Source organism: Solanum lycopersicum, chromosome 5 (genome assembly GCF_036512215.1).
Source record: "Solanum lycopersicum chromosome 5, SLM_r2.1".
In the NCBI taxonomy this organism is placed as follows: domain Eukaryota; kingdom Viridiplantae; phylum Streptophyta; class Magnoliopsida; order Solanales; family Solanaceae; genus Solanum; species Solanum lycopersicum.
This window is the reverse complement of record NC_090804.1, coordinates 62289210-62345076: the sequence shown is the minus strand read 5'-3', so window position 1 is coordinate 62345076 and position 55867 is coordinate 62289210. Positions and strand designations below refer to the sequence as shown.

Here is a 55867-nt window from a genome sequence, read left to right as displayed (position 1 = left end):
TAGTCAATGATCGACTGCCTACTAACTTTTCTACCCTAATTTTCGACCTTCATATCTTCGTATCTATGATCATCTCCTCGATAAGCTAGCTATAGTCGTATCATGTCCGGTTTTATCTCCTTTCCCTATACCCTTACCTTTCCTAAGACCCCCTCCAAACATATCCAACTTCTCGCACCTTATTACTAGGACATTTTTCTATTCATAGGCTCTATCCATCTGATCAGTCTCACAATTTCCTCAACTTGCCCACCACGTAGGCTAGTACTCTCACCTTAATTGTCATGAATATTTTTGTTTATAATCATTTCTCTCCTAGTATTGTTGCACATATATCTAATAATCCTCATTTCATCTATTTGCATCTTCTGAATGTACGAGTTCTTGATCAACCAACACTTTATCACACACAACATAATTGATCTAACCATCACTTTATAAAACTTATTTTTAAATCTTCGCATCATATTCTTATCACACTAGATATATCCGATGCGAACTTCCATTTCATCTATCGACACCCCTCTTTTTACAAAATTAAAGAATCTTTGGATTTGATTGCATCTAAGAATTCCTTTGTTTGACCATTTTGGATGTAAGTGTATGACGTTAGAATATTTTGACTAGAATATATGTTTTCTTTTTTGTCAAGATTTGAATCTTTAGCTAGCTTTGCACAATTCTTATTGGACACACTTTATTTTGCATTATTATTGTTATTTTTGACTAAAATACTTCAATTGGAATATGTCACAAAGCATCATCACTAGGTTCCTACTCCCACCATCCCCTTACTTTATTGATGAATTTCTAAACAAAAATCTTTCCTCTTTAAGAACTTAGATTTCATTACATTATATTTTCCACATTTAACTATTATTGTATAAAAAAAAGAATGTTCACAATTTACATTACATCCCTATTGTAGCTAGGCGTTTTAGCTTAGATTGAGAAGCCACTTGAAAAGAAAAGAAAAATATTCTCCAACTAAAATAAAATATTTTTTCCATTAAAATAAATTATGTTGGTTCATTGTATTGTTTCTTTCAAAATTTTAGCTTAGAATTGAAACAATTCTAAAGCAAAAGATTTTTTGTTCTTTTCCTGTTGGAGATCAAAGACTTCTTATCCAATAGTAAGTGGCATCATCTATTATTTGACTTCTCCATTATTTATTTATTTTTTCATTTAATTTAGAGGATTCTCAATAAGATAAAATAAAAAAAACATGTAATCATAGTAGTGATATCAATGAGCTTGGGGTTTTATATTCTCTATGTAAGATTTGATTGTTAAATGCAACGTCCACATGTTGCTACAAATCTTATAAGAGTCATTTGAATTTTTGTCGGTATTTTATGTTGATTTTTAATTTTTATTATTCAGAATAAAACTTTTTATCATGAGTTTTGTATTTTCGTATCATCATAATATACCACAAGTTATTATTCCTTTAATGAATTTATGCTTGACAGGTATTTTATGTTGATTTTTAATTTTTATTGTTCAGAATAAAACTTTTTATCATGGGTTTTATATTTTCGTGTCATCATAATATACCACAAATTATTGTTCCTTTTTCTGCTCGATGAGGATGTGTATCAGTGCATATGTTAATATATCATATAATGTAACAATATATGATATGAATATATCAGTGCATATTTTGACACCAGATATATGTATCTTTAATATTAAATATATGTTGTATACATGCATGAATATATTAAATATTTGATATCAAACATACTAATGAAATCAATATTAATACAGTAGATGATATTGATATAAGATACATTGGATGAAATTGATTTTGGATACATAAATACATGAAAATTGATATTGAAAATACAAAACTTAAAAGTTGAGAAACTCATATACATTTTGAAGTACATATACATAGAAGAGGAGAGAGAGGGGGGGGGGGAGTGAGTGAGCGGAAGAGTCAGTGTATCTCAGATACATGTGAATCACGCTTGAATATGAATATAAAATATCTGGAAAAAAGTTACACCTAATTTGATATGTGTATCTTTGATATATATATTTGTTTTGTTTGATATATATTCGAAATAATATTTTCTGCGAAATTGTGAAAAAATAAAAAAACCTAATTTGATATGTGTATCTCAGATACACATATTTGTTTTATTTGATATATATTTGAAATAATATTTTTTGCGAAATTGTGAAAAAATAAAAAAAAGGAAAAAAATGAATATAGCATATCCGAAAAAAAGTTACACCTAATTTGATATGTGTATCTCAGATACACATTTGTTTTGTTTGATATATATTCACAATAATATTTTCTGCCAAATTGTGAAAAAATAAAAACCCTAATTTGATATGTGTATCTCAGATATACATATTTGTTTTGTTTGATATATATATTCGAAATAATTAATCCTGCAGTAAATATAATCAAACAAATTGTGAAAAAATAAAAAGGGGAAAAATTGACAGCTGAATTTGAACCCACGCCCTTTCGGACCAGAGCCTAAATCTGGCGCCTTAGACCACTCGGCCAAACTGTCACACATACCTATGTTAGTCGAGTTAATTTTGATATCGCAATTACTTACTTGTTGAAGATAGTTCAACAATGCATTCTCCTAATCTTTGTGATGTTCGTCACGTTGTATGTATATCTTTGCAATTATCTTTTAGTTGTTCAATTCTTCTCGTTTAACAATCTTGAAAAAGGAAATAAATCCAATTTAACACTCTTTGTGTATGTTCATCACAATCAACATATTGTTCATCACAATCAACATATTGTTCATCACAATCAACATATACATCTCTCTACATCAAACATAATCATGAATTAATTGCCGCTAAATATGTATTTTTAGCGGCAATTTTACACTCTTTATGTATGTCCCTAAAGTCTTTAGTGATATTAATTCTAATGATACTTAACTAATGATGATAAGAATCGTAGCATTCTTTATTAATATTAATATTTATTACCGCTAAAACTCATTTATATTATAGTGTCTGTCAATCGTTCGTTATCGTTAAATAGAACAGTTTTCCTTTAGTGAAAAAACTAGCTATGAAATATAAGTAGTAAAAAATCAATAGTCAACCCTTATTTCTTGTAAAAATAAATTACACCTATAAACAAGGAATTGTTACATAATGAGAGCACACAATATATAAACAAAGCAAATAAAGAGAGACAAAGAAGTGAGTGTAGAAATTTTCTCATTTGTTCGAAGTGTTTCTCAATTCTCAAGTCTAGTATACAATATGCATTCTTATACTTCTATTAATTGTTTACGTAAAAATATACATGAGGTTGTCATTAACATAAAATTAATCATGAAGAAAAGTTATGGAGGTCGATCTAGGAGTTGACATTGTAAAAACGAGTAGTAGGGAATTTATTTCTAACGTAGTAGTGAACATCCACGCTAGCTAATTGTTTCATAAGACCCTCCATCGGATTTCCATACCTTGATAGGTAATATGACTCATAAAATCTACTCCATTTGTCCACTTTTATTTGTCATGTTGCGCTTTCGAAAGTCAATTTAACTAATTTTCAAAGCTAAATTAGATTACATTAATTCGATATTTTAAACAAAAACGTAAGATATTCAAAAACTATATAAAAAAGTACTATAAATTGCATTTTTTTTGCATATTAATATGATAAAAAATACATCTTAAATTGTTAGCCAAAAATCTTATAATTTAACTCTAAAAATAGAAACTGAAGGAATATTGATTGTATTGAAGTGTTAACCTAATAAGGGAATACATGGGAGATATATATAGGAGATATAGGAAGGAGTACTAATCCTAATAGGACTAGGATTAAGGAGTACTAATCCTAATAGGACTAGGATTAGTACACAGTAAATACTAATATTATTTAATACTATCTGTTATTATTCCCCCTCAAGCTGGCTGTGCGGAAGCGAACGGAAGCTTGGAACTGAGGTAATCGTGTTGTCCGCTCGGGAGAGGCTTGGTGAGAATATCAGCCGGTTGTTCTTCAGTGGGTACATACTGCACAGTCATGGTGCCGGCCTGAACTTCCTCGCGAACAAAGAGACAATCGGTATCAACATGCTTCATTCTGGTGTGTAGGACGGAATTCTTGGCCACACAGATGGTTGATTTGTAGTCACAATAGAGAGCAGGAACAATGTGAGTGGCGCGGAGTTCGCGAAGAATATATGTGACCCACATGGTCTCAGCAGCAAGAAGAGTAAGGGCGCGGTATTCAGCTTCAGTCGAGGACTGAGAGACCTTGGGTTTTTTTTGTACACCAGGAGATCAGGTTCGGCCCCAAAAAAACGAGAAACCTCGATGTGGATTTTCTGTCATTTTTATCATTCGCCCAATCTGAATCTGAGAAACCCCGAAGCTCCAAGTCCCCGGGTCGAATGAGTAAATCACGACCAAGAGTGCCAAAAATGTACCTGAGAATGCATTTTAGACAATGGTAATCATGTTCATTTGGTTGATGCATGCGCTGAGCAACTCGGTTGACTGCAAACTGGATGTCAGGACGGGTAATGGTCAGATACTGTAGAGCCCCAATGAGTCTGCGGAAGTGGGTGATATTGGCAAAGAGGGTGTCGGCTCCATTCGTAGACGAAGAGACTGCCATCGGTGTTGGTTGACTGGTGCATTTTTCCAGTCCAGCTTTCTGCAACAGATCTCGAGCATATTTTGACTGATGAAGAAACAAGCCGCTGCCTGTCCGAGAAGCCTCCATTCCCAGAAAATAATGTAACGGGCCAAGGTCCTTCATTTTGAAGGTAGTATGCATAGCTCGAGTGACATCCTGAATGAGAGCTGCAGTAGAGCCTGTAATAATGATATCATCTACATAGACAAGAAGAATGACTATACCGTGTGCTGAATGTCGAGTAAACAGACTCGTGTCGTGTATGCAACACGTAAAGCCGAGTCCTTGGAGGAACATCTTCAGACGTGTGCACCAAGCACCGGGGGCTTGCTTGAGCCCATACAGAGACTTCTGGAGTTTGCAAACATGTTGAGGGAAGCGGGGATCAGCATAGCCCGGTGTTTGCGTCATGTAGATAGTTTCATCAAGCATGCCATGAAGAAAATCATTGGAAGCATCCAACTGATTGATGAGCAAATTGTTGCGCACGGCGAGTGACAGTACCAGGCGAATGGTTTCCTGCCGAATAACAGGATTGAATGTCTCGGAGTAATCAAGCCCATACTCCTGATTGTAGCCTTTAGCAACCAAATGAGCCTTGTACCTGGAAATGCTGCCATCTGCATTGTGTTTAATTTTGTACACCCATTTACAGCCCACTGGGTGCCGCCCATGGGGCTTAGGTACAAGAACCCAAGTTTTCTGATCAGTTAAAGCCTTAAACTCGTCATCCATAGCATGATGCCAATAAGCATTTTTTGAGGCAACAGAGTAGGTTGTTGGTTCACTATCGGGAAGGGGTGTATTTGGTAGTATGGTAGCCTGAAAGGTTTTGGGTTTAAAGATACCGGCTTTGCCACGGGTTAACATGGGATAAGTATTGGGGGTGGCACGGGCGGTGGTGATTCGGGGGTGGCTGGGAAGGACCCAAAACGGATCGGGCTAGAGATGTTGTGGGTATGGGGTGGTTCGGGTTGGTTGTGAGTGTGGGTGGTAGTTGCGGGTGTATTGTGGGTGACGGTCGAAGGGGTGATGAAGGGTGGTTGGGTAGTGGGTGGAGGTGTGGGAGAAGGTGGTGAGGAACCCTGTGAGTATGTTGGAAAAAGAGGAAGGACGCCAATGAATGATGTATTTGTGGAGGAGGAAATAGACTCGTAGGGAAACTCATTTTTGACAAATTTGACATGACGAGATATGTAGACTTTATGAGTTTGTGGGTCAAGACAGCGATAACCCTTGGAGGTAGGATGATAGCCTAAAAAAATACAAGGACGGAATCGGGGTTGTAATTTGTGAGTAATATGAGGGCGTAGCCAAGGGTAGGCAAAACACCAAAAGACGCGGAGGTTGGTATAATTGGGAAGTTCTTGGTAAAGGAGTTGATAGGGTGATTTGTTGGAGAGGGTGTGACTGGGCATTCTGTTAATGAGGTAGTTTGCGGTGGCTAAAGCTTCTACCCAAAAGGAGACAGGGAGATGAGATTGATGTAGAAGAGTAACCACCGTTTCAATGAGATGGCGATGCTTACGCTCAGCCACCCCATTCTGTTCGGGAGTGTATGGACGGGAGATTTGATGTATAATTCCTAGGGATTGCAGAAACTGGCCAAACATATTATTTACATATTCTTTTCCATTGTCACTTCGAAAAAAGTTTAACATGAGAATTGAATTGTGTTGTGACCATTTTTTCAAAAGTGACAAAGGTGGTGTATGCCTGTGATTTGTGTTTTAGTGGGTACAACCAAGTGTATTTTGTAAAATCATCCACAAAACAAATATAATAGCGAAAACCAGTAAATGAAGGAACAGCAGTAGGACCCCATAGGTCAGAATGAATAAGTTGAAAAGGTGCAGTTGTACGCTTCTCAGATAAAGTAAAAGATAATTTATGAGATTTAGAAATTGAACAGGAGTCACAATTGTTTACATGAATGGAAGAAAAACCTAATTGAGACATTAAAGAATTTATTATTTGAGTAGACGGGTGACCCAGACGACTGTGCCACAACAGACTGTGACCATCAGTCGAAAGAGCCACCGGAGCCACAAGAACGCTTTCTGAAACTGGGTGGGCAGACGAACTTGTGCCAGGAAGAACGTACAGACCATGCTCACAGGGGCCCTGAAAAATCACCCACTTGGTAGTATTGTCTAGGATCTGAAAATCATTAGAGGTGAACAAGAGTGAGCAATTATTGTCTTTTATGAATTGGTGAACTGAAAGGAGATTGGTTTTAATAGAAGGGACGTGGGTAAGGTTACCTAGGTGAAAGATAGCGGTGGGGTTTTTAATGGTACCCGTGCCAGTGTGAGAAATATTAAGGGACTCACCGTTGCCAACAATAATACCATTGGAGCCATGATATGGATTTGGAGCGCTAAGCTTGGATAGATCAGAAGTAACGTGCATGTTGGCCCCAGTATCCAACAGCCATTCAGAGGAAGGGCCGGCTTGAGATGCATAATTGGCACGGTTATCACTATTTCGGCTCTCCTCATACCGAAAACAGTAACGAACAGTGGTGTGTCCTGTTTTCTGACAGATTTGACAAGTTGGACGATCCCGCTCGTAAGTGCCCTGCCCGCCGCTGCCGAAGGAGTGCAGGCTGTTGTTGCTGCCGTGCTGCTGACCGTCGTACGGCGGAAGACTGCCCTACCGACCGCCGCGCCCGCGGCCTCCGCTGTTTCTGTCGTAGCCGCCGCGTATCCCCTGCCGACCGCCACCACGCCCCCACGATAGTTCTGGCTTGCGGTGAGGGCGGTGGCCGGCTCCATAACAGCGACTTCTCGGAGAAGAAGTTTGCTCTCCAGATCCACATTGATTTCTTCACTTTTTAGCCGCGAGGAGAGAGTAGCCAGGTCAACGGGCGTTGGACTGATGCGAACCGCCTGTTTAATGGAGGAGTTTGCTGATGGGAGCCACCGAACGACGCACATGACGAGATCTTTTTCAGGAATGATTTCGTTCACGGTGTCGAGGGCTGTGATGATGGTGGAGACCTTATCTAAATACTCCGCCATAGTTTTCGTGCCTTTGGTAATTGTGTGGAGACGATCACGCAATTGAAAAATATGAGAGTGGGAAATTGATGTATAGCGTGTTGCGAGGTCCGTCCACAGGGCTGAAGCAGTTGTGTAGGATCGGACGTGTTTCTGAACCGTGGGAGAGATGACCGCAACCAAACATGATCGGATCTGGCTATCCACGGCTTTCCAGGCGGCGTGGGACGGATTGGTTTTTTCTGATTTGTTCGTGGCGGTGATGACTGCCGGCGGCGGTTCTGTGCTTCCATCGATGTATTTGAGAAGGTAATTGGCCTCAAGGGCTGTAAGAACGGTGATTTTCCATGTAGGGTAATTTATGTCTGATAATTTTTCAGGAATCAGGGCATGAAGATGCCTGAGAAGGAGTTTAACGCCAGAAGGAAGTGAATCGAGAGGATCCACCTCAGTTGTCATGGCTGCCGCCGTCCAAGAGAAGAGTGGGAACGATCGGTGCCCTAAAGAGAGAAAAAAAACCTAGAGAAAAGAAGATCTAGGTTTTCTGGCTCTTGATACCATGAAGGAATATTGATTGTATTGAAGTGTTAACCTAATAAGGGAATACATGGGAGATATATATAGGAGATATAGGAAGGAGTACTAATCCTAATAGGACTAGGATTAAGGAGTACTAATTCTAATAGGACTAGAATTAGTACACAGTAAATACTAATATTATTTAATACTATTTATTTAATACTATCTGTTATTAGAAACCGTAACAAATAATAGTAGACGGAGGGAGTAACTAGTAAAAATTATATGGGAAAAAATTCTAGTGAAGGATATATATATATATATATATATATATATATATATATATATATATATATATATATATATATATATATATATATATATATATATATATATATATATCTTTTAATACATATTGTTGGTTGCCTTGTTAAAAATCTATTCAGGAAATAAATCCAATGAGATAAAATCTTTGGGTTCGCATCTGAATATTGAAATCTTTTTTTTCAAGAGAAAGCACACATGTATTAAATAAGTTGCTAGTATCTGACATAACTTGAATAAATATCAATAGTTAGTTGTCTTGTAAATTATTATTGATCTTAGACTTATTTATATGCCTAAGTAATCAATATTTGCCCATAATTTGGTATGCTAAAAGATGATCTTTAGTTTATTAGCTTGATTTTATGGTTGATTGTGTTGACTTGATACTTACACACATGATTAGTGATTTCAGTAACTCTTTGAGGAATTGGAGGTGGAACCAAAAAATAAGAAAAAAAAGAGGGAGGTGAAAAAATGACTAAGGATGAAGTACCTAGGCGAGGCGCACTGACAGGCGAGTCGCGCCAAGGCATGTCAAATAGAGCCTCTTCTGAGGCACACTAGGGGGCGCGCCGCACTAAGGCCTATCGCTCAGAGCCTCTTTTGAGGCAACGCCAGGATGGGTTTAACTCCCAGATGTTGCTAGCATCGCGCTTCCCCAACCCAATTCTGACTTTTCAAGTTTTAAACATTAACTAAGAGTTCTAATTTGAGTAGGATTTGTTCTTAACTTTATCCACTATTATAAATAGATCCTAGGACTACCATTATTAGGGTTCGACCATTGTTTAGTGTGCAAGGGCAAGAATCAAGTTTGTAATCCTCGTAAATCTTCTATTTTATGAATTTGTTTATGAACAATTATCTTTTCTTGATTATTAAAAGCATGAGTAGCTAAACGTCGTGGTTCTGGGGCTGTGACTATGAATTGATTGTTGAATATTTGAGGTTTTATGAATTAATCTTTGATTGTCAACTCAAATTACTTTCATATTCTTGTTTTACTATTTCTTGATTGGCCATCTAGAGATAAATATAGTGTTTAATCTTGAATTGACCATAAGAGAGATTAGATAGACAAGGGAATATAGAGAGCTCGGTCCGCCCATTAAATTGAGGAGATTAGTGTTCAGTAGTGACGCTCGGAAGACGAACCCCGTGCTTGGTTACAAAATAGGATGATATATAAATGCTCGCTAATTAGTCTATTTATCCCCGCTCAACAATGTAGTTAGATAGCTAACTAGGGTAGGCAACGAGAGGTGTGTAACCCGGATCATACTATTAACCCTATAAACAGTAATTTGACAATTGAAGTTAGTTCAAAGCCCATAATATGATTAATGACATTCACTATATGCTGCAGCCCTGGAATTGCTTTTAATCTTGCTTGAAATATTATATCAAAGTCGTTCACCATTGTTTATTTTAAATTAGTGCATAGTAATCGTAGTTCATCGTAAAACAATCAAACCTGCATAGTAGTTACTTTTTTCTTTAATTGTGAAATTAAGTGTGAATATAAGTTGATCATAAGTCCCTTGGGAATGATAACTCATTTCTCAAAGAAACTATATTACTTGTGTGACCACGTACACTTACGTGTATATTGATGAGCAACAATTATGGTAAAATCTTCACATGCAAATAAATTATTTCAAGAATGAACTTCAGATAATGCGTTGTATTTGCATAACCAATAAAATCTTCAGAATATTTGTTAAAATCAATAAAACCTATATCAATATTTGATTCACTTTGGATAAAAGTGAAGTTATGTTTGCTCTGCAAATTAATAAAAAAAACATGTTATCGTATGAATAGTAATTATAAATAGAATGTACTCAGCTGTAATAGTTAGATTTTAATTCATTCAATACAAGCAAAGTAGTTCCTCTTTCGTTTTCTCTCATACTCTTTCAATGGAGCTATGTAGTTCTTCAACATATTAGCTGAATCTCTCATTCTTGATCATCAATTTCATATGGTATTTGTTGCTCTTACCTCTATTTTTCGGTAGCATCAATTTTTTTTCTCATTTGCAGATCTTACAGCTATAGTGGAAGTTACAGATCCTAATACTAGTTCTACACGAAGCATATGTCGTTAATGTAGTAATCCTCTTTAGATTCATCCATCTAATGGTCCCAGCCTGCCTCTTTGTTTAGATTGTATTTGATGGAATTGGTTATATGTCTTGGAGGAGAAGTGTAATGAGATCTCTATCTGTGAAGAAAAAGTTAGGGTTTATTAATGGTGAGTGTAAGAAGCCAACACTCAATTCTCCTCAATATTGACAGTGGGAAAGATGTGATAATATGTTCACATCTTGGATTCTCAAGTATCGTGGAAAAAAAATTGCTGACAGTGTAGAGTATGTTTCTGATGCCTTAGAATTAGAAGACATATGTGATCAAACAAGTGGAAATCAATTATTTGAGTCAAGGTGTGCTTGATATGACTGTTTATTATACTAGGATGAAGAAGTTGTTGGAAGAATTGAACAATCTTGGAGTGCCAAAGATCAATGTAGTTGTGTGTATAACTGTGGGGCAAAAGATAACATACATAAGGCAAATTAGGATATGAGACTTATTCAATTCCTTATGGGATTGAATGAGGTGTTTACTATGGTCAGAGATAGTATATTAATGACGAATCATTTGCCATCCATGGCCCAGGCCTTTGCGTTGTTAGTTCAATAAGAAATAACCAAATGTTTGAATTCTTCTATGCATGCTAACTCATCAGGATCTTCATGTGGAAGACAACAACAGTGCAGGACTAATTTCTATCCCACTAATAACTACAATGGCAAATCAAGATACTACTGTGATCATTGTTAAAGATCAGGTCACACTAAAGAGAGGTGCTACAAGCTGCATGGTTATCCTCCGACTAGTACTACTGGGAATGGACAAAGTAACAGTGGATACAACAACTAAGACATGTTCAACAATAATCAGAGACCACAATTACAATAATTAGTTTCACAGATCTGCTAAGGGAAAAGTATATCAACAAATTCTTTTGGGATATATATTGAATCTAACACATAAAACACTACTGAATCCTCCAATTCTAGACCCACTCTTACCAAGGATTATATGGACAACTTTTCAATCTACTACAACATTTCCAGTTGGGGTCTACAGGAGAAGCTGCAGAAGATCAACTTGTGAGTGATGCTGCAAGTTTTACAGGTATGCTAGCTTGTAACTCATTGAGTGATGCTGCAAGTTTTACAGGTATGCTAGCTTGTAACTCATTTGTTGATTTTTACAAACTTTCATGTGGGTGCTTTAACTCAAAGACTGACTTATGGATACTAGATTCAGGGGCCACACATCACATACCTACAATAAGAACCATCTTTCTGATATCATTTTCTTACCATATCCTTTGTTAGTTATCTTGCCTAATGGATACAAGGTGAAGGTAACTGAAGTTGTAAGTGTAAGCCTTACATCAAAGATCACATTACATAAAGTCGTTTTCATTCCAACCTTCAAATATAACTTGATTTCCATCAATACTTTAGCATTTTATCTTAAGTGTCTTGTTTCTTTCTCTAACTCTTCTTCTATATTGCAGGGCACTTCAATGAAGAGGTGTCTGAAAATTGGTAGAGTACAAGATAGACTTTATCTGCTTTGCTCAACCTGTTTGAAAAGGGCTGCTTTAACATTTCTTTGAAAAACTCAAGTAGTATGCTAGTTTGCATAGTACTGTTGTAGGCCACAAATGCCCTTTGTCTACTGTTTCTTCTTCTTCATGTCATATTGTTCCATCTGTAATGAATATTACTCATAATGAAAACATTTTTATTTCAATTTCTAGTTTATCTCATTCTTCTAGACTGTCTCATGAAGTTAATACCAATATATACCTCTTGTGGCACCATAAACTTGGACATGTTCCTTTTACAAAAATAAAGAATGTACCCTTGATTCCTATGAAGTTCTCACAAAAGCAACCCTTTACCTGTACCATATGTCCCATGGCAAGGAAAAATATATTACCATTTCCCACCAAGACTGATAAAACTTTCGAGATTTTTGAGCTACTCCATGTGGACTTATGGGGAAAATATCAACCCATGGAAATTTTAGATATTTCATCACCTTAGTTGATGATTTTAATAGACCCACTTGGACTCACTTGTTAAGCTGCAAGAGTAATGCATTGCACATTATCAAACCATTTGTTAATATGGTTAAAACTCAGTTCAATACCACCATAAAAATATAAGGACGAATAATGGGCTAGAGTTTGTAAACCAAGAATCCACCATCTTCTTTCAACCAAAAGGAATTACTCACTGAAAGTCATGCCCCTACACACCACAACAAAACGGTTTAATAGAAAGAAAATACAAATATTTCCTAGAGAATGCTAGGTTTTCAATTCAAACAACCTATTAAGTATTGGGGTGAATGTATACTCACATCAACCTTCATCATTAACAGACTTCCCTCTGATGTTCTTCAAAACAAATGCATTTTCTTTTCTTTATTTCAAAGAGCCTCAATATTCTCAAATGAGAAGCTTTGGGTGCCTATGCTATCGTACCATTCCCAAATCCCATAGAACCAAATTTGATCCACGAACAACCCCACATGTGTTTGTAGGTTATCTATTTGGAACAAAAGGTTATAGAGTACTAAGTCTGGCTTCGAACAAAATTTATGTGTCTAGGGATGTTACATTTCATGAGACAATCTTTCCCTTCTCTATGAATCAATCATCTTCCTCTATGGTAGATGGTCATGTTCATGGTTTTGATTATCTCACTCTTACAAATGTTCTTTCTAATAACACTCAGTGTAGTACTGAATCTAATAATGATAATATGCAAAGTGATCCTGGCCATGCCGACACTATAGTTCCAACAGAGTTACTACCACCATTTAGTCCTCCTTCACCAGACCACATTCCATCTGTTAGAAAGTCCACCAGAATAAGCAAAACACCAGCCTACATAAATAATTACCTATGCAATATACCTCATTCCACAAGTTTAGTCCCACCTCATTCATTACATGCATCATTTTCTAACCACCATCATATTGCCTCCAAACTTCTGTATCCTGATAGAAGTCTCTTGTATTGAGTATCTCACATGAAAGTGAGTCATCTTCATATGATATAGCATCTATGGATCCCGCATGGCAGACAACTATGACACAATAACTATGTGCTCTACATGATAATAATACTTGGGATCTGATGCCTCTACCCCTTGAAAATAAGATAGATGGGTATATAAAATCAAACATAAAGCTGATGGTAGAAGAAAGGTACAAGGCTAGGTTGGTTGTTAAAGGTTACACTCAACATTATGGAGTTTACTACACAAAGACTTTTTCACTTGTCATTAAGATGACTACTGTGAGAGCTATAATTGCCATTGTCGTGAAGAAACACTTGAATGTTTATCAATTGGATGTGAATAATGCCTTTTTCCATGGGAATTTAGGTGAAGAGGTTTACATGGATATTCCACCAGGCTTGGATATTCAAACTAAAGGATTAGTTTGTAAGCTCAATAATTCATTATATGGTCTGAAGCAGGCTAGCAGACAATGGTATGCTTAGTAGTCGGATGCCCTCAATTCCAGGGATACACTCGTTCCTTGAATGACTACTCTTTATTCTACAGGAAAAATGGCTTATCTACTGTATATATTGATGTGTATGTGAATGATATCTTGTTGGCAGGTGCTGATCTTGAAGAAATTGAGTCTCAAAGGTTTTCTCCATAACTAATTCAAAATTAATGATTTGGGGAAATTGCACTATTTCTTGGGTTTGGAGATCCTTTACACTGAAGCTGGATTGCTTTTTTCACAAAGGAAATTTCTTCTTGACCTTCTCAAAGAGTACCATTGTGATGAACTTTCGGTCTCACCTCACCAACAGTCAAGCTCGAGGCAAATGAGGGAAACCTATTTATGATCCTAGTACGTATAGAAAATTAGTTGGCAGACCAAGTTTCTTAACCAACACGAGACTAGATATTGCTTATGGAGTTCAACACCTTAGTCAGTTCATGCAAGACTCAAGTAACCACATATGAAAGTAGCATACCACATGTTGAGGTATCTCACGAAGGATCTCACCTTAGGATTTACATATGACCTCTACTGATGATCACAATATAAATACCTTTTGTAATTTAGATTTGGGTACTTGTCCTGATTCCAGAAAGTTCAGTACTGGGTATATTGTGTTGCTTGGTTCTAGTCCTATAAGCGAAAAACCTAAAAAACAGGAAACTATATCTCTTTCCTCAGCTGAGGCCGAGTATAGAGTCCCTTTGAAAGGTGGTTGGAGAGCAGGTTTGGTTAGACAAACCATTTGAAAAGCTTACTTTTCCTAGAAGCAGAACTTTTCCTATCTTTGTGATAGTCAATCATCTATACAGATTGCCAAAAATTCAGTATTCCACGAGAGAACCAAACACATTGATATCGATTGTCATTTTGTATGAACTAAGCTACAAGAAGGTCTTATATCACTACATCACATTGAAACTCACGAACAACTGGCTGACATCCTTACTAAGGCTCTTACAGGAGTCAAAAATTCAGTAGTATATTGATTTAGTTAGTCAACTAATCAGTTGATACGTCCACATCATCTAGGAGTTAGTTAGTCAACTAATTAGTTGATTCGCCCACATCATCATCAGTTAGTTAGAGTTGGTTGATATTAATTAGTTAGTTTGTTTATTCAGCAAGTTATTTAGATCTATATAAATAGACTGTACTCCGCTGCAATAATTAGTTTTTAATTCATTCAATACAAGCAAAGCAATTCCTCTTTCGTTTTATCTCATACTCCTTCAATGGAGCAGTGTAGCTCTTTAGCATATTAGATGAATCTCTCATTCTTGATCATCAATTTTACCGAAATGACTCTCGAGGTGATTGTGAGAGGATTGGGCAAGACTTTCAATTTTGAAAATTCGACCTAAGTCAATATTCTAGGATAATAAATTTGAATTCAAATTCTGACAGAGCTGTTAGATTTGAAAGGTGATTTTTGAATTTGTTGAATGATTATACGAGTCTCAAGGTTTTTGAGCATGATTTGCAGAGGCACATTCAGGATTTTAAGATTATGAGTGCATAGTTACGAAAATATGGATCTAAGATATAAATTTGATCGGGTTGACATGTAGATTCTTATTACTAAAATCGTTAAAATTATAAAATTATAGGTCCCAAATTAATTCTTATGTGTATGTGTATATATATACTCCTTCTGGTTCATATTAATTAAATTTTTGAGGTGTTTCTCATCCTTTAAGAAAAATAGATTAAGACATAACTTGAAAATAGTCTTGAGATTGAACAATTAAGTAAATTTAAAAAATGAAAAATGCCTAAGTAATTCAATTAATATGGAATGGAGGGAGTATTCCGTATCGAAAGTATTGAAGTTTGAACCCATTGATTGTATGTTATATAATTCAGTACTAGTAATTTTGGTGTACATATTTAGTTTAGTTATATAAATTTTTTTACGGTGCTTACAAAAATCAGGAATTTTTCGATGTGAAAAATTTGGAAATTTTGAAAGATTAAAGCTATATACCTAAAGTGCTATCGATAACCACTTATAGATGTGTAACACAATTTTGAAAGAAAAATAAAGCAAAATAAATATAAGATTCAAATTTCTGACCTCACTTAGCGAGGTGCACCCAGTCATCAGTATATAATTATATGATACTTCAAGTGTGAATTCACACATCGATTTCAACTATATATAATTTCGAGCGGGGAACAGATTTACATGAATTCGTTGACCCCATCCTGCAAACGCCTTTGGTGATTTGAGTCTTTGTTTGCTTTTTTTGTGTTTTAAGAAAGTTAAGTTTGACCACATTAACTTTTAAAGAAAACAATCTCATATCGGTCACTTGATGATTCCTATGGGTGCAAAGATTCACTACAACAAATAAAGAACTTTAGTGATAAATATTTAGCAACAATAATATAATTGTCACTATACTATATTTAATGATAATTATATAATATAGATATTTGTATTCAATATTTTAATAAATGTCATTAACGACTTTAGCGATTCTAGATGCAACTCATTAGCTCATAGATAGTGGATAGAGTGATGATTAAATTAAACTATGAATACAAATGATAGAATGTTTAAAATCTTAATGATTAAGATCTATTCAAACCAAATAAGTACTTCAATGTTATTGTAAATAAATACTCTTGATATCTTAGGGGGTCTGAACCATTCATCTATGGAGTGGATACAAACTAAATCTTAAATCTTAAAGTAAACAAATGCACTTAATAACATGAATTCTAAATTTAGATCTCCATTAAGAGAAAATAAATGAGGCCTAAATATGTGATTGTGTTTAAATATAATAAAGTTATTCTTGTTCTTCTCTATTTGTACAACTACATATTTATTATTGTTAATTTAAGGGTCCTTCATTAACCGATTTAATTATATATATACCTTGTATTACTAAAAAAAGATTGTAAAATTAGATTTTAATTGAACAATGACAGTTTAAAGTTGCTAAGAAATTAACAACTTAAATTGAAAGGCAAATTTAGAGATACTGAAACTTTGGTGATTTCGTGAATAGAATAAAGTGTTACCTAGAGCTAATTTGAGATAATAACTATAGAAAATTACTATACTTGATTGAGAGATATTTATGGTAAGAAAAGATTCACGATTGATAAAGTATAGTCCAACGAAATTATAATTTTTTTGATAATTATGTTAATTTCATTATCAAAGTAAATGTGCCTATCAGTACAAATAGAGAGCATTGCTGGACATCATGCCCCAACGAGACATTAAAGCATAAGCTAAACCAATTATTGTAGGCGTATTGCTGGACTCATGATGCATTTAGGATATTCACGTAAATATTCCTATTATTATCCTAAGCGTCTTAATATTGAATGGAAGTTATTTGATTTAGGCATAATACATAGATTTGCCCTTAAACTTGGCTTCGAATTTTAAGTATGACCTCAAACTTTCACAGTGCACAAATAAGCACTTTAATTTTTATAAATACACACGCGATTTTTGGACCCAAAGAGCGTGAAATACACTCGCGCCCACGTGTATTAGTGAGCCACTCAATAACTGCCAACGAATTAAATATTTTACACGTCATTATTTTTTAAAAAAAAGTTACACGTCATTTAAGAAGTAAAAAAAAAAAAAATACATTACATAGAGTGTAACATTGCCTTTCTAGAAGGCAACTTTCTAGAAGTTGCATTATCCAATATTCAAAAAATTAACCCGTTTGTTCATATCAGTCAGTAACTCAGCTCCAAACCGAAAACCCTAGGTTATTTTGGAATCAAAGGCGAAAATCATTCAAGATTGCTACTGTAGTTGATGTTCATCTGTTCATCTTCCTCGATTTAGTTCAGGTATGCCTTGATTTTGCTCTTTTGAAAGTTTATCTTTGATTACAACGTAGAATTTTTCTATCACCATTAGTGTAAATTGTTAATTTCTTACAGATTTAACCATATGGGTCATATTATAGCTATTTTTCACCATGGAGGTTGCTTTTATAAAGGTCAATATGTGTCGAAATTGGGAAACATCGTTTTCACCATACATAAGGACAACTTCTCTTTGACCGAACTGAAATCGTATGCAAAAGATATTGGGTATGATGAAGTTGATGCTTTTTTTACTGAAGACCCTATAACCCATAATTTTGTTAAGTTAGAAAGTGACAGCCAACTATATAACTTTGTTAAAGATTTGTGGAGTGGGTCATCTATTAAGTTGTTTTTGAAGCATGTGACTGATAAAGAAGGGGGGTCCACTACTTTGGGACAATTTTCTATTGAAAAAAATAATCAAGAATTGGGAAATTGCTCTAGGGTTTCACACAGGGTAGGTGAAGTTGAACATCCATTAGAAGAAGGTGATTCTCTTGACTTTGAAGAAGATGACTTAGATGATGTTCCAGATCAGGATGATAGTGAAATTGATGAAGAACTGAGAGCTTTTAGAGAAAAACTTAGGGAAGACAAAAAGAATTAATCTGCAAAGAAAAAAAAGAGAACTAAAAAACCCTTAAAGGATCAAAGTGAGCTTGGAGAAATTGGCATACATAATGGATTTGAAAATATCTTCAACAATAAGGCAGCCAAATATAATGGAAAATTGGGAGGTGATGAAGTGTTTATTGATTCATCAGATGAATCAAGTGAAGATAGTGATGAGGAGCTAGATGTTTTAGCACAACTGGGTGTTGATTTACCTTCAAGAAGAAAAAGCAACAAACTGAGGTATGATTCCTCTTCTTCCATTTCTTTCTTTGAGTTGGGTATGATATTTGAGAGTGCAACTCAATTTAGAAAGGTTGTTGCTGATTATGTTGTTCAACATAAGGTTCAGTTAAGGCTTAAACCCAATGAACCTCATAGAGTTAGCGTAAAATGTGAAGGGAAGTGTAAATGGGAAATCTTTGCAAGCTTGGATAAAGATTCTGGAAATTTTTTTGTAAAGAAATACTATCCTTCTCATAGATGTATTTCAAAGAATAAGAACAGGTTGTGCACAGCCAAATATGTGGAAATGAAGATGAGGGATAGAATAATATCTCAGCCTGACATGAGAGTTCATAAGCTTCAAGAGACACTAAGAAAAGAATGGGAATTAAAAGTGGGAAGATCAATATGTTACAGGGCAAAAATGAATGTCATTTCCAAGTTCTTAGGTGATTGGAAACTTGAGTTTTCAAGGTTGTTAGACTATGCTGATATAATTAAGAGTACAAATCCTGGGAGTTCTTGTTGGGTAAGAATTGATAATGAAACAGTCCCTGGCTTACACTTGTTCAAATATTTTTATGTCTGTTTTGCTGCATTGAAAAATGGATGGCTAGAAGGTTGTAGGAAGATTATAGGATTGGATGGATGCTTTTTGAAGGGTGCTTGTAGATGAGAATTATTAGTGGCTGTTGGAAAAAATGGAAACAATCAAATGTATCCAATAGCTTGGGCTGTGGTAGATCAAGAAACTAAACACTCTTGGAGTTGGTTCTTAAGCTATCTGATGGAAATGGCATAACAATCATGTCTGACATGCAAAAGGTATTCATTCTACTTTTTTTTTGTGTTACTGTAAGTGTTTTCACTGTCTGTTGTTAGTGTGTGAAGTAAGTTAGTCTTGATTTTATATTTCTTAGGGTCTTGAGGTGGCAGTGGAAGTCTTACTTCCTAATGCTGAAAGAAGAATGTGTGCAAGACATATTTGGGAAAACTGGCAAAAAAGATGGAGAGGTGAGGAAAGGAGAAAAGCATTTTGGAGGTGCTCCAAAGCTAGTTTTGAGGTTAAATTAAGAGATGAATTTGAATATGTGGGGATATTGGGTCATAAAATATGTGAGGCATTGCTTGGATATAACAAAGAATATTGGTGTAGAGCTTTATTTAGTGAAAGATCAAAGTGTGATGTGGTGGAAAATAATATGTGTGAAACATTTAACTCATGGATTGTTGGTCCTAGACACAAATCTGTGATTAGTATGCTTGAAGATATTAGGCATAAAATGATGGATAGGCATGGAGATATGATTAAGTTTGCAGATACTTGGATCAGTGACAATTCACCTATGGCAAGACTGATTTTAGAAGAAAATAAAGAGATTGGCAGGGCACTAAGAGTGAATTGGAATCATGACATTGGATTTGAAATCCAAGAAGGAGAGTATAGACACATACTTGACATGACTAAAAAGACATGTAGTTGTAGGTTGTGGTAGTTGAGGGGCATACCTTGCCAACATGCAGTTTGTGCCTTATATCATATTGGGCAAGAACCAGAAGATTATGTGGAACATTGGTACAAAAAAGATACATTTCTAAGTGCATATAAGTACTTTTTACAACCCATTTTCAATATGGTAATGTGGCCTGACACCAATAACCCACCAGTTGAGCCTCCTGAAGTGAATCCAATGCCTGGAAGACCAGGTAGATGTAGAAGAAAAGATAAAGATGAACCAAGAAAAAAGAAGTGGGGTAAAACATCAAAGAATGGAGTGAAGATGTCATGTTCCAAATGCCATCAAGTTGGGCATAACAAAAGAACCTGTATATCAGTGGTAAGTACTTGTCTTTCTTTTAAATTTTAATCAGTTTTATACTTCTAATTGTGTGTCTTTACAGTCTTCTGAACAACCCACACAACAGCCTGCAAGGCCCTTTCAACAACCACCAGTGAGGTAGCCTTCACCACCACCATTGAGGCAGCCTAGCACTTTTATGTGCAGATACTTCAAAGGTTAAAGGAAGGAAAAAAAAGCAGTCAACTGTAAGGGCATCATCTTCTTCAGTTGCATGTACATCATCTTCTTCAGTTGGAATGCCACCACCTTCTTCAGTTGGTAGGCCACCAACTTCTTTAGTTGGAATGCAACCAGCTGCTTCAGTTGGAAGGAAAAGAACAAGAGATGTGGGATTTGGTGTTTACACAGACATACAATCTGGAAGACAAGTGATTGACGTATGTATATTGCCAGCTTCTTTAATTGATTTCCTTACATTAGGTATACTAAATAATTCCCTATGAATTATGCAGCCAGGAAGATGAAGTGAAAGAGTTATCTCAAGTGGAACAGGGGTGACATTTAAAGATGCATCACAAACAAATGTTGATCTTGGATTCAAGCCACCTAGTTTAAAATGGAAAGGAAAAGATGCAATGACCGGAAATCAACTTCAACAATTGTCAAAGAAAAAGGTGCAAAGCAAATCCAAGGGAAAGTGGGTTCCATAAGAGCTCAAAGTCTTACTGATGTGTATTAATGTTGATCTAGGAGGTCTTTGTTTTTGTTTATTTTGGTAACTGTTTGTAAAGGCATACTCCAATTACTGATCATTTTGATGTATTTTGGGTTATTTTGATGTATGTTTGCATAGACAAATATTTGGACTTTGTTAAGTTGTGTTTAATTAATATTAAGTTGTGTTTTGTGAAGCCTTTTGGTGTTTGTTATGATTGATATTAAGGCTGCCTTGATGTTAGGTGTTTACGTAGTATGAAAGTGTGTGAATAATGCTATTCGATTGTAAAAGTGATGAATATTGAAGCCAATGTTGAAGACAAACTGTCAACTCTAAAACTCTAAAAAGTGCATTTCAATCCATTACTTTGATTTCTTAAAATACATATTGACAGCCCCTAACCCATAAAGAAAGCTATACATAACAATTCTGGCATAATTTTTTCAACCAGTATAATAACAGCCTAACATTTACTACATAAAGAACTCTCTATAAATCCAAGATAGTATCACAATGATAAGCAAAAGTCGATGTTTTCTCCTAATCTTTTCCTTTTCTTCATCATGTTTTTTTATTCTCTTTTGTAATCCCGAAATAGCAATTCTATCATGTTCAGTATAATCAAGTTCACACCACCTAAAAAACTTGCAACCAACCTGTTTAAGAAGAACAAATTCACTATCAAAATTGAATCTTTAGAACTAAAATTTAAACAAAAAAATATGTTTTAAACGGAACCATACCCGACCATCTTCACATCCAAGAAACCAACGACCTGGATTGTTTGCAGACCAAGAAATCTTCATTATAACTCTTTTTTCACAATGACAAAAAAAATTAGAAGCCATTTACACAAAATATGAGCACAAATCGTTCTAAAGAGGGAAAAAAATTTTGATTTGAAAGAGGAGGAAAGAGAAATTAGATTTTAGGTAAATTTTAATTTGGAAATATAAAGATATATATAAAGGGAATTCATTAAGGGTATATTTGTCATTTCTGCTTTTTTTTTACCGTTGTGGGCCTTTAAAATAGTCATAACTAGCGCAGAAAACGTGCATAACACGCGTTTTGCCATATAGGATTCGCGTGTGTATTTATAAAAAAAATAGGATAGTTAAAGTGCCTATTTGTGCACTGTGAAAGTTTGAGGTCATACTTAAAACGGACAAGGGCCTAAAATACCCTTGTCCCGAATCCGTTTCACTTCATTCTTCCCCAAGCGAAAGTATTGAAAATGGTACAAAAATACCCTTCATCCACCTATTGGCTCCAAAATGCCTTTTTCATCCACCTATTGGCTCAAAAATACCCTTGTCATCCACCTTTGTGTTCAAAATTGACCACTTTTTTAATTGTTTTAAAATTAAACTCTTTAAATATTTTTTAAAATACTTGGCGTTCAATTATTGATTATAATTATAATTTATTAATATAATTTATAAACCAAACCACTACACACTCACTACTAACTAAACCTCACCCAATTAATAATTCAATTATAATATCAAAATCGTCATAAACACTACTAAAACACGATGAAATTATAGATTTCTAAAAATGACATTCAAAATTATTCGAGTCCGAATCGGAGCCCCAATTAAATTTAGGTTGAGCCGCTTATTTAGGAGGACACTTTCTTTCAAAATAGAATTAGAAATTTATGATTAAAGGTAAAGAAGTAATACATCCCGAATTGATTCATGCACTTTTTTTAAAGATAATTTTATAAATATTTATGATTTGTTTTAAAACTTTAATATATTATTTTGAAAAAAAGTTACCAATGAAGTAACATCACATAATTGAGACGTAAGAATAATTAAGATAAACATAGTCAGACTTTTAAGTTTATTGGTGATTTTTATTTAGCCACTTGAATGTATGATAATTTACTTCTATAATTTTTAAAAACACTCAATTGGCAGTAACTTGCATTAATAATGTGACGGGTTCATTAATTTAGAGGGATTTATTTATTAATGGGGTGGGTAGTGGATTGATTTATAAATTATACTAATAAGTTAAATTATAACATATAGTTGAGCACCACGTATTTTAAAAAATATTTAAATAGTTTAAATATAAAACAGTTAAATAAGTGGTCAATTTTGAACCAAAAGGTGGATGACAAGGGTATTTTGGACCCAATAGGTGGGTGGGAAGGGTATTTTGGAGCCAATAGGTGGATGGAGGGTAATTTCGTACCATTTTCAATACTTTGAGGGTATTTTAGGCCCTTTTCCGTACTTAAAATTCGAAGCCAAGTTTAAGGGCAAATCTATGTATTATACCTTTGATTTATCTTTGTTAGTTTAATATAAAAAATTAGAAAAGGCTCAAAAATACTCTTAAACTATTTGAAATAGCTCAAATATACCCTTAAATTATCTATTTTCCTAATTTTCCACTCATTACAACAACATTATCTTAGTTTTAGCTTATTTTTGTTCACTCGTTCAATTTCATGGCTTAGTGGATTTAGTAGTGGCCACTGTTTGTTTAACTTTAGCTTCCAAATTATGGTGAATATTGTTACTGGATCATTAATTTACATTGATGTAACTGTCTAGAATAATTCTAACTAGCTAGGTAGAGGGTAAATCATGCAAATTCCTCAAATATAGTAAAATTAGCTAAAAGAAATGAAATACAAGCACCTAAACCAAATGCTAAGACACCTGTAAGTTCGTAAATTTTTAGCAGTTTTGTTATTACAAACAAGCTTCATATTTTTTTAAATTTTTGTGAGAAGTAATAATCAAACTTGCTACAAGTTATGTTAGGCATTAAATTTCTAGGTGTTACTTCCATTTTTAGTTGAAATTCTGTCATCATCTATGCATTTACAGTATAAGAACACTGAAAACTGACTTACTTCTTTTTTCCATTGCAGAATTATCTACTTAGGACTCTTTAATATGAATGGTTTCAGATAAGTTTTAATTCATCTAAGGAAAATGGAGAAATGAGTGGGAAATTAGGGGAATAGATGAAATTGTTTCTGACGAAAATGGAGAAATGAGGAAAAATTGTTTCTAAGGAAAAATTGTTTCCATGGAAAACATTTTCCTCCGTACCAAGCACATCCTAAGTGAAAATGAATGAAATTGTGGTGTTTACATAGCATGTCATGTGGTATCCACGTGACATTTAACAGTTTCAGTTAACAAGAAGGGTATTTTGATTCAATAATATGACGGAAAGACTAGTTTTGAGTCGAAATATAATTTTGAGGGTATATATGAGATATATCAAATAGTTTAAAGATACTCTTGAACCTTTTTTGATAAAAAATAAAAGTATCGCAAGTCAAGAATTTAATTAACTTGATATTCTTAATGAGATGAAAATTAATTAAAATAGTTATTTGAGTGATCGATTTCATATTTAAAAATCAAATGATATTTTACGAGGGACACTTATCTTTAATAAAATTTCAATTCGATTTCTGATATTTTATACCAATCTTACGCGTGTTACTCACTCTATCTTTTATCCTTGGTTTTTTTTTTCTCTTTCTCGCATATTTTTGAGTCAAAATTTTCTGTTTCACTGTTGTTAAGCCAAGACCGACATATATTGAACATTTTGCAAGTCTCTCGACGGCAGAACTCCGTGTTCCGGTGACCGGCCGGCGTTCTCATTCTGCCAGAATAATAAATTCCGACGGAATATCGAGCTGGCTTCCCATATCTGGAGACGCTTCTTCCCAGCTCGATCCCGACGGACGCCCGGTCTACTTCTGCCTCGAAATACTCCCACTCCTGCAATGGATCTCAATCCATTCAGGCTGTGTTCTGGACTCAAAGTTATTGGCTATTTCATGATCCTGATCGTTTTTGCTATCGTCGTACTTTCGTATTATGCCGTCGTCGTTCTTATCTGGGCTCCGCGTCTCCTTGATGGTGGCTTCACTTCCTTCTTATCTTTCACAATTATTATCATCTTTCATATCCTTGTAAGTTCTCATTCTTTTGCCTTTTTCTAGTTTATTTTTTTTTTCTCTATTCACTCAAAATGGAATCTGTTATGAACATATATTGTATAGGACCATTTCATAAGCAACACACTTTGCATTATTGTGTATTACTTGGAAGAAGAGAGCATGTAAAACAGTGGTAGATGAAGAAAGAACAAAAGAGTGAAGTAAAAAAGGTAAGTTAAGGGGATAGGGAAAAAGAGAGGTACAACAACATACCCGGTGATATTCCACCATGAAGAGACTAGAGTGTATGCAGACCTTACCACTACCTTCTGGAGGCTATTTCAGGAAGACCCTTGGTTCGGGTGCACCAAATCCAAGTACTATGAAAGAAGAAAACACTGTAGAAAATGTAGCGATTAACATGTTGAACCAACAATATAGTGCAATAATCGCAACAGAGTAAACATATGACGATGCGAGATATCAAAAGTAAGAATACAATTATACTAGGTGATCTCTGGTTCAAAAAGCCAAAGACTATGAATAGGCTAATGCGATGAGAGGTAAATAAATGAGAATCGAGATAGCAAAGGTGCTATTAGTTGTTCTTGCTCCTATCTCTAGCCCAAATTGGACACAACATTGAGATGAGAATTAGAATGTTTATTTGATTGGTGTCAATTACGTAACTTGTACGACAGTATGTACTGCAGTGCTGTGTCGCTAAGAGAAAAGAGATCTTATAGCTTTTCATATTGTACTACTTCCTTCTTTCTGTGTCCATCTCAAATTAAACTAACATGACTTTGCTACTTGGACTATAGTTGCCAATGTTTACTCTTTGCTGTTAACAAGAACATGTTGGGGTGACAAAATATGTTCTTTGCTATTTGGAAATATTAGGAATAAACAAATTCATAAAGTGGAGCAGCGCGAGCATGTAACTTTTTGTGTTATCCTTTGCTTCAAATTGGATAACTCCCTTTGATTTTATTTTGTTTTGAAACTGGTAACATTTGTATTTCACATAGTACTTAGGTAGTACTGAAAAACCATATTTACAAAAGCAGAAATGAAGTATTATCTATCCAAGAAACTGAACCAAATCTAAATGGATCCTAAAACATCTATGATTGACGCAGTTTCATTGGAGTATACATTTGTACACCAAAAGCAGAACAACAAAATACACTTAAGCTAAACTTCCTGCAGGTTGTTGTTCCTATTCTCAAAACATCTCTCGTTTCTCTCCCTCCATATAGTCCACCAAATACTAGCAGGGATCATCCGCCATCTTTCTCTGTTTGTAGCCCCAACTCCAGCCATCTCCCAACCGAATAGAGTCTCATCAATCTTGCTAGGTATACACCAAGATATGCCTCTGAGATTAAGGAAAATCTGCCACAACAACGTAAGAAGAGATGTCTCATTAGCCTTTTGACACAAGGAACATCTGTTGCATAGAGAGATTCCTCTTTTGGCCACATTATCCAATGTCAAAACTACTTCCTTAGATAGTAGCCATGTAAAGCATGCCACTTTGTGTGGCACTTTGATCCTCCAGATTTACTTCCAAGGCCATTTGAAGTCTTGAATGCCACCGATACTTATCTGTTTGTATCCTTTTTTCACCTTGTAACTACCTTTGTTGTGCCCCTGCCACCATAAATAATCCTCGCCTGTTTGTGTACCTTGAAAACTCTCCAGAACCTTAAGCAATTCAAGTATTCTGGGAATTTCCCAGTCATTCAGATTTCTTCTGAAAATCAGATCCCAGCCTTGTTGTGTCTACTTTTCAGCGACAATCTTCTTCTGTTGGTGTTGAGCCAGTGTAAAGATGTCGGGGAAATGATCTTTGAGGCTTATACCACCCAACCGTTTATCAAACCAGAAACTGGTTTTTCTGCCATTTTGTACCTTCACAGTTGACTGATTACTAAGAAAGGGCCAATATATCAGACTGATTACCTCTTTGGTTACCCATTTATTTATCTCCTCATGCTTGTTGTTGATCACCCTATACCATAGTGCTTGGTCCTCCTGATGGTACCTCTATAACCATTTCACCTTAAGAGCTTTGCTATGGTTTTTGAGATTATTGATACCTAATCCACCTTGCATCTTACTTATGATGATGTTCTTCCACTTGACTAAGTGAAAGCCTTTTCTTTCCTTATTTCCTTGCCACAAGAAGTTTCTTCTAATTTTGTCCAACCCCTGAACTACTGACTGGGGAATATGGAAGATAGATAGCATATATGTAGGGAGAGCATCCGGAACAGAGTTTATCAGTGTTAAGCTACCTCCCAAGGAGAGGTATTGTGATCTCCATCTGGCTAGTGTCTTTTCATATTTCTCCACTATTGGGTTCCAAATGTCTATGGCTCCAAACTTTGCCCCCAAAGGCATGCCCAAGTATACTGATGGCAGAGTACCTATCACTCCTCCCAAGGTTTGTGAGAGGTGTTCCATATTCGGAACCACATTAATTGGATACAAATGACTCTTGTTCCAGTTTATATGTAGTCCAGACATGGCTTCAAGTTTGCTAATTGAAGAAGATGAGTTAAACACAACTTCATGTGTTGGTAAAGTAGAGGAAGGTCATGCCTAATTATTGACAAATGTAGATAAAGTTATAAGCCAGAAGGCAAAAGGTTCAAAGATTTTAGGAGGAGAAATGGAAGGAGAGATTCATTGGGCTAGGTTTACCATGAAGATGGGAGTATATTTCTCTACCAACCACTAATAGAATTGGAGGAATCATAATTCTATGAGATAATTATTTGGTGTGGTGATAGCTAGCTTGAGTTTTGAGAAACCTTCCATAGTATGATGGCAAAGACTCAAATCAGTTACTTACTTCTTAGGAAGACTGATAGAGGTTTACGCAAGGACAACAACAAAAATAACATACCTAGTGTAATCTCACAAGTGAATATGGGAAGGGCGGTTTATACGTAGCTTTACACCTATTTTGCGAAGGTAGAAAGGTTGTTTTTGATAAGCCCTCAACTCTAGAAGTTTATGTAAAGACCTAAGTTGCGCGGACTCTTCATTTTTGCAGGCGAACCCGTCTCGACACGACTCTGGTGCGGGTGCGGGGTGTGTGTCGGATTCGGTCAATCCAATCCAGACACTATGACCGAAGCGAGAAAAGATTGGGGAAGAAAAAATCAATTTCCGACGACGTAAAGAGTACAAAGCTTGAAAAAGTATAGAGAAGAGAGAAGAGAGAATAGAAGAAGAGAAAATCAGTATCTGGCGATAACGCCAGCGACAACGCCGGAAAGTTGAGAACTACAAAGAACTGAAAAGAGAAGAAGAAGAGTTTTTTTCTTGAAAGTTGAAACAAGTAAAAGAAATATGTATTTTTCTTGAAAGTTGAAACAAGTAAAAAGAAATATACATACATAGCCTTTTTTTAATCTTTCTTGAAAAGTACGTGCTCTTTACTTTTTCTTGAAAAGGTACATTGACTTTTTTTAAATAAGTACACGGTCTGCAGGGAGCCAGAGAAAGGTTTTTTTTTTTTTTAAAAAATAAGTGTAGTTTTATTTAGTACTTAGTGTATATATCAAAGTGTGTTAGTACTCTTACGTATACTCAAGTGTATTACATAAAATGGGATGAATGAAGTAATAAGATTCATACCATTAAATTATACTATAAGTTATATTAAAATTTCCTTTTTAAATAGAGATTCTATTGGAAACAACTTTTTTACCTTATATAGATAAAAGATAAGATATTTATACATTTTACATCTACAAATTTCATTGTAAAATTATATTAAATACATTATTATTATTTTGTTAAAAATATATTATTATTATTTTGTTAAAATTTCAAATTTTAACACGTAATGTGTAAATTTTAAATCCACACAGACTAGACGTTATAAGCTATAAGATTAAGAAGTAGAATATCTTCATAACTATATTTTTATAATATTGAAATTTTTTAGCCGTATCCCCGCATCCGTATCCATACTCGGGTTCGCACCCATGAATCTTAAAATTTGGATTTCGCCGAATCCGACTCTCGGATTCGCATCCGTCTGGGATACCCGCACCCGAGTCCGAGCAACTTAGGTAAAGACTATAAAGTCATTTCGAGTGAGAACCTCATAAGCATAAACTCTTGGTAATAGATCTAGGGATTAGAAGAAAGAGGAAAGGAGACTTTGTATGACCAACCAAGGATTAGGTGAGGGGCCTGACTAAGGATAAAATTCAGGAGTTAGGAGAGAAGTTGATGACTATGAGGGCTTGGGAAATTGCGGGGGATGCAAATAGTTTGTGGACTACGACAATTAATTGTATTAGGGGAACAACTTGAGGGGCGTTAGCGGTCTCGAAGGGTAATTTTGGTGGTCATAGAGGAGGTTGGTGGTGGAATGGATAGGCCCAAGGGAAAGTGGAAGCCGAGAAGATCGCTTACATTAAATTAGTGGAAACCTTTCATCTTTTAGGGTGATTGTTGGAGCAATACATGGATGGGGAAAAAGATTTATGTATGGTGTTCATTGACCTAAAAAAGACCTACAACAAAGTCTTAAGGGAGGTTTTTTGCGGAGATGCATGAAGTCTAGAGGTGTACTTGTGACATGCATGAAGTCTAGTGTGATCAAAAACATATATGACGGAGCCAAAACCTGATTGAGAACACTGGGAGGAGACCCGAAACACTTCCATCGAGGTGATCAACTATTAGCGTGTTTTTACTTTTCATGATGATGGATAAGTTGCCACAACATATTTGAAGAGAGGTACCATGGTGTATGTTATTGCAAATGACATAGTATTAATTGACGAGACACGCAACAATGTTGACAAATGACAATAGCTTGGAGGTTTGGAGATAGTTAGGTTTAGTAGGACTAAAACAAGTACTTGGAGTGTATGTTCAGTGACGCAACAATGAGAAGGGTGTGTATGTGAGGACTGGTACACAAGTTATCCCCAAGAGGGAGTTTCAAGTATCATGGGTCAATAATCCTAGGGAATAAGAAGATTGACGATGATGTCACATATCATGTTGGATTGAGGTGGATGAAAAAGAGACTTGCATTTGATATTCTATGTGATAAAAATGTGTCACCAAACTCAAGAGTAAGTTTTATAGAGTGTTTGTTACATCGACTATCTTGTATGGGATAGATTATTGATCATGAAACTCACTCATCCAGAAAATGGAAGAGACGAAAATAAAGGATGCATAGATGAATGTGTGCATATTAGGAGAGACAATATTAGGAACGAGGATATACTGGGCAAGGTTCGCCCCTGGTGAGGACAAGATGGTTTAACTATGCAAAGAGAAGTGCAGATACCTAGTGAGGAGGTGCAAAGGTGTCGGTGATATTCCTAAGAGAGGTAGAGATAGATCGAGGAATAGTTAAAGAGAGGTGATTAGATAGGACATGACACACTTTCAGCTAATTGATGACGTAATCCTAAATAGAGTGCATGGATGTTGAAGATTAGGGTGGAAGGTTTGTAGGTAATCAGATGATTTTTTCCTTTTTCTTTGGCAGAGCATAGAGCACCTTATTCTTTCAATTTTACTCTTCTACATTACCTTGATTCTTTCAATTTTTTAGTACAGTAGTTTTTTCTTTTACTTTGGTTATCTTTTCTTTTTTGCATTTGATATTTTTCTTTTCCTTAATAGTCTCTTCGTATCTTTCTTTTCTCTTGTATTTTCCAAACCTGTTTTGCAAATCACTTTTCTTATAGCCGAGGGTCTATCAGAGTCTCTTTGCCCCACAAAGGTAGGGGTAAGATCTTAGTGCACCCACCTTCCCAAGACTACACTTGTGGGACCACATTCGATTATAATTGATGTAATGATGGTGGTTGTATAAGCATATTGTATTTGATTTTCACTCAATCTGTGCTGTTCTCTCATATATTGTTTATTATTTTTCAATAATTTCTTGGGTGCATTAAATGCAAGAAATGAATAAACAGACTTGTTTTGAGCCCATTCTAATAAAGGACTATCACTATACCTTGGGTGGTGACTTTAATGCCTATAGATTCTTATGAGAAAAAATTGGGGATATAGTCCAGCTATATAAAAGATATCTGATAGTTTTCCCAGCATATGGAGTCAATTGATCCTCCTTTATTTTAGTTATATTTCAATAAATGAGATGCGTGCCTCTTGGCTGGATAGTACCCCTCCAGAGAGTAGTTTCAGGAGCCTTCTGGTACAGTTACAACCGGTGAAGCACCTAAGCATCTAGCTCAGTATAAAGCCAAAATGATTGGAAAATCTGTTCAAGGAGGGCCTGTAATAACTGGGAAATCGAATGTTTGTCCTCACTGCTGAAGGAATAGATGAGGTAAATAAACCATAGAAGAATTAGATGCTACATTGAGGACTCAGAAAAGTGATGCAATTTTATAGTTAAATCATGCTGTAATTCCCTAACTGCCTCAAGTAGTATCAATGAAAAGAATCGTGGAAGTTGATTGGAAAACCAAAGTTGCTAGTAAGGTTGGTCGCTTAGTAGGATAGGTGCTGGTAGTGCTTCTCTGACACAGAATAATCTATGGAAAAGAGGCTTTTAACTATGCAATTGGTGTTATCAAGGTCAGCAGTAATTTGAGCATACTAACATTTTTTTCCCACTTCCCCTATGTCTTTCAGTTAAGAAGACTCACTCTAAGCATATATGGGATGAAATAGGTCATGTCTAGATGAATATGTTAAGAGAATTAATTTGAAATAGGTTGGGAAGTTCTATCTTCTGAGAGCACAATAATTGTTTTGGTGTTGTTTTGGAAGGAAGACTAACAGGAGATAAAGAAGATATGAATCACAGGTCTAGACTGTCTTTTGGGAAAATAATCAGAGGTGTCCTGAAGGTTAAATGGGTTCTGTATATAGCTTGAAGTACAAGAGTCTGTATGTAATTGCTATGTGGTAGAACCTCAAAATATATCTCGAGAAGGTTAAGATTTTTATATACAGAGCACAAATATATGCGAAAAATTTACATAACTCAGTTCCTTTATATAGATCTTTTGTACCTATCTAGTTGTAACATAGTGCTGGTTGGCTATTACCAAAACTTTTGCTAGTTATGTGAAAAGGTAGTAATTTTTAATGACATCCGGATCGCGGAGAAGAAATACTTTATCTGTTTGTCATATATTGAAGACGTCAATCAAGACAAGTTTTTAAAATTTATCAACCTAGACAAATTTGAAAGGCAATTCCAGCAAAGGAAAATGGATTGAAGGATATACTTGGAACAGTTACCATTGAGTGGATTTGAGCTTTTCTTCCTACAAGTTGTAAAGGAAGGGTATAGATCAAGTTGAGATTGGAAGATTATGCAATATGCAATTTTAGCAGTCAAGGGTTGGAAATATTTTAGCAAGCACTTTGGTCCTTAAATTTTTCTCTCATGCCAGTTGTGATTAGCTTAGATATTACTAACTAGACAAAATCTTGCGTATCATTTGCAAAAATAGTGACTACACGCAAGCATGAGGTAGACTTCCTTAACATACCTGCTCAAGTGTCGGAATATGTGGAGAGAAGTTTGAAACTATATTCCGTACTGCTCAAAGAGAGAATGATATAGCAAGGTCCAGATACTTAGCATACTTACTAAACCCTGAAGCATTCAACAGCTTCAGTGAGCTATCTATAGTGTGCTTGTGTTCATGCCTTTGAGCCTTCCCATCCAATTCACAGTTCTCTGAACCTGCAGTCTGTAGTATGCAAGTACTCGACAAAGCTTTGCTGAGCTGTTCTGGCTCCTTAATAACATCCTTGATGTTATATTAACCAGATTCAACATCATCAAAGATCAAACTCTACTTTGCCTGTTGTGCTCCAATGGCTCATTAATAAACATGACTCCTGGAAGATCCTTATTTGTTCAGAGACTGCCCTTATGCTGTGCTCGTAAAATTCATGAATGATAATATATGACAGACATTTCCCTATTGTGTAGAAACTGCACTTTTCTTATCTGTGATATGGCTGGTGTTGCAGGTCATTCACGCATCTCGAACATGAGATGCAATTGTTAAAACTGCAAATTCACAAGAAGAATGCCCTAGAGGAGGCATCATTTAATTTGGAGGATTGTTTCCTTCAGTTCAGTATTTGGGTTTAACAAGCCTAATATAAAATTGTAATTCATCTTGCAGCTTGTAATGCTAATGTGGAGCTATATTAGGGTAGTAGTTCAGGATCCTGGTTCTGTCCCTGAAAACTGGAAACTAGTATCGGAGCAGAACATAGAGGAGGGCAACTCAGTTGCTTTATCTGATTATGCATCAATCGAGAACCCTACTCCAACATTATCAACTGAACAGATAGAAAGAAGACAGTCTCAGTCTAGAGGCTATTGCAGTAAATGCCAAAACGGCAAGCCACCACGTTGTCATCACTGTTCTGTTTGTACGTGCTAGACTGATTAAATATTTGCTTATTCCCAAACTCTGATTGTACAGATAGAGTTTTCCTTTGTCCCTCAGCGGAACTATAGGTGATAAAATGGGTAAATGGATTGAAATGAGTTGTATGATTCTTCAGCCATGCTCATTTGTAGCCCATATTTTAACTGTTTTGTCCATTTTCCACCTCTAGCCCAAAGGAATAGCATGTCTTGGAGTGCTACACCCTAGGATCTTTATCTTAATCCTTATCTGGCATATTTGGTGTGAGATGAGAGGTTTACTTTCGTATTCATTTCTCTTTTCTATTGTCTTTAGACATTTCTCCTGTCAAAGTATGGTCGTTTTGGGTATGCATATTTTCCCATGAATTCGCATGCACGGTGATTTTTATTTCTCTGTACCATGTCTTAGAAGTGTCCGCCTTATTATTTACATCATTTTATCCCTAAGACCTTTTGTTCTATGGCTATCTTGGCATGTCTCAGTTTGCAGTAGTTAGGAACTTATATGACCAAAAACTAATATCTGCTGAACTGAAAATTCTATTTTGTCTTGTAGGTCAAAGATGTGTTCTTAAGATGGATCACCACTGCATATGGGTTGTCAATTGTGTCGGAGCTCGCAACTACAAGTTTTTTCTCCTTTTTGTGGTATGGAGTTGGCTTTTGAACATTTTGCTTAGTTTTGTAATGCTTTTTGCAGAAAAATCTAGAAGAAACACACCTGCAGTATTCTTGCCTGTGAATGAGGTCCTGAACATGTCCATATCCTAAATATGGTGAATCTATAGCGGCCTACTTCTTGCTACTATTATTTGGTCGCCGTTATAGTTATGCCATTCATTAAAAGGTCTTTAAAGTAATTTTAGATAGAAAGTTGATGCAAGTTCACCTTGTTATATCCATTTTGGGATTATCTGTTTCCTCTACATGTTTTTGCCTACTGAAATTTTGGTGACCGAAATTGACTTTAAGACCTTTTCCATTAATTTGGTGTGAAAAAGTTATGCTGCTTTCTTTAACAGCTCTCTTGATTTTTGATAAATGCATGACGATTTTGAATTTTTTTTTTGATAAAAGCATGAGGATTGAAGTTTTATTATAAGGCAACTGTCTTAAATTATCTGTTCTGACAAATCAAATCAGTAAGTAGTAAGTATAAACAAGCCAACTTATGTCACTCAATCAACTGTGATTCCCCATTTTGGAGTTGTCATATGACTCCCTATATCTATTCTTCTCATTAGGGGCCAGTCCTTTTCAATACTTGCAAATAGTTTGTCTTTTAAGGTAGATTAAATCTTCTCTAAAAATCTGGTTTCATTGATTTGACACATTCCAATGAAAAGCAGAGTTTTACTAAATTTCACACCTTCCCAATAAAAAGTAAAGGTTCACTAAATCTCAAGCATTTGCAATTACTGAAGATCAATTTTCTTGCTAGACCAAAAAGCTTTGGTGAACAAATGGTCTAACTCTTAGTGTAGGAGCAACAATAATTTATCGTTAATCTCAAGTTGGTTTCACATATATAGCTCCTTTTTTCCTTTTGAGTGCTGTTCTTAGGGGCATTCATTTCTAGAGATTATAGATGTTTTAAGTTAATTTCCTTCCATTGAATTTTAGATTCACTTTGTCCACTTTTTAGTACCTTAAACATTATCAACTATAATGGTGCATTTGCATGTCTAAGAAGAAGCCAAATCATCTAAAATGACTTCTACTTTTATTTTTATTTGTGCTATCTGCATCCTCTATCTGATTTAAGCATTCTAATTAAGTCCAATCATGAATGATCACACATTTTACTTAACGTTGATAATTTACAACTCTTAACTGGAGGATACTTTGAACTTTACTGACCCAAATTGACATCATATAATATTGTCTGCATAGGACTTCTCAATTTCAACAATTTCTGCTTTTAATTTATGAGTATCCATTACATTCTCCGAGAAGATAGGGTGCAGATGCTTGAATTATCTGCATTTTGATACCATAATCACATTAGCTCACTTCTTCCTTTATTCTTATATGAGGACTAAACTTGGAGGTTGCAGCACATATATTATGTCATACTTTAGTTATCTTAAATCCTAGTTTTCTAGGGATGCATCTCCACAGAGACAACATATTATTGACTTTTCAAATAGCATGCACTAAGATATTTTTCCCTGTGTGCTATTGGTTAGGTCATCCATAAATAAAGTTGGCAAGTAGGAAATTAAGGAAATCTCTGATGTATAACCACAGTTATAAGAAACTCCTCTTGTATTTGTTTCCACTATTCTCAACTAGTGACCACTTCTATATGAATACTCTTTATTGCATTCATATATTTGATATGCTTTTCTTTTTACTGAAGCACCAACCAGATGATTAGACTTTGATGCTTTACCACCTGCTATTTCCGAGTCTATGTATATCACGAATATCCTTCTATTTGAATTTTCATCAATATTTTTGATAAAAAAATATGGTATCTGAGTAGGTATAAACCAAATTTGCTCTTTATCCTTGCAATGTGTCTAAGCTAATGCTCTATCATTCGTCCAAAAAATTTCTAGGACACCTAAAGTTAATAACGTGAGAGTTTGCACACATTTGAATATCTCTTTTATTCTTTCTATTTTGGGACAAAGACAAGACTTTTTCCGCTCATTGAAATCTTTTCATTCTTTAATTCAAGACTTTGGTTATTTTCTTAGCTATGCTTCCACAACCACCTCCAATGAATTTCTAGACCTCTATAAGGATCAGATTTGAGCCATAGGTTTTTTTTTTCGCTTTCATATTCTTTATACATTTTGCTTCAATATACTCAATTTTGGTCATACTAGCTCATACTGCTTTATACATTTTTCCCTTATTGCCTAGCTTCTGATACAACTCGTGTAAGACTTGTCTTCTTTTGTCTTTTAGTGTCTTAGCCCTCTTATACTCTTTAAAGAACTCTCCATCTTCAAGGCTGGGAACTGCACTTTAATTTTTTAGCTCTTAACTGTTACTCAGATTCATTGTTCTTCCACCAAGTTCTTGTGGTAATGTTCATATGTCTCAAGACATAGCTAGAACTTCACTTGCTATTTTCTTATGTCAACTTGTCATTTCTCCCACCGAGTATTTGAATTATCTTCTTTGTCTCTTGCTTCCTCTTTCAATAGCTTGTCTTTAAATGCTATTTCATTCGTACCTCTTATTCTCCACCACCAATTTCTCAATGGTGTGTAGCTTCTTTCCTTTTTCCTTATGCTTGTTTACTTCACATCTAGAAGTATTAGTCTCTGTGGGGGTGGTTTGTGCTTTTCTTGATGTATTATATAGTCTTACATGTAATACTATCACTTTTTCTGACAAGGATTAATTTAGTTTCTCTTCGGGTACCTCCAATTGTTAATCGTTATCAAGTGTGATTCCCTCTTTATAGAGTTAATGCAGTTCAAACGAACGCACAAGGAAACCTCTAAAATATTATTCCTTCAATCCTTATGTGACACTTTCTTTTTAGTCAACCTCAAGAGGAATGACACCTTTTTATATTTAGGAACAGTTTGATTTTAAACTCTATTGTACCTTGGTGAGTGGTGACATGATTTTATGGTCTCATAAATGTCATGACATGTTCTAAAGACTGCATATTGCTCTTCTTTCTTTCTCAAACGCCTGGGCGTAGTCAAACAACTTCATATTGCAAAAACATCAGTGTATTCAGCCACATGTCTATTTAGATCTTGATACTGATCTGGGATTCTTTGAAACAAAGTATTTCATGTTTTCTTAGAATTGTTTTAGTTTTTCATTATATGCACACATGATGTTGATTGTCTCATATTCTTGCACTAAACTTGACGGGATAGTCCTGTCATCCGTTTTCTTTACTTGTTTCTCAACCATCATAATTTATAGATATATTGATTAATATCTATTATTATCTTGGTAAAGCATTAAAAAATGCATCCAAGGTTATTACAAATACTTTGTTCCAATTTATATGTCATAGTTTGAATTGCCACAAAGTTTAAGAAGCAAAAGAAGTCTTCTAAAACATGTGGTCTTAGAAATGCCATAACATTTTTGTGGCTGTCATACTTTTGGACTTCTGGTCTTTAGTATACCATAACATTCATGTGGTTATGAGGCTTCTCATTAAGGGAACAATGGAAGTGTAAGGTAAATTGTTTCAAATTTTGAGTTGTCAATTCTTTTTGGAACGGACTTAAAAAGGAAAATGTGTCATATAAATTAGAATGGAGGGAATAGTATAAAATGAAAAGCATAAGAACATTATGACCTCTAAATATTTATTGCTGTTCCATTTATTTTTAACAGGGTAAAGACTGCTAATTTATCTAAGCAGTAAATAAAACATGATTTTTTAAAATCATTAGGGCATTTTTATACTCAAAGTATTCTTGGATTTTATACATTTTCATTTCATATATGTATAAAATTATATTATTATACTTAAGACCAGTATTTAAATAAACTTTTTCCATTTCGGAAATTGATTTTTTCATATGATGCATTGCTATCTTATGTTTCCATGCTCTTCTTCTTACACTATGTAAATGTGATTGTATAGACTTCATTTTATACGTATGTATTCAATTAGCTTGATATGATTATGAAAAACATTATGTAAAACATAATATGTTTTAATCCCTACAGGTACTAAGTAATTTCTTTTAATGTTTAATCAAGATAACAACATATAACATGTCTACAAGATTATAAAATATGTAATAAAAGATAGTTTTTATACCTTATTTCTTCTTGTTGATAAATAGTTTTATCAATGCCGCAACATTTCTCCTTTCCGGCTATGAATAGTATTTTTCGCCTTCACACCTTCGGCTACTTTCGAACTATTCCTCCTTCAGGCTGGAAATCGCAACTTCCACTTTGAACTATTTATTAAGTTTGAAGAAAATAGATATATAAACTGACTTTTATTTCATATATAATAATCTCACTTACATATTATAAGTATATATCTTGATACAACATTAATAGAAACACTTTTCCCTAACGGGAGAAGTTACTTACTCATAATTTTAACTCATAAAATATTCTTAACCTTTCTTACTCTAAGACTCTCTAACACTCCACACTCGACTGCCCCTATCCATATGAAACTCTACTCCTTATATATATATCCGGAGGGGTCTATTTACAATCAACTTTTATTTAAAGGACATCCTTTAAATATTAAATTTTTATTTATTGGCTCTTTCGAGTCAAAAGATTCCTTGTTGATAACTTTGCTTTATGTCACATGTGCTGCTTTCTGTCACTGGCCGACAGGATATGATTTTTCTTTTCTAAAGAAAAACATCTTCTTTTTCTTTATGTCTTTTTCTTCTTTTGTTAACGTAAGTGCTTACGTTTTGTGTATGATTACGTAATTGCTTACGTTCTTCATCTTCTTCATCGATCTTCTCCTTCATTGATCATGGTTGTGTTCTAGCATCTTGCATGCTAATTTCCAAGTCTCCTCTGTTGCTCCTAATCTGTGGAGCTCAATATCCAGGATTCTTTCTTTGAGTATTTCTGATTTTGATCTTCCTTTGGTGATAAGAACCCAATCAGTGTCTTGATCTATCACCCTGAAATCATCTTTGTAAAATCTATTTAGAATAGCATATAAGGCTTTTATCCCTAATGCTCTTCTAGTTTGTATCCATTTCTTGTTAAGATAAGAAAGTTTTTTGTCTACTCCCGTAGCCTTAACATTAAAATCTTTTATTTTTTCAACAGAAATGTAGTTGAGTGTTGGATAGTATGCTTGCGAATCTTGGCACTCCATTGAAATGCTGTAGAATCTGCAATATACTCCTCCATCGCCTTGGCTGAAATCTTTGATTGCTTTGAACAATCTTGTTGGTAGTTGAGATATTTCTTTCAGATCTGGACCTGTATATACTCGATCCAAATATCCAAACTCGAACAATTGAGCTGTAAAGCTCGGTATTCCATTTGGGAATATAGATATTCTAGGAAACAAGCTAGTTGTCCCTAAAACTCCATATGTTTCTCCACTTTGTTCTGGTAGATTGTAAATGTATCTAGTGAAATTTAGATACTCTCCCTCTTTTAGATGTTGTTTTCCCTCATAGAGGAAAAAACTTTTGCTCAAGATGATACTGGGTTAGTCTTATTTTCTGATTTTCCAGATATTATTTTTTCAACCTTGACTGATGATGAGCTTGAAGTTTCATTTGCGCGGCTTTTTTAATCTTTTGAAGATGAAGTTGGCATATCCGTGCATACCCTTGAGATGTTTTTGGCACTAGGTGCTAGTAGGACATCTCCTGCCACTTTGTTGAGATTAATACTCTCTTTCAGATTTAAATTCTGTATTGGACGTGAATCCAAACGTTCGCAGAGAATTAGAAACTCTCTCATATTATCAGCTTGATCTGTGCTGAGTTGGTTTATTTCGTATTGCAACATTCGAGATTGTTCAGATAATTTTGAGAGTTCATCTCTTATCTTGAATAGTTTTTGTCCCTTCGCATCGATGGACTCATCTATCTTTTTCATTTTTTCATATATCCTGGTTACCAGGATCTTTGTCTGATTGTCCATATTGGACATTTCTTGATAGGAAATCTGCAAGAAAATTGTCATTTCCCTTTATATATTCAATTGAGAAAGTATAAAACGATAGTAATACTTGCCATCTATGGAGTCTTCTGTATTGAGGTTCAGAAGGCAATCTATTGTTTATTAGACCTGCAACTTGTGTATTATCAGTTCTAATAATAAATTTTTTTGGTAAGAGAAATGTAGAAAATTTTCTAATTCCCTTAACAATCGCTAATAATTCTTTTTCGTTAGTCGAATATCTTGTTTCTGCATCGTTGAATGTACCGCTCGTGTACTTGCAGATTTCATTTAGATCTGTTTGCAAAATTGCTCCCCAATGATAATCTGATGCATCTGTTTGTAGAATTAGATTATCACTTTCATCTGGTAGTCTTAACTTGGGTAATTTTGCACATTCTTCTTTTAAGTTTTTTATACACTTAGTGTGTTCTTCCGTCCAACCCAGTCTGTTGGTTTTTCTTATTAACTTTTGAAGTATATTTCTTTTCTTTGCTAAATCTTGTATAAATTCTCCTGCATAATTCAAACATCCCAGAAATCTTTGGATTTCTTGTTTTGTTGTTAGTTTATCAGGGAATTCTATGATCTTTTTAGCAATGTGTGATTGGAGTTCAATTCCATTTTTTGAAATAATCATTCCTAAGAATTCTATTTCGTTTTTATTTATTTCAGCCTTTTTTTGACTTAAAATTATTCCATTTTTTAAACATTTTTCTGAAAAAAATTTCAAATGTTTTAAATGATCTTCATATGTCTTTGAACATATTAGTATATCATCAATATATACTATTAAATAGTTATCTTCTGAGAAGATTTTATCCATTTTTCTTTGGAATATTTGTGGTGCATTTTTTAATCCAAAAGGCATTACTAACCACTCGTAATATCCATTAGGAGAACTAAATGCAGTTAATTTAACTGAATTTTCTTCTAATTTTATTTGCCAAAATCCACTTTTACAGTCAAATTTTGAAAAATATGTTTTTCCTTTTACAAGGTTAATTGAATTGTTTTTATTCGGAATAAAATATCCATCAAATAAACAATTTTTATTTAATTCTTTATAGTTTATTACCATTCGTGCTTTTCCTCTTTTTAATTCAGCATGATTTCTTACCATAAATGCTGAACTACTATGAGGACTTTTACTCATTCTTATGAGTTTTAAATTGAGTAACTCTTTAATTTGGATTTTAAATTCCAATTTATCTTCTTTGTTGTATAACATAGGTCTTACCCTAATTATTATATTTGGATCTTTTAAAGCTAAAATTGCTCTTTCATGGCTTTGTTCCCATTTTTCTAATGGATTTTCTCCATATGATTTTTGTAAATTTTCCTTAATTTTTTCTAAATTAAGACATTTACAAGTAATTTTTCTTAAATTATCTAAATATTTTCTTTTATATTTTTCTTTATCTTTTTCAAGATTATAAACATTTTGTATTCTCGGGACTTTGATGTAATGTCCACAAGGTGTTTTTAAATTTATCATACACACCGTTTGTTGATAATTTTGAAATTGTTGAATAAAATCATTTCCTAATAATAAATTTGTTTCCAGTTTATCATAAGCAAACTATTTATTTATAGAAACAATTTTTGATCCTAAAATTATTTCTACTTTTTCTTTTGATTTTGTTAATTTTTCTTTATCTCCTGTGATTCCTATCGTAGATATATTATTTTTATTTAAGTCCCAATCTTTTATAAAAAAGATTTTGCTAGACTTGCTTCTGATCTATTATCTATTTGACAACAAGTTGTCAATTTTGTATCATATATTGTTATTTCTATAAAAACTGAAACTTTCAAGATTGTTTCTTTTGGCATTTATATCTTTGATAAGAAAGAAGTTTCATTTTTATATATCATTTCTATTCCATCTTTCCCGATGTTATAGTCTTCTAAATCATTTAGAAATAAATTTCCTAAGATTATATCTTGGTTACTTTCATGATTTATAATATAACAGGGGACTGTTATTCGTATTGTGTCTAGTTGTATAGGTAAGTCTACCATATTTTTACAACTAAAATTATTACCTTCAAAGGTTTTATAAATATATTGTTCTCCTTCGTAAACTGCTAATCCATTTATAAGATATTCTTTTATGTGATTAGCAGTTGCTCCTGTTTGTATTAGTATATCCTGATTTTTTCCATTCTAATCCATTGAAAATTCTCTCTCTTATTTTCAATATATATTGAATGTTCATTTTTTATAGAATATCTATTAGATATACTTTTTCTAATGGTATTTCTTCCGTATTCTAATGAAAGCCTAGGATTACTAGTACTGCCTATTTCACTTGTTTTTCCAAATCGAATTTCATATTCGTCTGGAATTTGTGTTTGTTGAACTTCTGCTTCAATAATTCTAGCAATTCCTGCACATTTTTGATCTATTTCAATTGATTCTTTATTTTTATACACATTTCCATAATTCAAATTTGTAACTGTGTATAATGCTTGGTAATATATACTCATTATATGATTACCTGGTTTAAATAGATCATTCCTTTTGATCTGAAAATGTAGACTTAATGCATCATTAAAGTCAGCATCTTTTAGTGATATATAATATCTTGGGTAATAAGTGAATAAAAGCTTAGTATAAGCTAGATTTCCTTCCACTATACCAAGATTTCCTTCTCTTGCGTTCATAAATCTTTCGTCTGATAAATTTATCACTATTGGACAATTTATTCCTTCTTTAAATGTTGATTTAACTAATATTTGGATTCCGCCTAAATGAACGTAATTCATTTTCTTTCTTTTTCTCTCAGGAATTTTCCTTAAGATTTGATTTATCATTGTTCTTGTTAATAAATTTAACTTATGTTTTCCTGTTGTTTGGGTAATCTCTATTACCTTTTCTACTTCTTGATATTCATGATAAGAGATTTTATCTCTTGTAAAAATCCTTTGAATTCTACTTAATAGGTTATCTTCTATTGTAAGATTTAATTTTAATCCTTGGATTTTCTTAAATGTTTCTCCATCGAAGGTTGCTTTTAAAGAATATCCATGATGATCTTCTTCTATTTCTAATATCTGTACAAAATCTTCTTTTTCTTGTATTTCTTTATTCATTTAATCAGATTCTTCTGAACTAGTTGAATATTCTTCATAGATTTCTTCAAAGAAATCATCACTTTTTATAGATTCTATAGACTCCAAGTCTGAATCTATTTCTAATCTATCTATTTTTGAGATTTTTACTCTTTTCTTGTTACATTCATAACTTTTGTGTCCTTCTCCATAATTGTAACATTTGCATTTACTTTTAGTTTTTATAAATTCTCTTTTCTTTTTATAATACCTCTTCTTTGGTATATATTTTTGTTTAGTGAAATTTTTCTTTTTAATTAACCCTTTCTTGAGTTGTTTTTTTCTTTTATATGGTCTATCTTCACATTCCCATTGAGCAGATGTCTGTGTATCTTTACAATAAATTTGTGTATTAATTCTTTTAGCTTTTCTTTGCATATTATGTGACATACATAATTGCCCTAATCTATTATTTAGGAAACTTATTCTCTGTCTTAGAGTATCTCCTTTCATATTTTCTTTTTCATATTCTTCCCTAAAGTATTTGGCCCAAAAGCCTGGTAATTTTTTATAGTATTTTTCTAAATAAGGTAACATTTCTTTAGTGCTATCAAATATTTTATAATAATATTCTTCGAATTCACAAGTGTTTTCTCGAATATAACTCATTTTACATATTTGTAATTTTTCCAACTATTCTTTTGCTATATTTTTTATCATTTCTTTGTTTTCTTTTTCATTTCCTTGTCCTCCAAAGAATTCATTTGCAACATATTGCTTAAGATTACTTATACCTTCTTGTAGAGAATTTTCTAATCCTTCTAAGGTATCATTTTTAATTATATTTTCCGCATCTTCAGTTAATCCTAAAAACCAATCATTTACCTTTCCCATAAAGGTATTTATCATTGTGAAGTATTTTTCTTCATCTGTATAATTTCCTTCACGTAGTAGAAAATACAATAGCATATTTTGAGACCAAAGATCTAAGCTATTTTCTGAATTCCTTTTACATTCAAGATCTAAGAATTGAACACCTATATCTCCTGTTGGTAGTCTGTTAGGCATAAATCTAGATTTATCATTATTATGATAATTTTTTGAAAAATCATCATTTCTTCTTGTTTTGTTAGTAAAATTTGTATTCTCATTTTGTGGCTCTTGCCATTCATTCTTCATAGAAGTTGAAGCTTCAAATTTTCCTTGAGGTCCTTCCGTTTCCCCTCTATTCATGAGTACCTTCTTTTCTTCAGAGAGACTCAGGTCTTCTAAAGAATAAACTAGCTCATCTAATTCATTCATCATTATTTTGTTCATTTAATTTTGAATCAATTACTATTACTGCATTATCGTTATGATTTGTTTCTAAATCATTTTCATTTTCTAAATATTGTTCTTTTCCTTTTTGTTTTTCAAGGAATTTCTGAATTAATATTTCATCCATACTTCCTTTTTGATAAGTATTTTCACTTGTTGATTTTTTATTTAATAATTCTTTTATATATTTTTGACTTATTCTTTTGTCTATTTTTTCTGTTTTTTCAATAAAAGTTGTTATTTTTCCTGGAATATTTGCTTTGATATATTTTATTTCTATTTCTATCATTCTTATTCTTAATGATATTTGTTTATTACTCTCTATGAGGTCTTTTAATAAATCAGATATTTCTTTCAAACTCATTATTCTGAATAATACCAATCAGATGTATCATATAGATCATTGTCAAAGAAATTATTATATTGCATATTATATTTTTCTTCTTTTTTATTATGCAACATAATTATTTTAACAATTTTTCTTTTTAGATCTTCATCTAAATTTTTAATTACTTGTAAAATTGTGACAAGTACTTCAGTTCCTATATACCATAAAGGTTTAATATTTCTGTCCATAGACCAGTTATTTGGCTCTATATTCCCAAATGGAATACCGAGCTTTACAGCTCAATTGTTCGAGTTCGGATATTTGGATCGAGTATATACAGGTCCAGATCTGAAAGAAATATCTCAACTACCAACAAGATTGTTCAAAGCAATCAAAGATTTCAGCCAAGGCGATGGAGGAGTATACTGCAGATTCTACAGCATTTCAATAGAGTGCCAAGATTCGCAAGCATACTATCCAACACTCAACTACATTTCTGTTTAAAAAATAAAAGATTTTAATATTAAGACTACGGGAGTAGACAAAAAACTTCCTTATCTTAACAAGAAATGGATACAAACTAGAAGAGCATTAGGGATAAAAGCCTTATATGCTATTCTAAATAGATTTTACAAAGATGATTTCAGGGTGATAGATCAAGACACTGATTGGGTTCTTATCACCAAAGGAAGATCAAAATCAGAAATACTCAAAGAAAGAATCCTGGATATTGAGCTCCACAGATTAGGAGCAACAGAGGAGACTTGGAAATTAGCATGCAAGATGCTAGAACACAACCATGATCAATGAAGGAGAAGATCGATGAAGAAGATGAAGAACGTAAGCAATTACGTAATCATACACAAAAAGTAAGCACTTACGTTAACAAAAGAAGAAAAAGAAGATACTTTTCTTTAGAAAAGAAAAATCATATCTTGTCGGCCAGTGACAGAAAGCAGCACATGTGACATAAAGCAAAGTTATCAGCAAGGAATCTTTTGACTCGAAAGAGCCAATAGATAAAAATGTAATATTTAAAGGATGTCCTTTAAATAAAAGTTGATTGTAAATAGACCCCTCCGGATATATATATAAGGAGTAGAGTTTCATATGGATAGGAGCAGTCGAGTGTGGAGTGTTAGAGAGTCTTAGAGTAAGAAAGGTTAAGAATATTTTATGAGTTAAAATTATGAGTAAGTAACTTCTCCCGTTAGGGAAAAGTGTTTTTATTAATGTTGTATCAAGATATATACTTATAATATGTAAGTGAGATTATTATATATGAAATAAAAGTCAGTTTATATATCTATTTTCTTCAAACTTAATAAATAGTTCAAAGTGGAAGTTGCGATTTCCAGCCTGAAGGAGGAATAGTTCGAAAGTAGCCGAAGGTGTGAAGGCGAAAAATACTATTCATTGCCGAAAAGGAGAAATGCTGCGGCATTGATAAAACTATTTATCAACAAGAGGAAGTAAGGTATAAAAACTATCTTTTATTACATATTTTATAATCTTGTAGACATGTTATATGTTGTTATCTTGATTAAACATTAAAAGAAATTACTTAGTACCTGTAGGGATTAAAACATATTATGTTTTACATAATGTTTTTCATAATCATATCAAGCTAATTGAAAACATACGTATAAAATGAAGTCTATACAATCACATTTACATAGTGTAAGAAGAAGAGCATGGAAACATAAGATAGCAATGCATCATATGAGAAAATCAATTTTCGAAATGGAAAAAGTTTATTTAAATACTGGTCTTAAGTATAATAATATAGTTTTATACATATATGAAATGAAAATGTATAAAATCCAAGAATACTTTGAGTATAAAAATGCCCTAATGATTTTAAAAAATCATGTTTTATTTACTGCTTAGATAAATTAGCAGTCTTTACCCTGTTAAAAATAAATGGAACAGCAATAAAAATAAATGGTATCAGAGCCAAGTAACTGATCTATGGACAGAAATATTAAACCTTTATGGTATATAGGAACTGAAGTACTCGTCACAATTTTACAAGTAATTAAAAATTTAAATGAAGATCTAAAAGAAAAATTGTTAAAATGATTATGTTGCATAATAAAAAAGAAGAAGAAAAATATAATGTGCAATATAATAATTTCTTTGACAATGATCTATATGATACATCTGATTGGTATTATTCAGAATAATGAGTTTGAAAGAAATATCTGATTTATTAAAAGACCTCATAGAGAGTAATAAACAAATATCATTAAGAATAAGAATGATAGAAATAGAAATAAAATATATCAAAGAAAATATTCCAGGAAAAATAACAAATTTTATTGAAAAAATAGACAAAAGAATAAGTCAAAAATATATAAAAGAATTATTAAATAAAAAATCAACAAGTGAAAATACTTATCAAAAAGGAAGTATGGATGAAATATTAATTCAGAAATTCCTTGAAAAACAAAAAGGAAAAGAACAATATTTAGAAAATGAAAAGGTTTTCCTTTCTTCTTCTTATCTATGCTATGGCTTTGAGTACTATGGTTAAGGAATTGCTAGGAATTGTTTGTAAGTTTCAATTATCACACAAGAACCCACTAGTTTCTTCCAAAGTTCATATTTTGCCCTTGATATTGTGTATTGTCCTCCTGGTATTTCCTTTCTGGACATGGCTCAAAACTCAGAGACACGTGTGTCTGAAATTTAATAAATTATAATGACATGACAGACTCATATTCTCATTTGTTTGTGTTGGATTTGGATACAAGTGAGCTTGTGTCTGTCACTCATTTGTGTTGGACCTGAATTAGTCTCAGATGATCCTCCTAATTCAAAATTTCTCTTCCTACTTCTTCCAAGAATGAATCTTCGATGATATAATGTTTGGTTTCTGTGCTTCTAAGGACACTCCCATACATGTAATATGTAATGTTTCCTTTCGTGTTCATGTCTCACAAGTATCTTTGCAGGTGTACACATTTTTGATAACTACGTTGGACACTCTGGTACTGCTGCCCAGTTTTATAAAATTCTTTCGGCAATCCAAGAATCAGTCATTATTACCAGGCAATATTGCAGTCATTTTTCTAGTCTTCGGTAAACAGCGCCTACTATCCTAGTGACTTAGTCTTGATTGTTATGATTCCCTTGTTTCTTACCTATTTGTCCTTGATGCAGTTTTGAATCTAGCCTTTTCACTCAGTCTTCTCTGCTTTGTAATTATGCATGCATCTCTGCTCTCAAGCAACACCACTTCAGTGGAGGTATGTCAAACCTTGATATTTATTGTTCATCATATGTCAATTTTAATGCTTCTCCTTCAACTCGCGGAATGATAAGGAAAACAAACATATATGTTCTCCCTTGAATAGTTATCACATTGTTTTCTGTCGTCTTTTAGGTTTATGAGAAGAAAAAATCCCCGCAGTGGAGGTATGACATGGGCTGGAAAAGGAATTTTGAACAGGTTTTTGGCGCTAATAAGGTGTTATGGTTCTTTCCGTTGTTCTCAAAGAAAGATATGGAGAGCATACCGGCACTGCATGGAATGGAATTCCCAACGCGTTCAGATGTTGTAGACTGAGTCGTTATATAGGGACGTATATACAACTTTGTATCATTACCTCAGACAATGCTACAGCAGATGCTAGAGCAGGCAGTTTCCTATTCACCATCAATTGATTGATTAATATTTTCAAATTTACATTAGGAGCATGTTGGTTGTACTTATTTATCTTGTATGTGTAAATGTTTCTGTAACATAAATTCTGAAATATGTCTTTATATGAAAGCTCAATTTGTTGTTGGTGACATCTGAAATGGTGTAACGACTGCCCAGCTGTCTTTGACATGGATCTGGTGAAATTGAATTCTTCGGAAACTCCTGTATGATATCGAATCAGGAACGCATGAACAATTATATAGAGAGAGTATCAAGAAATGTTTGAATCGTAGTTTCTATTAATATAAATTGAATTCTAATCTCGTGATTTAGAATTATGAGAGGATGAAACTTGCCATGTTGTTAATATAACATACCAAAAAGTGTTTTGTAAGTTCAGAACCAATGCTGCAGCAAGTGCAACCGCTAGTAAAACCTGTTTTTGATAATTAATTTTCGGTTGCAATTTTGTTTTTCTAAAATAAACAGCGTTCACTATCAACATTAAAAATCTTAAAACATTTAATATTATTATGAAAATTATCAAAATAACTTCCAGATTCAATTGTCCTTGTACACAATGGATCATTGTACATTTTATACATTTACATATGACATAATAATAAAATATATAATGTCTTCAAACTCCTCCTTAATCGATATCATTTGTAATATTAGAAAAAACACAAAATCATTATTTAATGCTAAAAATCAGTTAAAATCTTTAGTGGCGATATTATGAGCTTATATGTCGACTTTTATTATCGCTAAAAGCTTAGTTTTTAAAAGTGAATTCTAGTTAGCAACGCTTAGGTGATGGGATGTCACTAAAATTTTGAGGTATTGACTTTTAAAAATATTTGTGGTTTTTTAAAATAACATTTTTTATTTTAAAATATAACGAACGATTTAAATAATCAAATTCACATGATTCACAAGCATTTTTGACCCTTCTCTATCTTATTAATCATTTTGACATTGAAAAACATTTCACTGGTTCCAACAATACAATATGCTTCTTCTGATCTAATATAAATGAATTATTGGTATGCGGACACATTCCTTAAGAAAGATATTTAAAAACATCAATTAAACAATAGTTTGTCCAACATTATCCTTTTTTTTTCTTCTCAAACTCTTCTTAAAAGTAGAATAATCATTATTTGAGATTTAAAAATAGCTGAAAACTCCACTAAAAAAAGAGGGATGATTTATAAAAAAAATAAATTAATATTTTGTTGAACTTTGTAAAATTCATTCATTATAAATCATAAAAGAGAGAACATCAACAATTCGTTTGTACTTTGGTTTTTCGATTACCGAACATAACTAAGAAAAAGAATATTTAATTTCAATATGAGGATATTTTTACTAGAACTACACTTATTTTGGAACGGACCAGAGTAGTGGATTTGCCACTCATTTTGGAAGGCTTAGCCATGAAATTGTGGAGAAAGTCACGCATATTATTCTCTTTCTTTTCATCCAATGATTAAAATACACTCGTAAGGATTTTTTCGTTTCCTCTTATCACATTCGGTTTTCGAGGATATCTACAAGAACTCATACGATAATGAGTAGCTCAACGTCAACGTCATCGCCATTTAGTCGTAGCAGGACACGTTTAGGGAAATATGAATTGGGTAAGACATTAGGTGAGGGAAGTTTTGCTAAGGTAAAGTATGCCAAAAATATACAAACAGGTGAAAATGTAGCCATCAAAATCATCAATCGTGATCGCGTCCTACGACAAAACATTATGGAACAGGTACCCCCCTTGCCCTGTACACACATTTTGCATCCAGGGCCAGATGTAGGCTATTGCGTACGTTGGCTCAAACGTTGTATATATATGTTATGAAATTCAATAAAAATGTGAAAAAAATCAAAATTTAGAATTCAGTTACTAGCATTTGAGATCGTTGTGAAGTCAAAAGTTTTATGATGTGTAATTGAACTAGTTAGCACATAAGTAACTGTGAAAATGTACGTTGTCATGTTGTTTTTTGTTCTGAATAAAGGGAATGAAAGATGTTAGATGATGAATTTCTGTTGCAAATTTCTTTTGATTTTCGAAAGGAAGGGCGATTATGTGATCTATGATGTACTTTGATTGATAGATTAAAAGAGAAATATCAACGATGAAGTTGATCAGACATCCAAATGTCGTGAGGATCTTTGAGGTATGTCGTAAAACATACAATTTATTTGAGCATTTCTCATTTCCATGTCAAGTTATGGCGATTGAACAAGCATACACATGATTTTGCTTCCATTTTTTCTAAAGTTTTGAAGTTACACGTGCTTATCGTCTTGAGTGCTTCATATCTTTGTTATAACAACAATAACATATCCAATGTAATCTCATAAAATGGGGTTTGGAGAGGGTAGACTGTACGCAAACCTTATCCTTATCTCGTAGAGGGTAGAATATTGCTTCATATATTTGTAATTCTCTTTATTCTAACTCTGGTTACATATTAGGTTATGGCTAGTAAGACGAAGATCTATATTGTCCTCGAGTATGTACATGGAGGAGAGCTCTTTGATGAAATTGTAAGTTTATTTTTATAAGTTTTCGCTTGTATTGCAACGAGAATGTCCTTATACATAAGATATATTACAGGCTAGACATGGAAGACTCAAAGAAGATGAAGCTAGAAGATACTTTCAACAGCTTATTAATGCCGTTGATTACTGTCATAGTAGAGGTGTTTTCCATCGAGACTTGAAGGTTTCTGACCCTTGATCGCATTCTTTTAGATACCAAATTTTTTTTTATCTTCACGATTTGGCTAGTATTAATATTGAGTTATGCGATTTGTAGCCTGAGAATCTATTGCTGGATTCATTTGGTATTCTGAAAGTTTCAGACTTCGGATTGAGTGCACTTTCCAAGCAAGTTCGAGTAAGTATTCTGTACGATTGAAAGAGGTTAAAGAGTATATAAAGAGCTATTCACTCTGTCCCTCACTTCAATCGTATTCACTTTTTAGTATTATTGATGGAATACTCTCAACGTTATTCAGGACGATGGACTGCTTCATACTGCTTGTGGCACACCTAACTATGTCGCCCCTGAGGTAACAACAACCTTAAGAGTAGTCATTACTAGTTACTCCCTCCGTTTCAATTTGTTTGTCTTGCTTTCCTTTTCAGTCCGTTTCAAAAAAGAATGTCTTTTTCCTTTGTTGGCTAACTCTTTGATCCTAACTTCCGACATGAGATGTTTAAGACTGCAAGATTAAAGGACATTTTGGCGATTAAGATCACACAAATCATAAGGCTTATTTATTTTCTTAACTGTATGACAAGTCAAAACCAGATAAACAAATTGAAACGGAGGGAGTAGTTGTATCTTACTGTTTGCTGTCTTTAACAAGAAGTGTTGTATCAGGTGCTAACTGACAAAGGCTATGATGGTACAACAACTGATGTCTGGTCCTGTGGAGTCATTCTCTTTGTTCTAATGGCTGGATACTTACCTTTTGATGAGCCAAACCTAAATGCTCTATACCGAAAAGTAATTTCTGAAAGTTTCAAATGATCAGAGATGTTTCTGGAATTCTTCGTTCGTTTATTTTCAGAATGTTGTCTGAATAATTTTGCATGTATATTGCTGTCAGATCCTGAAGGCTACGTTTTCACTTCCACCATGGTTGTCCTCCAGCTCAAAGAATCTGATCAACCGTATTCTTGACCCGGATCCACTCACAGTAAGTCCCTTTTATCTTTGCTTAATTTACTGTCTAGAATGAGTTATTGACATGATACATAAACAGACGGTTTCAACTGGCAAGTAAACACTCCAACTTTGAGTATGTGTATCTAGACGCACCTCAACTCGTCTCCATTGTATAGTTGAACACTCCACTTACAGAATGATTATCTATACACCTCTAAATTTATGTGTCACTTCAACAATGGGTGTCCACGAGATATAGTGGGGACGAGTTAGAGTGTTTAGTTGTCAGTTGAGACTAAGTTGAAGTGTGTTGGTGTGCAATCCTCTCCAGTTGAGGTCAAGTTTGAGTGTCTATTTATGTATTACGATGAGTGATTTCTGATCTTTTGTTTTAGAGGATCACTATTCCAGAGATCCTCGAAGATGAGTGGTTCAAGAAAGATTACAAGCCGCCTCCTTTTGAGCAAGACGAAGATGTCAATCTTGATGACATTGATGCCATATTCAATGGCTCGGACGTAAGTCACATTTTCAACTATGTTTATAATCTGTATCGAGAACCAAACATCGTGTGTCATATGATACGCTTATTTTATGTTTTGCAGGATCATCTCGTTACAGAAAGAAAGGAAAAACCTGCTTCTGTCAATGCATTCGAGCTCATTTCAAGGTCAAAAAGTTTCAACCTAGAAAATTTGTTCGAAAAACAGGTGAGTACCTTACATATTACTAGCTAGACACTTGTTAACACCCTGACAGACATATCTACGGTATATGATCTTTCAAATTCCGTTATATCTAAGAATAGTTGAGACTGAGATAGTTGCACAATACAGTAAGGATGTCATGTTGTTTGATCTTCGAGTACGTTACTTAGACATAATTAATCTAACTTTACCATACATGAAATGTGTCGAAAAAGTGCTTATTCCTCTGCTAATGCATTTTCTAATAGTATGAATTTGCAAAATATAGGCCCTTGTCAAGAGAGAAACACAATTTACTTCGCGGTCGCCTGCTAATGAGATTATCTCCAAAATTGAGGAAACTGCAAGACCATTGGGATTCAGTGTCCAGAAGAAAAATTACAAGGTCACTAACACCTTGCATCTTTTAGTATTGGATGTTTGGATTTGACTGATATCAGTTGACTCTAGTGTAAATTTGAACGTCTTAAAAAAATTTCGTATCCTTGACTATTCCAGATGAAGTTACAAGGCGACAGGACCGGAAGGAAAGGCCACCTTGCTGTAGCAACAGAGGTGATTACTTAGTTCGTTTATGTTGATTCTCCCACATCAGTTAGTGATGATCACGACTAGAGCAATCCTCACCTCTTGAGCTCGACTTACTTTAATCACGACTTCATATTCCACCTCTCATCAATGTAGTACATTGTTGTATGTATACTTGTTGCCTCAGGTGTTTGAAGTAGCACCCTCAGTGCATTTGGTTGAGCTCCGAAAAACTGGTGGTGATACATTAGAGTTTCATAAGGCACGTTACGTTCTAGTTTATATTCATTGTTTCATCATGACATCTGAATTCTCTTCTAATAAGTGAACCTTAAAAGTTGCAGTTTTACAAGAACTTCTCTTCAGGATTAAAAGATATCGTCTGGACAACAGAACAAACAACCGAACAACCCTCTGAAGAAAAAGGGTATCTCTTGTGCATTGCTTCATTCATAAATGTTACTAACATGTTTTGGTAATGTATTCATAATCAATGGTGCTTGTACAGGTCTTAACAAGTGGTGGTTATTGCAACGAGAGTTTACACGAATAGAGATACATTGTAGATTTATCGATAATCCATTGTTTCTCTATCTGAATTTTGATCCATATACGCAGTATAATTGTGAGATATGTTGACACAAATGCGGATATGTTGACACAAAGGAGGGCAAATGTGTGTACAGTTTCAATCACAAGAACCCCTAAGATCATACTAACAAGATCTCAAACGTCTGGAGTTTCTTGTTGTATATTATATGGATGATCTGATCCGCGAGGATCATCATATCCTTTTCCCAAATTGTGTGTATATGTCAATATGTTGTGGATAAATTCTTTAGTTTTTTTTCATATGTCCTTAGATGTTCCTAAGTTTGTGTAAACAAATAAAGATTGGCATCTTTTAGGATTGTTTGTATAGAAGTTCTCTAATCCCATTGTAAAGCCTTTTCACAACTTTCATATTCCCTCTGCTTCATTTTACGTGAAGATGTAATTTCTTATTTTTGTAAAAATCATTAGCTATATTGACTTGAATAATTTTCGTATAAGTAAAAAAAAATATTATAAATGAATCTATGCACATGTGATTTTTGTTGTCTTCTCTAGTTCCTTAACAATTGAGGATAGGATTTAAAAAAAAAGGACAAAATATATCATGTGTAAATAGTTGAGAAAGTTGTCTTATTAGACTAACTTTTTTTTTTTTTTCATGTGTTCAGAGTTCATATTAGATTCTGATTAAATTATTAAATTTCGTATTAAATAGACTATTCAGGGATGACATTTTTCAATAAAATTTTCTTCATATTTCAAACTCAAACTCGAGATATCTAATTAAGAATGAAACAGTCTCACTACTACTGTGCGAATATCGTCCTTATTAGAGTAACTCTGCCCTTTCTTGAGAGATATTGCCTTTTCCCCATTCCCCAGTATGGCTGGCCAGAGCACTTCATGGATTATTGTGCAATTTTACACTCATATGAATGATATAACCAATATTGCCCCTGGTTTATATGAATTTGCTACATTTTTTGGGCACCATCTTTCAGATTATCATATATAATTTATTTTGAGAAAAAACTTATATATGTCGATGAATTTTAAGAAAAAACATATTTATATTATTCGATAGAAGTTTGGCTTATTTATAATATTTCGTTTGAAGAAAAGGTTAATTCATGTCATTATTTATTAATTAAAATAATTACGATTTGCAAAATTAGTTTTTACACATGATCAATTATGATTCGATCATGTCATTAATTAAATTATTTGTTTTAAAGAGAAAAGACTTAAATATGTCAATCAGCTTTAAGAAAAGGCTCATCTATATATGTCATCCGTTAAAACTTAAAAGTTTGACTCATCTATGTCATTCTTTAAAAGTTTGGCGCATTTATAATATTTGTTACAAGTTTGGCTCATCTACATCATCCCTTAAAAGCTTAGTTCATCTACATCATTTTAGTTAACAAATAACGTCATGGATGAGCTTACTCTCAAACAAAAATAATATAGATGAGCTAAACTTTTAACGGATAACATTCAAAAACTTTTTTTCAAAGTTTGATGACATAGTTAAGCCTTAAAAAACTTTTACCATTTCAAACGGTATGATTTCTTACCATCTAAAAAATAATGCGACTAACGTTTTTCACCAAAAATCTACTAAATCATTCATCAAATATATTTCTGCAACTGAAAAATTAGTGTATGATATAATTTTTGCCCTAAAATTCACAGGCACCATTAATTCAAACTAATTGCTAAATTAAATGGGAACTTGACGGATTAGCACATGGTCT

At 33.7% G+C, this 55867-nt stretch overlaps 2 protein-coding genes across 2 annotated transcripts; both read left to right on the top strand.

The window, feature by feature from the left end:
• The first annotated feature begins 24738 nt into the window (after positions 1-24738).
• On the top strand, positions 24739-48784 carry LOC101260821 (probable protein S-acyltransferase 12). The gene is made up of 6 exons (XM_004240067.5): positions 24739-25284; positions 33429-33681; positions 34239-34330; positions 47944-48070; positions 48152-48237; positions 48375-48784. The coding sequence occupies exons 1-6, from the start codon at positions 25096-25098 to the stop codon at positions 48555-48557; spliced, it is 930 nt and encodes a 309-aa protein (XP_004240115.2). The 5' UTR covers positions 24739-25095; the 3' UTR covers positions 48558-48784.
• Positions 48785-50096: 1312 nt separating this feature from the next.
• LOC101261122 (CBL-interacting serine/threonine-protein kinase 9) lies at positions 50097-54518 on the top strand. The gene is made up of 15 exons (XM_004240068.5): positions 50097-50403; positions 50756-50818; positions 51120-51191; positions 51262-51369; positions 51463-51543; positions 51665-51718; positions 52033-52158; positions 52262-52351; positions 52716-52838; positions 52926-53030; positions 53296-53412; positions 53526-53582; positions 53743-53817; positions 53900-53982; positions 54064-54518. The coding sequence occupies exons 1-15, from the start codon at positions 50209-50211 to the stop codon at positions 54068-54070; spliced, it is 1356 nt and encodes a 451-aa protein (XP_004240116.1). The 5' UTR covers positions 50097-50208; the 3' UTR covers positions 54071-54518.
• Positions 54519-55867: the final 1349 nt, after the last annotated feature.

What these genes read in the sequence shown, in the direction of transcription:
- LOC101260821 (XM_004240067.5), top strand. Translation starts at nt 25,096, where the DNA reads ATGGATCTCAATCCATTCAGGCTGTGTTCTGGACTCAAAGTTATTGGC. An exon ending in AGTTTTTTCTCCTTTTTGTG is followed by an intron (nt 34,331 to 47,943) that starts GTATGGAGTTGG and finishes GTATCTTTGCAG; the next exon opens with GTGTACACATTTTTGATAAC. An exon ending in AGTCATTTTTCTAGTCTTCG is followed by an intron (nt 48,071 to 48,151) that starts GTAAACAGCGCC and finishes TCCTTGATGCAG; the next exon opens with TTTTGAATCTAGCCTTTTCA.
- LOC101261122 (XM_004240068.5), top strand. Translation starts at nt 50,209, where the DNA reads ATGAGTAGCTCAACGTCAACGTCATCGCCATTTAGTCGTAGCAGGACA. An exon ending in GAGAGCTCTTTGATGAAATT is followed by an intron (nt 51,192 to 51,261) that starts GTAAGTTTATTT and finishes GATATATTACAG; the next exon opens with GCTAGACATGGAAGACTCAA. An exon ending in AAAATTTGTTCGAAAAACAG is followed by an intron (nt 53,031 to 53,295) that starts GTGAGTACCTTA and finishes TGCAAAATATAG; the next exon opens with GCCCTTGTCAAGAGAGAAAC.